The sequence below is a fragment of the Chenopodium album genome, chromosome 16 (assembly GCF_948465745.1).
Source record: "Chenopodium album chromosome 16, dcCheAlbu1.1, whole genome shotgun sequence".
NCBI classification, from domain to species: Eukaryota; Viridiplantae; Streptophyta; class Magnoliopsida; order Caryophyllales; family Amaranthaceae; genus Chenopodium; species Chenopodium album.
In genome coordinates this window covers 21,021,606-21,093,694 of record NC_137849.1, presented here as the reverse complement: position 1 = coordinate 21,093,694, position 72,089 = coordinate 21,021,606, and the positions used below count along the sequence as shown (strand labels likewise).

Here is a 72,089-nt window from a genome sequence, read left to right as displayed (position 1 = left end):
AGTTCTTCGAGAACTTCTCAAGCATGATTCATAGCATGTTGTTAAATCGTCATCATATAGAATTTCATCATAACTATAAGCCCATCTGAGTATATATTTCTTCTTGTAAGCCTCCATCATAATTGTAAACTCGTCATACCATATTTTACACAAACATTCACATATACCACGATTATTGTATGAAAACTAGAATATGTAATATGAGATGTATAATTCATGACATATATGAATGATGCAATTGAACAAAATATGCATAATGAATTATGCATCTAATGAATTCCTACTCATGCAATAAATGATAATTTACCTATGACTCAAACATGCACATAAAAGACTCAAAATACAAACAGTGTGGATTTTGAAATCCATATTTTTACTTAGTCTTCTGGTCCTTGACAAACTTTTGATCATCATCATTTACATTTCGTTAGACTTCTAGTCCATGATAAGCTTTTATTGTTATTAATGTGGACAATAATTTTAGATCCCTTATTTTAAGTTCACCCCTTCCGCATATGCATAATAACCATCTGTTCCATCACATACCGGTATCATAATATAATTTGAAATTTAATTTTCACTTGCATGCTATTTTATAATGATATCTAAATACATTTCTCATTGGTACCATCATAACTTTTCTTACATCATAGGTCATCTATTATAATAATTCAGATTTCTTCACAACTTCAAAAGTATTTCATACACTTGGTATTAATATACTATTATACTATTAAAAGTGTCAACTGCACTATCTTGCCATATATCACATCTTTATTTTGGAACTGATTATACAATCTACACTTCAAGTGTAGTGATTCAAGTATATATAATTGGCAAGCTTTATCTCAATGTATACACATGATATGACCAAAATGTATCTCTGTATGCTTTTAGAAGGGTCATAACGGTATACAAATCAAATCATACATGTGCAACATATCTTGATAACATATGGACGAAAGTTGGCTAGTAAACATTTTAAATTACCATTATATATATAGGGATCATCAGTTTAATTATTTATTTATTTTTTTTTTACCAACTTACTTCAGTTCTCCCCCTAAGTTGGTAAAATATCTAATATATAGGGGCATCACAATTCTTCACCAACTTAGTATACAAATTTGCAATAAATTTCATTTCATGGGAGGATCATAATCAACAAAATTTATCTCTCAGAAGAATTATATTAAACAAGCTTTTATCTCTTCTACAGAGCAATTTTAAAGAAAATTATTTCTTCATTAACTATACATTACATAACGCATATGTATTTATTATTAAATCTTTCATAATTTGTTCTCTTCAGGAGATTAATTATTTAATATCAGTGGGGAGACATATGTTGTGCAGTTGAATTTCCTTCTTTTCCTATTTCTTATGTACTGGCATACAATAACCCCAATCAATAGAATTGTTATACAAATATAAACTTGATTGTAATTATACTAAATGATGATCTTCTGGATCACTAGAAACCTTGATAGTATGATACTAATTAAATATTCAGAATTTCCACATTCAACTTGTATTTGGTGAGCTTCTGGTCATCAACATGTGACAACATATAAGTTATTCTAGTGAACTTCTAATCACTTATTACTCTTTCGTATGAAAATTTATTCAAAATGAATATATTATCTCTTGAAATTTTCTTCAATACAAATCATTAAAAAATCACAATCCAAATATAGCTCAATCTCAATGTTATGTCTTGCCATTCAATTCATTTCATATATCTGACATTGAGATATCGTCAGCACGCATATTATTTCTTTCATATTAAATGAAACTTCAGGTTTCCATAATGGGTATTTATTGAACCCGGATGACCTATTTAATTATCACATCCAATCACCTTTTCAAATGTAAATTCTGGTCAGTTTTCTAACACTCACTCCTAGAAAATAACTAAATTACGACGGAAAAAATCTGTCGGAAACATCCTGTTTTCCGTCGAAAACACCCTGTTTTTCGTCGGAATTGGTCGTCGTAATACAATTTGTTGGAAAAATGACCTTTTTCGACGGAAATTCCGTCGTAACCACTTTTCCGACGGAAATCAACCCGTCGAAAGAGGTTTCTGGCCCATTAAAATCCGACGGGAATTCCGTCGAAAGAAACTCCAAGGAAGAAAAAAAAAAACCACGCCCCACCGCTGCCAGTCCCCACCGCCACCACACCTAACCCACCTTAACCCCCTAACGCACCACCTTAACCCACTAGTTCCACCGCCTTACCCACCTAACACCCAAACCCGAACCCACCCACCAGACTGACCACCTTAACCAACCTAACCCTAACCCACCTAAAACCATCCAACTAACCCAAATCTATCACCTAAACCCACCTAATCCGAACCCACCCACCTTAAACCACCCAACTAACCCATATCTATCACCTAAACCCACCCAAACAAAACCCAGATCTACCACCCTAACCATGCCTATTCCGACCAACTATCCACCTAAAACCACCCACCACGACCGCCCATAACCACAACTTCAGTCCAAAAATTTACAAAACAATTAAAAAAATTAAAAACAAGAAAACATACCTTTAAAATCGATTTTTTCTTTGAATTTCACCTCAAATTAGTTTAATAGACCATGAAAACTCTAGATCTAGAGTTTTCATGGTCGAATTTGACCTAAATAACCATAGAGAACACCACACCTCCACGCCGACAAGAAAGAAGACCCAACACCCCAACCCCACGCTAGTGAAAAAGGAATCAGACGAGGAAAGAGAAGACAGAAAGGGAAGGAGAAAAGGAAAGAGAAGAGAAAAAGAGAAATGGAAGGAGAAGAGGAAAGAGAGGAGACATAAAGGAAAGAGAGCAGAACAAAGGAGAGAGAGGAGAGGAGAAGAGGAGAGAGAAAGAGAAGAAGGAGAAAAGAAGAATGAGAGGCGGAAATAAAGAGGAACGCCCTTTTAGGGTTTAAGTAAAAAAAGGATTTTTTTTTTTAATTGTATTCCGACGGAATTTCCGTCGTAAATTTCCGTCGGAATATATAATTTACGACGGAAAAATCCATCGGAAATCACATATATTGTGACGGATTTTATTTCCGTCGGAAATTTCCGACGGAATTGTTGAATTCGTCGGAAATTTCCAAAATCCGTCGAAAAATTCGCTTTTTCCGACGGAATTTCGTGTCCGTCGGAACCAGTCCGTCAGAATTCACCTGTTTTCTAGTAGTGACTAATGATCACTTCACTAGATATATTTATGCATGGCCATGAATATGATGTGATATAAGAATACTAACATGTATTTTTTTAATACACTTGGCAAGACAATCAACTAGTATTTGATCCAATAATAACTCATACTCGATCTGCTAGAATATAAAGTATAATATTGATACATGCTAATCTTGTTGGTCATGCATTTCATACTCCTCTGGAGTCTTTAGTATAATCATGGAACATGTGAATTTCTCTAAAAAGTATTTTTTTTTTAGAAATCTAATGGGATGTATCACTTCCTCAAATTTTTCATTGTCAATAGCTGCTCCCTCCTTTTTTTCTTTCTTTTTTTTTCAAAGATATTGAACTATCTTTGGAACCTATTGATCATCATGCTTCAGGTGTGATATAGGTTCATCAGCAATTGGTGTTATCCTTCTGGGACATCAATTTTAATCGGAGCATTTACAATTGGTATATGATCAATGACATTTATTTATATCCATCTTCAAGATGGTATCATTTCACAATAATATTTAATTAACATGTGGCCATTCTATTAAATAAGTCTTCTATATTTAAGCTAATGTATATATGAAACTGACCATCAATATATTTTATTATTCATGTGTAAGTACATAAAATAATCGAATAACTACTATCTCCCCCTAATCCTTGTATATGGGGTATGAGATAATTAATCCAACAACCTTTAAAATCCCTTGCATCTTTAAGTCATAAATTCTTTTGGCAACAACATGTAACAACCAAAGTAAAATTATTCTTATATAAAACTCTTACTTGTTCCTTTAACCCAATTATATAGATCTTTATATCATAAGTTCTTACAACTATGGGCATACATAATACATATTTCAAGTAAGTTTCTCACAATTTCATGTCATGTTGTATTTCATAAACTCATGAAAATTATTTCTCGGTCAAATAGTAGATATATAATTATGTTTGCAATTCTAATTGAATTTTTCAATTATTTTAATAACAAAACATCATGCAAACATGCTTCTTTCCCGATCATACAAATTAAATTCTCATTCACTCTTGGGAGTGAGTAAATCTAATAATTTATGAATCATCAATTCTTACCCTGAGATCGATACCTAAAATACTATTCAAAACCTAGCCTTTTGTATATTCTTTCTCATGACGTTAGGGAGAGAATAAATGATGTATTTATGTGCATCGAACAAGTTAAGACGAGAGCATTTAAATAACAATAATTAGTCACACCAATAATATATATCGTTCTAAGCGAGAGTATCAAACAGGTTGCACACATGTCATATATTTTGCAAATTTGCAACAAATATGCATTATTTATACTTGGATATAATGTGAAATTATTAAAAGGTGATGATAACATGGATGCTCTTATATAAAACTAATATGACATGTCAACTTGTATGTGCTGGTATTTGAAAAGATAGATATACATAGATCAATAGAATATATGAGTAGTAGTAAACCAAACATTATATACAAGTGCATGCTCTTCAACTATAACTACTATTAGATCTCTCCACAGGCTTGTGATAATATTCTGGCCATCCTCTCTTCTTTCTGTTCTGCTTCAGGCCAGATGATTAATCTTCAAAAGTCATTTGTCAAGTTTAGCCCGAATACTCCCCCTGATTACCGGGATTTTCTTTCACGTAGTCTTAGGCTCCAGCCGAAAGATTCACTTGGAACTTATTTGGGTATGCCAGTTGACCTGGGGCGAAGTAAGGTTTCGGAGTTCAAGTTTCTTATTGATAAGGTTGCTAACCGTTTGTCCACCTTTGCTTCTTTGCGATTGTCGGCAGCTGCAAAATTGGTTATTATAAATTCAATATTAGTGGCTTCCTTTAATCACATTCTGTCAGTTTTCAAAATTCCGTCTTCAGTTGCTACCCAGCTTGACAGTATGTTAGCCAGCTTCTGGTGGAGATCTTCTGACGCTTCGAAGGGCTTGGCTTTGCGCTCCGCTTCCCTATTGCATTTGCCAAAAGGCTTAGGGGGGCTGGGTTTACGCAATGTTGCTTGCTTTAATACAGCCCTTCTTGCTAGTACTGGGTGGAGGATTATTCACAATCCTCAGTTATTAGTTTCTAGACTCATGTTTTCTAAATATCCCTCTCTTGCTGCTGCTCCGGGGGTTTGGCTTTCTCGGCCTTCTTGGGGTTCTAGGGGTTTACAGATGGCGATGGCAGCAGTTGATCCTGGTGTTCGGTGGAAGGTTGGTAGTGGTACAAGTGTCCGCATTATAGAGGACGATTGGGCTCCTGGTGGTCCGGTTTCGTTTAAATCTGGTGTCTCTCAGTCGGAACTTCCGACTCATGTGTTTGACATTATAGATCCGCGTTCTAACGCGTGGGATCCCTCGAAGATCCATCGGTTTTTTGATACTCAAACGGCTTCTCGGATTCTCAGTCTGGATCGTCCATTGGAGCTAATGGATGATTTTGTATATTGGAAATTTACTAAGGATGGTTCTTTCTCTACGAAGTCTGCTTATGCTTTCTTGCTCATGCAAGCCTCAGGTACTCTTTCTAGGGGGCTTATTCCCTCTTCATGGTGGGGGAAATTCTGGGGTCTCCCTCTTCTTCCTAAATGGAAGATCTTCGGCTGGAAAGTTATTCATTCTGGTCTTCCGGTGGCAGCTGTCTTGGCTGTTCATGGCCTTTCTGTTGATTCCTTTTGCTGTTTTTGCCACCGGGAGCAGGAGACAGTGGACCATTTGTTTAGAGATTGCGACTTTGTTGTGTCTTTATGGGTCCGGAGTGCTTTTCGGTTTCATCGTCAAGGTCTTCTTCGCCTTCCTTTTCTGCAATGGTTTGCCTCAATGGTCTCTCTACTGAGGGTTTCTAAGGACTGGGAGAACTTGGTTCGGTTCTTCGCTCTGTTATGGGCTATCTGGCTTTCTCATAATAACATCCGGTTTCGGCATCAAGTTGTCTCTCCAGATGATGTTTTATTTCTTGCTTCTCAGTGGACGGAGCGGGGCATCCAAGCTCAGGAGCTTCGTGGTCGCATGTGTTTAGGGAATCTTCGGCCTCCGCCGCCTGAGTCTGGTTTTGTTGCAACTCTTTGTGGGGATCTGTCTTCCGAGTTTGACATTTGTCTGATCTGTGATGGGGCTTGGTCATCCTCAGATAATACGGCAAGGGCGGGTTGGATTTTGCGCGATTGTGATTCGCCAACTGTGCGTGGGGGAGGCTCACGGGCGTCTTTCTCTACTTCTGCTTTCCATTCTGAATTACAAGCTTGTTACTGGGGGTTACGTCATGCTTTTTCAAAGGGTTTCCGTAGAATCCTTATCTTCTCAGATTGTGAGCCTCTTTGTCTGATGTTGGCCCACAAACAGCGTGACGACATTTCGCTCTGTTGGTTAATTCGGGATATTCGGGCTCTTCTGGTTTCTATTGAGTCTTGCAGGATTCAGAAAGTTCCTAGGCAGTGGGTGTCTCCAACGCATTGGTTGGCTGGCAAGGCTCGTGTTCGAGAGTTTCTTTTTTGGTCTTTTTAGATTGTTGTTTGGTTTTTTATTTTATTTGTTCTCACTGTCAAAAAAAAAACTACTATTAGATCTCAATTCACAAAGAAGCACGCATCAAGTTATTTGGTAAGGGTTGTTATAGTAAAGTACATATTATATACCCCATATGCTAGTTCGACTTTCTCTCTCTTAAGAGAGCCCCTCTCTCTAGAATTCTAGAGCCTTACCATAGCCACCATTAAACTCCTCCACTGCTCTACTCTTCTCTTCCACTTCTCACCAACTAAGCTCCTTTTTATTTTCAATTAAATCAAGTTTTTATAGTTTACTCCATCTTATCTGTCGAAAAGTTTGTTTCTATGGACTGATTGGTGGTGCTTTCACTCTGCCCACCGCCATACCTGTTCGCTGCCGCCTTGCTGCTGAACGGTGGCCCCAAGCTCATCGGCGACACTTCCCATATCACCAGTAATGATTTTCCTTAGTTTGATTTCCTTTTCCATTGTTTAATTTCCTGTTCCCAATTAATATGTCAGAACCTCAATTTCACTCCTTTTCGTTTTTGCACCCTTTCGTACATAAACCCCAGTATTCCCACAAGACAGGGAGTTGTATTCCTTCAACTTCAGATTTCCTCCCTGATTCCCTCTTCCATCTTGTCTTTGGCAAATTTTTAGATTATCATAATTTCTCGGAAAGTTGTATTCAAAATTGGGTTTCCAATCATTGGATTACGTTTGGCGACATCTCTGTCCAAAAGCATAAGAACATCTTCCTATTTCTAGGTAAATATGCCCGTGATAGAGACGCTTTGTTAGAGCAAGGGTCAGCAACATACCAGGCTGCGTTCCTGATCTTTAAGCCTTGGAAGCATGGCGAATGCTTAAGGGATATCAGATTTGAGGATGCTCCTATATGAGTTCACCTTGATGAGGTACCTTTGAATTTATGTCAGATTAATGTCGTAAAACCAGTGCTTGCTTTGGTCGGTAGCATTATTTGTGCTGATGAACCCCATTCGAGATTAATTCGATGCTCCCTTAGAGTAAAAATACAATTACATGTTCCTGGACCGCTATTGTCAGGATTCTACTTGGACCTCGGAAACTCTGAATTTAAATGGATTAATTCAGTTATGAGAATTTTTTTGTGTTATGCTCTAGGTGTAACAGAGTTGGCCATAAGAGGAATTCCTGCAAATTTAATCCATATATGTCTGCTCCTTTACTTGTCAATAAGAATGGTTTGTGTTTATGTGCCACTCATCTTGTCCACAGTCTTTCAAATATGACTATTGGCTTGAAAAGAATTGAAAAATTCAGAACCACCAGATTGAATATTCGGAGTATTAGTAGCAACATTAACCCACCACAACATCATACAAACCCCCTTAGCCACTCCAAAAAAAGGACTCTTGATTTTGCTACTCCATCAATCTCACCTTTGAAGGAAAAGAAACTATGCTCTAAACCAACTTCTCCTTCTACACTTGCTCTAAAAGGACCCAACCGCACACTAAAACAACCCACCTTCCCAATCCACCAAAAACCCTCTTCTAATCCAAAGAGAAACCAATATTGCTCTGTTACTGCTCTTCTTCGGAGAAAGAAGAGAGGGTTCCAAAGCAAAATGCCGTATGTGCTTGTCCTTCATCAAAATTGTCCAACACAAAAACATGATCCAACACAGATAGAAAAAACCCCAGGTCACCAAAACGAAGACAACAATAGAAGACCCTATTCTTTTAAGCAACAAAAACCTCCTTTTCGGGATGAGGGACAAGGGATAGCAGGGGACTGGTCTCCTAGCATATTGGAGACTTCTGTCGACCCCTTTTTGTCGCCGTCAAGCGATGATGCTGTTTTGGAAGGTTCGCCATCTGATGCTCTATATAGACTGCAGACGACAATTCGGGGCGTATGTGTTCAGTTGTACAGTCAGTCAAAGTACAGAGTCGACCTTGTTCGTTGATTTTCCGTGGTAAGGAAAAGGTTATGGAGTTGGGGCAGCGGGTTAATAATATTTGTCTGGCTAAGCGGAATGCTTCTTTTGTTGCTCCTTCGGCTCCGATGTCACTGGTTTCAGATTATCACAACTCTGGTTCTTCTAAATGTTTGCAATACCTTTTACCCTTTAAGAAGAGGAAGGGTCGGGATGGTATGGGTTCTCCTTATACTACTTTGGTTATGGGTTTGGTGGCTCCCCTCTCAGAGCCACCACGGTTGGAATGAGGCTAGCCGCGTGGAGCTGTAGGGGTTTAGGACAAGCGGACTCCCCTAAAGTTCCGTATCTGCGCTCTTTAGTCCACTCTCATCACTTGGATGTTGTTTTTTTGATGGAAACAATGGTTTCTGTAGATACTGTGGTGCATAGGTTAGCATCTATTCCTTTTGTGGGTTGTTGTGGTGTAGATGATGTAGGCTTAAGTGGTGGTTTGTTCATCTTTTGGCTTGCTCCCTATAGTGTAATTCCGTTCTTTATATCTCCAAACTTTTTAGTTTGTAAACTGGTTAGTGATGCAATCAAGTTTGTGATCTTTGTTGATAGATCAGATGTGTGGTCGTCTATCTCTAGTTTTGTCCAAACTTACCCAAACATTTTGTTGATTGGTGACTTTAACCAAGTGGAGTATCTCTCTGATAAAGTAGGAGGGTCTTCACTTATTCCGGGAAGGCTGGATTTTATTCAGTGGCGGTTGGACCTGGGGTTAGTGGATGTTACTTTTTCGAGACCATCTTACACTTGGACAAATAATAAGATAGAAGTGGACCCGACTTTTGAAAGATTGGATAGGGCATATGCAACACAGGATTGGTTTATTGACTGCCCGGATTCCATAGTTCATCATCAGCCAATTTTATTTTCGGACCATGCTGCTATTATCTTTTCGGACTCGATGCCTTAGGATAATGTTCGGCGACCTTATAGAATTGAGAATTGGTGTTTATCTGCTCAGTATATATCTGTGATTATTAAGGACGGCTGTCTTTTACAGTTTGCAGGTTCTCCTTTGTTTACCTTATCCCGCAGGCTTGCTGTTATTCGCGGGAGACTTAAAGATTGGTGCCTTGGCCACAGGAAATCTTGGGGTATAAATTGGAAGGCATTATGTTCTAATTTATCTTTTTATTCTACTCAGTTGCAATCTCCTGTGGCACGCATTCTTTTTCTTAATGTCAGGGAAGAAAGGATTGCGAAAGCCACTGCAGCTTTTCTCTTCTGGAAACAACGAGCTAAAATTAAATGGGATGTTGAAGGGGAGTCGCACTCCAGATTATTGTTATCGGTTGTTTAAGCTCACCGTCGTCGTAATTTGATTGTTAGTCTGAAGAATGAAGCTGGAAATTGGGTGTCTGATTCACATGGTCTTCGTTCTCTTATTCAGGCTTTTTACTCAGATTTATATTCTCCTGTATCTCCTTCTAGGAGTGACCCTTCTTTACACTGGGATAATCTAGGCCTCCTGACGTCTCTGGATCAAAAGGACATCTTAATGGCCCCTTTCTCGGCTTCTGAGATTAAATCTGCAATGTTTCATATTGCTAATGATAAATCCCCTGACCCAGATGGTTTTACCTCTGCTTTCTTCAAGACTCATTGGGAGGAAACAGGCCATTTTGTTGTCTCCGCAATTCAGTACTTCTTTGCTCATGGTTACATGTTGAAGGATTGGAATAGAACCTTTTTGGTTCTTCTTCCAAAGGTTCCTCAACCGGAATTAGTGTCTCAATTTCGGCCGATTGGGTTATGCATGTTTTGTACAAATGCATCGTGAAATGCATTACTGGCCATTTGCGGGGGTTCTTCCCTCTCTTGTTTCAGGGTTCCAAAATGCTTTTGTGCCGGGTTAATAATGCTCTGGTAGCTCACGAGCACCTTTATGACTGCTTCTAAGGCTCGATAACGTTTTATGCAGCCTTGAAATTAGACATGAATAAAGCTTATGACAGAGTACGATGGGACTTTTTGAGTTAGGTTTTACGGGCTTTTGGTTTTCCCCCTTATTGGGTTCATATTATTGAGAAATGTGTCACAACTGTCTCGTATCAAGTTCTGGTGAATGGGAGTCTTACGCCTTCTTTTCGGCCACAACGTGGTCTTAGGCAAGGAGATCCTTTGTCGCCTTATCTGTTTGTGCTTTGTATGGAGGTGTTGTCAGCCACTCTTCGACGGGCAAAAGAGCAGGCTCTGTTTTCCGGAATTTGCGTTTCTAGGGGTGGACCTTCGATCTCTCATCTTTTCTTTGCGGATGACTCGTTGTTAATTTTCCAGGTTTCGCCGTAAGCGTGTGAAAATGTCTTGGCCATTCTTTTTGCTTCTATTCCTCTTCAGGCCAGATGATTAATCTTTAAAAGTCCTTTGTCAAGTTCAGCCCGACTACTCCCTCTGACTACCATGATTTTTTGGCTCACAGTCTTCGCTTACAATCGAAGGCTTCATTTGGTACCTATCTGGGTCTACCTGTCGACCTCAGAAGGAGTAAAGTTTCGGAGTTCAGGTTTCCGGTTGACAAAGTTGCTAGCCAACTATCTGCTTTTGCTTCTCTTCGGTAGTCTGCAGCGGCAAAATTAGTTATTATAAATTTGGTGTTTGTGGCTTCGTTTAATCATATTCTGTCTGTCTTCAAAATTCCTTCTTCAGTTGCTGCTCAACTTGACAATATGCTTGCCAGTTTCTAGTGGAGATCTTCGGGTTCTAGGAAGGGTTTGGCGCTGTGCTCGGCTTCTCTACTTCATTTACCGAAAGGTTTGGGGGTTTTAGGTTTACGCAACATTGCCTGCTTCAACTCCGCTCTTCTCGCTAGTACAGGATGGAGGATGATTCACAATCCTCAGTTATTGGTTTCTAAGCTCATGTTTTCCAAGTACCCTTCTCTTGCTGCCACTCCGTACGCTTGGATAACTCGAGCCTCCTGGGGTTGTTGCGGGTTACAGACGGCTCTTTCTGTTGTAGCTTCTGTTGTTCGTTAGAAGGTGGGTAATGGTAATAGTGTTCGTATATATTACAGCTGACGACTGGGCTCCCGAGGGTCCAGTATTTTTCAAGGCTGGTTTATCTCTGTCGGATCTTCCAACTCATGTGTCTGATATTATTGATCCGCGTTCTAACGTGTGGGACTCCTCCAGAGTCCATCAGTTATTTGATGGTCCAACTGCCTCTCGGATTCTTAGTCAGGTTTGTCCGCTGGAGCATATGGATGATTTTGTTTATTGGAAATTCACCAAGGATGGCACCTTCTCTACGAAGTCTGCCTATGCCCTGTTACTTCAGCAGACTATCAGACATTTGTCTGTGGGGTTCATTCCTACTTCCTAGTGGGGGAAATTTTGGGCGCTCCCCCTCCTTCCTAAATGGAAGATCTTTGGCTGGAAAACTATTCATTCTGGACTCCCGGTTGCCACTGTTCTAGCTATTTGAGGCATTTCGGTTGATTCACTTTGTTGCTTCTGTCAGCGGGAGCAGGAGACGGTGGACCATTTGTTACGGGACTATGACTTCGTTGCTCCTTTGTGAGTCCATTGTTCTTTACGTTTTAATAGACAAGGTCTTCTTCACCTTCTTTTTCTCTAATGGTTTTCCACTATGGTCTCTCTGTTAGGGGCTGCTAAGGATTGGTCGAACCTGGTGTAGTTTTTCTCCCTTTTATGGGCTATTTGGCTATCACGTAATAATGTTCGATTTCGGCATTAGACTGTCTCTCCAAATGATATTTTGCTTCTGGCATCTCAGTGGGATGTGCGGGGGCGGCAAGCTCACGATTGTTGCATTCGCTCTTCTTCTTTGGGTCTTGGTCCTAAACCGATTGGTTCGGGTTTCGCTGCCACTCTTTGTGGGGTTTCTACTTCTGCTTTTGATATATGTATGATTTGTGATGGTTCTTGGTCTTCTTCGGACAACTTGGTCAGTATTGGTTGGATTTTTCGCGATTGTGATTCTCCTTCAGTCCGTGGGGAGGGGTCTGTACTTCTCTCTCGTCTTCAGCATTACAATCTGAGTTACAGGCTTGTTTCTGGGGATTACGCAATGCTTATTCCAGAGATTTTCGTAGGATCCTTATTTACTCCGACTGTGAGTCTTTGTGTTTGATCTTGGCCCAAAAATAGCGGGATGAGGCTTCTTTATGCTGGTTACTTCGGGATATTCTGGCTCTTCTGTCTACTATGGAGGCTTGCAAGATTTAGGTTCCAAGGAAATGGGTGTCCCCCGCGCATTGGTTGGCTGGAAAAGCTCGTGCTCGAGAGTGTCTTTTTTAGTCCTTTTAAGTTGTTTGTGGTTTTCTTTCTTAGTTCTCACCGTAAAAAAAAAAAAAAAAAAAAACATATAATATACTACTCAACAATATTGTGAGAATCAAATCAAAATCCATAACCGTATAAGTAAACATAGAATATTCTAACTATTCATATTACGAACATAATAATTACTATATTAGTGGCTAATATACAAGTGTATGGGTATATCAAATTATCAACCTTGATCTATTAGCCTAAAACACATGTGCAAACACTTAAAGTTTGATAAGCAAATTTAATAACTGTCCAATGTAACAAATGTTGGGATAATAATAATCATCAAAAATTTAAACTATCAATGTGCTAAAATATTGAAAACCAAAATAAATATCGACAAGTAATAAACAATTATTTTAGGGTGCGTTCTATTCACCTGATTTTTACTTATCTGAACTTATTAGCCCTTATTAGAACTTATTTTAGTTATAAATTAAACTTTGGTAGGTCTAATTAACCCTTAACACAACTTATCTGAACTTATTTTTCCTGAACTTATCTTATCTAAACTTATTAACCCTTATCTGAACTTATTAATCTTGAAATAAGTGAAAATAAGGTGAACAGAACAAAGCCTTAATGGCAGATTTGAGACGAGGTGGTAACATAATATGAATTGTAGGAGATATACTTATATCACATCAGATAGACATCATATATCTCTTGTCAAAAAAAAAAATAGACATCATATAATCCTAATTCACATTCTAGGATTTATAAAAGTTATACAATAGATAAATCGCAAAATTAGTTTTGTATTATATGAATTTAGGACTACTACTCAAAACAAAATAATAATATAAAGTTTCAATATATATTAAAACTAAACATAATTAAATCAAAGCATAAAAGTCATACTTGGTGTAGAGAGTAGGTGTGCCTTGTAGGTGATATTACTTACGAAGTTTTCAAAACCTAAAATTAAAAGTAATCTAAGTGGAGAGTATGTAATTATTTGGGAATTAAAGCAAACCAAAGTATTTTTAACACTATATCACTATAAAGATATATATAAATGTATACATGAATCATATGATGATATGAGATACAATTCATACAAATCTAATCTATATATGGATTCTAATTTATACATATCCGGAACAAGAGATAATCTTTTAACATATTTATTAATTTATTTATTTTCAATTGCTCACAAGAAGCACAAATGCATAAACTGAAAATAAAAAGATGCAGTAATAGATAAAATCAAGTTAATGGTAGACCATGGATGGATTTTCGTGGAAACAATAACATAGTAAACAAGCACAATCCATTCATTTATTTTAAGGCATCTGAACTCCACAAAACAACTAATCAATTATATACGACAATTTGCAATAAATCACAATAAAAGAATGAAAAGGAATTAGCGCATGCAATTAATTAAATCAATTAAAAGAAAATATAGGGATCCAACCAAAGCAGGAAAAAAAAAAAAACTATACTTATTCGAATTCAAGTGCATATAATTCATCAAAAACAACAAAAAAAAAATGTAGTACCTAATAATTTGATACGAAGAGGATTTTGATACCATTTGATAGCATTAATTTCACTATAACACTTTAATCTCTAAGATAGATTCATATATATAATATCTATATAATTTAACAAAAGCGTACCTGATTACATGATTATGGATTTACGGCAGATTCACCCTAGTTCGCTATGGTGCTGATAACGTGTTATAAAATTATGAAGAGAAAGGGAAGAAAGTTGAGGAGAGAATAAATCTATATTCTTATTACTGAATGATATAGGAGTACATATATATATACACACATATGATACAATTAGGGTTTCCGATCCTTGTAGAATAATAAATCTAATATCTAGAATAACCTAGAATAATCATATGGGTATAATTGGCATCCACTAAATACATACTCCCTCCATATTTTAATAAATGTTACAGTTTGACCAAACACACATGTCGAGACACTAATTTGATCATTAATTTATCTAATTATATGTTAATAAAATCATAGGAAATTTTATAATATGAAAGTATACATTATGACGAATCCAATAATGTATTATACAATAACATTTGTTTTTGTCAAAAAGAAAAAAAATAAATAACATTTGTTTTTTATACATTGATAAATTAATCAAGTTAAAACCATTATGTGAATAGTAAAAAAGTCAAACTGTAACATTTATTAAAACACAGAAGGAGTACATTACTCCCTCCATTTTTAAATACTTGCTCCATTTCTCCATGCGCGGAGTTTTAGGAGAAATTGGATAAAGTAATAAAATATGGAGGTAGTGGGGTAGATGGAAGAATAAAAAATTGTAAAAAATCAAAAGTAGTGGAAAGAATTGGAAGAAAGAGTATAAAATTAATAAAATATGATTTATGTTAGGTCCACTAGACGAGGGAAATGAATTAAATATTGTAAAAGCTTTTCAAATAAGAAAATAGAGCAAGTATTTATTTAAAAACGGAGGGAATATATAACAGTCATATCAATTTCTTATATTGCACATGTAATGTAATGTGGGCACCTCCAAACTTGTCAATTAAAAAAAAAAAAAAAAAAAACGCACACCTAAAAAAGATGAATACTCGGATGGAAAAAACCATTTGCCTTCCCTCCAAATTCAGAATTTCTCCCTGCTATTCCTCGATAACCCTAATATTTTAGATTTCCAAGTAGAAATAAGGAAATTGAAGATGGGGAAATGAGGTCATATTCGTTGCTTCTGAACTGGTAACCATCCTTACAGAACTCTCATTTTTTGCTTCCACTTCATTTATTTGAATTTCCCACAATCATCATTCTCATTGCTTTTCTATGAATTTACATGCTAATTTGCTAGCTTTTGAACCCATTTTTGTGTACTCGTATTATCATCTTGTTGTGTATATTTTTGGCTTTTAATTCCTTGAATTTATAATTGTTCTTTTTTATATAAATTGTCTGAAATCAGTGCTGAGAGTCAATATCCCAATGTCATGACAAAATTGAATCTTTGATTGATTCCCATTTCATAAATAAATATGTTGCAACATCTGATGTATGGTGTATCTTTGGTTTATGAATTTTGAAGGAATACATTGATCAGTGGTGTTTAAGGAGCATTATTATTATTAATGGACTCAATTAACCTCACCAAAATGAGCCGTGGGCGAGTATTTTGGTCGGACTTGCCCCCGGAGTTGTTGTCAAAAATTGCTGAATGCCTCGAGCGTCGATCCGACACCCAGAACTTCCGGGCAGTTTGTAAGGCATGGAAGAGATCAATCACTTTACATGACCTCACCTCAAAGAATATATTATCCCCTATTTTTCCCTACACTGTAGCAACGTTTGCTGGAAGTTGGCTAGATGATAGTGGTCCTTCATCACCGGTTCTAGTGGCGAGTCATGTTTTACTCTTTCGATCAACTCTCGATCCAAACTCCCACCCTGGTTATTCATTGCTGAGGAGTTGCACCCTGGAAAGTTGTTTGTCAGCAAATTCCTCTCACCAATTGCCATTAAAAAGTTGCCCACTGGTTTCCCAAAGATATTGGATTTATTTTACATTCAAGTATCTGAGATAGCTGCTTTCCATAGGTTGAGGTTTGTTGATGCTCCTAGAGATATGTTTGGGAAGAAGAGTCTTCCAGAGTTCAATGATAATAGGGTGGTTTTGTTTGTAAATCCTAATTGTAGTAAAACTTACCCTACAATTGGTGATTGTACTGCCATTGTTTTACATCATAAAGGGGCTTTATGTGCAATTAGGCTTAAAGACATGCGAGAGTTAAAGGTGAGATTCCGGGAATCCTTTCTTGGGGTGGAGAAGTTTGATGATATAGTTAATTTTAAAGGAAAGATTTATGCTATTGATCGCAGATGTAGAGTCTTTAAGATGGATTACAATACCTTATCTTTGTTGCTCTTGATAGAAAAGCCGGTACTTGAGTTTTCATGTTATAAGAGACGTCTAGCTGTATCAAGTGATCATCAAGAATTGTATTTGATTGAAGATTGTGTAGGCGTGGAACAAGAGATGGAATAGATTGTACCATTTATAAGTTAAATGAGGACGAGACAAATTGGGATGAAATTGAAGGGGTTGGTGATGATAAGGTACTATTTGTAACTTTTGATGGGAGTTTCTTTGCCTCAGTGGAGGATTTTCAAGGATGGAAAGGCAATTGCATTGTCTTCTATAGAGGTTGTTTTACTGGATATAGAACTTCTCTTCCCGATCAAGATGATTCACTTTTTGCTTATGATTTTAATGGTGGTGATTGTCAATATTTGGCACCTTATCAACCTGGAGTGTTCTGGCCACCTCCGACTTGGCTATCATCAAATGCGCTTATGTCCAAATGGTATGTTTAACCTTAGCTTTTCATTTTTTGGCATTGAAAGATGTGTGCAGTAACTGCTGTATATAATATTATAATTCCAGTGATTTTGCAGATAGTGACATTTCCTTGAGTTCAATTTATATGTGTATTCTGGAATTTACAAGCTCAGTTTTACCATACTAATTCCAATGCAATGTTGTCCCTCCTATTTATATCTTGTAATGAACCTTTAAAAAGCTATTGTACTCATAGCATCTTCCAAATGTCTTTTATATCAGCATTGAAACTCCATCGTTTATCCCCGTCGAAAAATTGAACCCAGGTAATTTTACTCAGGAAACTCACATGCTACTCTAGACTCTCTAGTCCGTTAAATGTTTTTCTAGGTTTTGGGTATTTGCCAATTTATTCAACTGAGATCTGTTGGGGTCATTACTCTTGGTTTGGGGATACTCTGAAACATATTTTTGTAGATATGAACTGGGCAAAGTGCTGTATAGAGGAGTTTTTTTTGTGAGACATGCATGCGTCTCTATATTTTGTCACCCTTTACCATGTATTCAGGATTTAGGGATTGCATTGCCATTATATTGTTTAATATTGGAGATTTTCTGGCTCAAAGATTTGGAAAGTAGAAGATTTGGATTAAATTGCTCTTAAAAACTTTATAGGTGTTGACATTATAAGCATCTCCTTGCCTATTTTAAATATTAATCTCCTTTGTCATCTCTTTGGCACAGTGGGCTGAATCATATAGCAATTAGGATCTACTTTGTGGTAAGACTTTGCCTTGTCGTATTTTGGTGTGGACAAGTTGATTATTTGGTCCATGTTAGAATGTTAGATACATTGTCAGTTGAGTTTTAGGAGCATTTTTAAGTACAGAGAAACTAAGAGGATTGTCTTTCAGTAAATGATATTGTAGATTAGATTTTGTGACGAATTGTGCATCTGGTGTTGAAAGAATTTGAGGCATGCTGGAACCATATCAATGCCCATCGGTTCTTAGAATATGTGCTGTGATGTTTGCATGTACCAATTATTTATTTATTTGGGTCGAGAACCTTGCTTGGCATGTCATTTGTTATTGAAACGTGCATAAATAATATGAACTTGAAATATATAGCTTTATAAGTGTTGACGTATCAAAGTGGGATGTAGCAAGTAGTTGGACTGGTCATACATTGCTGTATTGCCGAAGACAGGGGGATTGTAATTTATGTATCTACTGTTTCCTATATCCCAAACTTCTAAACTCTCAATCTCTTAAAATCTCCTTGCTTTTTCTCATATTATCTTCACTTTACGTCAAAAAATGTGGTCCCCTGTTTCTCTCTATTAATTTTCAAATTTCACACACTTTCTCCATGTCCACCGAGATAAACATGGAAGTAAAAACTAGGTACTTTTTGTTATGTGGAAAGCTTTTCACCATATTTAATTTTGTTTGTGCTTGTGAAGGGCAACAAAGGAGAATGAACTGACTCAATCTGATGCTGACAGTGAAGTTGGTGAATTCCCGACTCCAATTTAACTTGACCCTGTGATTGTGGAACAATTTGTTGAGGCACCCTCTACCTCTGAAGCACGAGGAAGCATCTCACGAGTTATGACACATTCATCCTCTTTAATTGTGCATGAACTTGCAGGAAAAACCGTTGAAATGCCTTCAAAATCTGCAGCACGAGGGAGACTAACAAGAATGGGGATACCGTCATCAGCGATGTCTGAACTTGAAGTTGCAAAACCAATCACTAAGATGGCTTCTACATCTACAACCTGTGCGAGAGTGAGAAGAACATTTGCCATGAATGAATTGGAGCATGCAGCAGAGGAAGGTAATTTTTTTTAGTGTAGACTTTATCATTATTATTGAATATTAAGCTTTGTGAACAGTTTTTGTTATTAGTGTCTAACTAAAAACTTTGACAGGGGAAAGCAAATTTACTCACTTTGTGTCAAGGAATCAACCTCTCAGGTACTAAATTAAATTGCCCTCGCCTAAATCTTTTAATTTCTTACAGCTAATAAGACCTTTGTGCTCATTTTGTTCTTTTCAGCCGAGCAACAAAAGTGATAACTCTACTGTCAAATTCAAAGGACTTGATATAAGGTCTAACTTAGTTAAGACGTTGCAAAATATATGGTCTAAGCATGGAAACTTGATAGAAAATAGCATCATCCGCAATGGTGACATGGTCTCCAGGGTATTAGAATCATTGGCAACAGCGGTTCTCATTCTGGAAGAAACCACAGTTCGATCCTTGAGTGATTCTCAAGCTGATTACCTGAACACTACACTGTCTGACCTGCAATGTATGCATTTTAAAGTAGGCTGGTTAGTTCCTTACGTGGAAAAGGCTGTACAACTACACAAAAGCAAGCCATTGATGGATTCCCGTGATGAGCTACTCAGTCACCAAGCAAAAGTTGTAAAACAGATATCAAGGCTTAATGAAGAACTAGCTGAACTAAAAAACCTGGAGAAAGATGTGGCCAATGCGTTAAGCTCAATTCGTTATTCTGGAAATGTAGATATGGACCAGCCTGTAGGATGGGGGTTTTCTTGAATGAAGTTTATTGATCTGCAGTTTTTAGCTTTGAATGGATGTTTATTTAGGTAGCATTCTTGAGTTTGGACTGTGAAGTGTGGCAATAGTTTGTCTTATGTGCCTTTTTAATGTGTATAACAGTGTAATGTGTAAGCCATGAAGCGAAGGTTTAAAAATGATTCGAATGTGACGTCTGCTGGTTTTTGATATTAAGTAAATTTAATTAATTTTTAAAAAATAGATGAATGTATATTTTACAATTTAACAAGCCAATTTGAAAGACGGAAAGAAATTAGAGCAATTTCAATGGTAAACTAATTGTTAAATTAGCTTGTCATGCTACATGATTTTAAGCTAACTTTCTTTATAGCTATTTTGTGCCTTAATGGTTAGCTACTAGTTTGCTAATTAAATAAGCTTGACTTTCTCAATTAGCCCTAAAAATTTAAGGAAAATTTTTAAATTACCATCCAAAAATGACACCTATTTTAAAATAATCACCTGTTTAATTTTATTTTTTATTTTGCCTCCCCTTAAATTAAAAAATTACTCAGATTTTCAGCTTTTTCAAAATTCTAGTGGTTTTTCCTTCTATGGGCCCCACCTGACAACTATTAACGATTATACTTAGCTTTCTAATAGTTTAACCCCGATTTTTTCCGATAAAACATTTTTCCAAAATTAATTAGGTATTTCTACTACAATTTCTCCCAAAATCCCACATAATTAGCTAGTTTGTATTTGCAATTTCTGGAAAAAGGGAAAGAGGAAGGAACATTAATTTCATAACAACCCCCAATTTAATTGAAGCAGGAACCCTAATTTTAGAATATCCCCAATTCAATTGAAGCAAGAACCCTAATTTCAGAAAACTCCCAATTCAATTTTAGCAGAAACCCGAATTTCAAAATACCCCCAATTCATTTGTAGCAGGAACCTTAATTGTGGAAAACCCCCAATTTAATTGTGCAAAGAACCCTAATTCAAAAAACCCCAATTTAAATATGCGAAGAACCCTAAATAATTGATCTAACCTGATTGCGAATTAAGAGTATGTACTTGTGGGGGGAGTTTTCTTCGAATACAACCTTGCAAAATTTGTGAGAATTTGATAGAAATTGATGAAGAAATTATGTATGAGTTTCAAGAGCAGTTTATATTGAAGAAAATCGAGGTAAAAAAATAAAAGAGGGTCAAAATAGTCGTTACTAGTCGTTATGTGGGACCCACTATCGGAAACTTCACCGGAAATTTGAAAAAGGTGGCAATTTAATTGGTTTTTTAATTTAAGGGGTGGTAATTTAAAATAATTTTTTTTTTTGGGTAGTAATTTCAAACAGGTGTATTTTGTGGGTGGTAATTTACAAAATTTAATTATTTTAATATATTAATCTCCAATAATTTTGGAAACTTTTTTGTCAAGCAAATTAGATGGCAAGCTAATTGTATTTTTTAGCACCAATGGTCAAGCTAGTAGCTAGAGACTTTTGATTGCAAGCAAGTCCTTAGCTATAACCATTGGAGTTGCTCTTATATGTCTTATTTGCTGTTTTCTTAAGGACCACATCTTAAGGATTTTTTTTTTTTTTTTTTTGAAAAGTGGAACCGCTTTTACAAATGTTAATCAAACATTTTTCAGTTTTTATGTACGGAAATATGGGATGGGTATACGGCAGGTACAAAGCGAGTCTGCTCTAAAATCCATACTCGCCCCATCACCCAAGGCGGGTACACATTTTATACCCATCCCCGCCCCATCACCTGCCAAACCTCCCTTTATCCCCGCCCCACTTGAACGTCCGACTAACCCCTGAGTAAGTAAGCCTGGTCATACGGTGTGACCAACCAGACTGAAAACACGATGTACAATTATATGTAAGTTTTTTTTGGAATTTTTTTTTTATTAAAAAATGAGTTTAAAAAGGTTAATATAATAATCAGACGTAAACAACTTCATTTAATCCTCCAATCATACCTGAATTTAACTCGTTTTTCTGTTTCAATCTATCATGATGGATGCTTTCAAATCTAAGATTTTTTTTTTTTTTTTTTTTTTTTTTTTTTTTTTTTTTGGGTGAGGAAATAGGAGAACTAACGACTTTTGATCTATTGGTTTTAAACCATATTTTCTATGATTCTTCTCTAAAATTTGCATATGACGGACATAAAAAGTCAAATAAAGAGTCACATATGAGTTTATATGTTGAGAAGAAAGAAAATGGATGTAATTTTTTTTTTTTCAATAGGAAAAGGGTTGAGGCAAAAATAATAGGTCTCAACCCAACCCGACCCACCCTACTTAAATTTTAATGTGATATGCCATTTCTCTAACCCTTTAAGAATTGACCCACCCTGCCCCTAACTCGATCCATTGAGCATGTTTATTGACAATATCCATTAGAGTATCTTGTACTTCGTATTATTATGTAACGTGTTTCGATCTATTGTAAATATGCAATACTTGTATCTCAGGTTTAAAAACCGCGTACCCTTATAAAGTTTTGAATGAATCGTATACCCTTGACAAATCAATCATCAATCAATACTATATACTAAAAGACACACCAGCAATAACACGTGTCATCTCCTAGTGTGTCCTTAGTTATTTTTTTATAAAAAAACTACTTATTAAGGAAACAAATCATTTATAAAAATAATTTATTTTTATATACATATTCCATATTAATATAGTATCTATTATAATTAATACGTAGTATAAAAAGATTTCACACATCTTTTTAAAAAAGTTTTGGCAACTACAAACCCAAAACATATTCTTAAAATAATTTATAACTTGTTTTCCAACAAGAAAAAAGATTGCCTGAATTTTTTGCCTACTTTTGTTTTAGTTATGTATTAGAAGCTCATGCAAATACAAATCAACCAATCACATGCTTTTATTATTCCTCCACTAATATATGATTATAATACTTATCAATTTATAATATATAACTCCATATAATTATAGATTATTGTACATGACAAGGGATCTAACCGACTAACCTGGTAATAACAATATACGAGACATCCTTATTACTAACACCGTTAATTTTCCGTTAGTTGCAAAAGACAATAATGCCCATAGTTATTATAGTTGATGTCATTGAACACAGCACTAACACATACGTACAGTAGAACATCACTAACACCTATTTTGAAGTAGAAGGAAGTTGAAGCAATTTTCGAACGCAATTCAAGCGGAGTTATCGTGCAATTGCTTGATTAAAAGGTTAGTATACTTCAATTTCTTTTGCCTGGAGTGAATTCGTTGTTGCAAATTATGAAATTTGGGGAATAGGGTTCATGCTTGTTGAAATTGGGGTATTTTTATGTCGAAATTCTGGAATTTTAGGCCTTTTATTAATGAAATTCGGCAGTTTTCTGGGGTTTAGCGGTCGAAATCTTGCAATTTATACTAGTTGTCGAAATTATGCATTTTTTTTTGGTAGAAATCGAAATTATGCATATATTTGGGCGTTTAGTGTCGAAATTCTGCCGATTTATGGGTATAATAGTCGAAATTCAGCGATTTATAGTTGTTAGTTGTTGAAATTCTGCATTTTTTAGGCGTTTGATGTCGAAATTTTGCTGTTTTTTCGGGATTTTTTATGTCAAAATTATGCAATATTATAGTTATAGTTGAAATTCTGCAATATTTTGGTTTTCATATTAGTGGATATACAGCCCTTTTAGTACTATAACACATTTCAGTTGTGTACTTTATGGATTTATGCATAATAGGAAATATAGCATTTGAGTATGTATATTATTGTTGTTAATCCATGATCTTTCTACATCTGCTGGTCCATCAAAAGAGAAAGACAATAGAAGGTACTGAGAATTTGCAAGGAACAAAAGGGAAAAAGGAGAGAAAACAACTACATTCATAGAAATTTTTGGGTAGAATTGTATGGGAGGCAGGGTAATTGTCACATTGCTTTTTTTTTTTTTTTTTGGGTATTATTGCTTTTAACGTTGATAGAAATTTTTGTGGAACAATTTATTCCTTGAAACAACTACAGTACTGCTTGAATTTTTGTTAATCCTTTTACTTGGTTTAGTTGCATTTTTTTTAAGAACTTAATGGTGAAGTGGAAATTTAGCACTGCAAAGTAAATGACTTTTGTAGACTTTACGTAAAAATTATAGCCCGGGAAAAATTAGTGTGAAAATTAGCTCTAATAAGGGTATTTCGTACATTTTATGAAACCTTAAGGGTGTCCTGTCTATTTTGAAATATAAACCTAATGGAAAGTCAACGGTGTTAGTAATAAGGGTGTTTAGTACATAATTATATTTTGTCAAGGGTACACAGTTCATTCAAAACTTTGCAAGGGTACACGGAACACGGTGCATTTTTTTAAACCTTGGGTACACGGAATAATTTTTCAATTTTTTTGTTAAGGAATGAAAAAATAGTTTATACAAATCTATTTAATTATATATATAAAGGGGAGTTTTTTTCCGAGATTTTAGAGCGCCATGTAGGATGATAATTTTATAAAAATTATTAGAGCGTCACATAGGATTAGTATTTTTAAAACGCTTTAATAGGATTAGGCCACGTAAGATTAATTTTTTTTAAAGCACTACGTGGGATTATTATTAAAAAAAGTGCCACGTAGGATAAATATTTTTAAAACACTATAATAGCATTATGCCACATAAGATTAGTTTCTTTTAAGCGTTACATAGGATTATAATGAAAAATAAAAAATAATTAGAGCGACACATTATTATTTTTAAAATATTATCATGAATAAAATTAAATAATTTATTTGGCTAATTAATGGAACCAATATTATGACAAATTTTTACAAAAAATACATAAAGGAGAGTTTTTTCAAGATATTTTATAGCGTCATATAGGAAAATGTTATATTTTAGCCAATGAAAAAAAGAATTGCAATTTTTTTAGATCCAAAATTTATATTAATTATAAAAATAAAATCAGCGCGTTTTCTGCATCGACGGATGAGACGCACCAAAACACTAATCGGGTAACCACAATCAAGTAATCCCGACCACACTGCCACACATGAAATTTTGTGAAATAAAACACTATCTTTTTATATTAATAATTCATTTTATAATAATATAAAGGTAAAATGGAAATAAATAATCTCACCTTTGCGTGGACTGACAATAACAATTATTTTGAGTCTTTTTGTCCCTCGGGAGAGTTACAGCTCAGAGACTGATCCGACTGCGCATGTACCTGCAAAACAACGGAGACTCCGGGTGGTAGGAGCTCCGCCTCCGACGATCAAGTTAGAACGCGTAGGAGAATGAAAAAGGTGCGGAAAGTAAAGAGGGTCTTGAGGCCAGGTGTTTCTTCCGATGTATGACACTAATCGGCGTATGACACGTGTCACGATGTGGTTGACCCACGCGACATGGGTAAAATTACTCATAACATTTGCCCCTCACAGATGCCAAAGAACAGCGAAGAGAAAGAGAGAAATAATTGGAAAGAGAAAAATAATCCGGCTGAGATTCATGTGTCAGCCAAAAGACAGGGCTGCAATGGAGAAGGACTTAGAGAATTTTAAGCTCAAGCATCCCCTAGGAGACGGGTTTGACATCCGGGTTCCGCATGAGCTAAGCACTATTGCTTGGGAAGATGAACAGCGGAACGCCAACCGGTACTTTGGTTGTTATGAGGCGGCGTTCCTAGCCGATCTCCGCTTCCCACTCCATGACGCAATTAAGGCCATTCTCCGGGGGTATGGCCTGGGTGTATGGCAGTTGACCCCAAATTCTTGGGTCAACATATTGGGGTATATAGCTGCCTGTGAATGGCAAGGGCTTCAACCCGGCTGGGAGGCTTTTGCACACATGCACTATCTAAGCCGAAGCCCAGGCGGGTGGAGAGCGTGGTACACTCTTACCACGTACCCATAATACCAAATGACCTTAGACAAAGTGTCTAAGTGGGACAACTGGAAGGAGCGCTTCTACCTGGTGTCTTCTTCCAAGATGAGAGAGAACCGTGAGTACTGACGGTATAATAGGAAGCCGGATCTTCTAGGGCAGAAGTGCAGGTTCCCTACCATCCCGAATGAGGACTACGAGACAATCATAGAGCCGGGTTTCTTTGGGCTTATAACTGATTACCTTTCAACCGGGGAAGCTATAAGCGTCCCTAAAAACTGGATTCCCCGGCATATCTGGCTGAGAGACGAGGTGTTTCTTTCCGCCTGCGGTCTTAGTTCTATGTTTGATAGACGTATGTCTAACTTATACCGGTTGTGACTATGCTGCTGCTCTTGAATTTATTCATGTATGTTCTAATAGACGTTTTGTTTGCAGAAACGGCCGGAGAAATGGTTTCTGAGGAGAAGACCCCCAGAAGGTCCGCTGTAAAGATCCGCAAGGACAAGGCGGAAAAGCAGAAAAAGGAACTTGCTTCCAAGGGTCTTTTTTACTCTTCCAGTAGAGGCGGCTGAATGCCGGCTGTATGCTCATTGAGTCATGTATCTTGTAGGAGGCTTCCCGCTCTCTTCATAAGCTCTTCAAACGAAAGACGGATGAGGCGGCTTATAGCCCATCCAAGTCTCAAAAGGTGTTGTCTATTCAGACGGCTTCTGAACTGCTGATTGGGAAGCCCCGCATGGTCATTGGGGGGAATAGCATCAGCCTGCAAGGCGTCGGCCTAGGGATTGACCTAGGCAAGAAGTTTGGCGCGGTTTTGGCGCCACAGACGGACGAGAAGTCTGAAAGCCCAAGGGGGCTCGAAGCTCTGCCGGCTGTGGGTGATGACAGCCTGCAAATAATTGAGCAAGGTACGGCTAGTCCTTTCAGGTCACCATTTGAGCTCCCCTGGCCCATACGGGTGAAGTCTCACTCATATCATACTTCAGAGGGTTCATCAGGGGGTCGTTTGCAGATAGATGCCGCTTATGCCGCTTACTGACCCAATCTTGGTTGTGATGCAGATTCCCCCCGTTGGCCGGATGTACAGCAGTACGCCAAGTCCATGCTTGGGGCAGCCCAAGAAGGAGAAGGATGCCATCCCGAGCATTGAGACGTTGAGGAGAACGAGTCTGACCATAGGCCTTGCTGAGGGTAGATGGGCTGAAGATGCCATGGCAGCGCAAGCAGACTGAGGTAAAGCGAGCCAATAAAGCGGCGCAAGACTCTGCACACGTTGCTCTCTATTCAAATACAATAACTGAACTTGAGACTAAAGCATTTGAAATGACACAGGTGGACAATATCAGGCGCTTAACGATTGAGCTGGAGAAGGCAAAGAAAATGGCCTCAAACTCTGAGGCCGCACTGAAAACCGCTCAGTCGGACCTCAAGGCGCTTGAGGCGGTTGACTAGGAGAACACACAACTCAGTTTGGATGTCAACCGCCCGAAAAATGAGATGGCTCAGGCGAACTTCAAAACAACCCTCGCAGCCCACGAGGAGTGGATCGTTGAGGAGAACGAGTCTGACTACAAGGAGCGCATGAAGCTAGCATGGGACACCCTATGCCCAAATCAGGATTGTGGTCTCTGGGACTTGCTTATCAATGCTGACAAACAATGCCAGGGAGGATGGCAGACCCCATCTAGGAACATTCCACGCCTGGGCCAATTAGGAAGAGACTGCTGAGACTGCAGACGGTGGTGAGCAAGAGCAAAAGAAGGGAGATGATCCCACTAACTCCGCTCAACCACTAGCAGAAGAGACAGGGAATGAGGCCCTGGCTGCGCCTACCAATTAAGCTTGTTTGTATTTAACTTGGCTCAAAGCCATCTGCTTTTTCGGCCTGCGTGCCGGGTATTTAAATGTTTTAACTCAACAATTTCTTGTTTATTTACACCCGGATGGTGATCCGTTTTAACATTACTATCCGGCTCTTTGTAGCCGGGTTCATCTATGAAAATATCGACTGAGTCGATTTTGCATTTTTGAATTTTAAATTTGAGCTTGAACTGAATTTAAATTTTGCTTGTATATATATGCTTGCATTTTTGCTGGTTTTTTGCCTAACTCATTGAAAGCATGCGGCAGAAGCTATCCCGGTTGTACTTGCCCTGGACGGTTGTGTGGTTGGTTTTACTACCTTACCGATTGATTGACCTAGGAACTTGTGATACTTTAGAGAGTATGGCAAGCTCCTGAGTCAATCAATCATAGTAGTGATTGCCCCAAACCAATTGCACAGCCATCCAATTACTCAAGCGGGCAACCGTCAGGCGGTAAAACTGATCTCCCCCGCTTGGGGTATCTGTAATCCATTATACTCAATGTCCCTTTGCCCTATTGGGAGGACTTGTACAATTTTGTTAAATAATCTAAGAACTTCAGTCGGCCACCGGCTGAGGTCACTAGACATCCGACTTATGAGCTTAGTCATTCTTTAGACTATTATGAGTTGACCAATTAGGTCATTCAATCTTTGCCGTATGCATGCGTTTGTAGAGCAAACGATAGAATGCCCTCTGCGACGATAACACCCGGAGGGGCGTCGCCGGACGCCATACTCATGTTGGAGCAGACGAATTTATAAAATAAGATAGGGCATCCGGCCATTGGCCTCTTAATTTGAACGTTAATCTAGCCACTAAGTTTTTAACTTAGTTTAATTCATTCAATTTGACCGTCTTTGCACAGACGGTAATTTATCACTACGCATGTATGTATACGAGGTAATTAAAAGAATTGAAAACAAATAGCAACTTTTTTCATTGATAGGCTTTTCATTTACAAAAATTTACAATTCTCAAAAGTAGTACTTTTTCAAGTTGTTTACATTCCAAGTTTTGGGCAGCCGCCTTCCGTATGGGCTTCTAGCGGTAGGTGCCGTTTTTAACTTCCTTATAGATCCGGTAATGGCCTTCCTAATTATGAGTTAGTTTTCTCTGCTCATTGGCCCTACCGGTTGCCTTCATTTTTCGTAATACAAAGTCCCCAACTTTCAAGGGTCGTTTGTGCACTCTCTTGTTATAGGCACGAGTCATTCTCGACGGTAAATCTCATGGCGTAGGGCAGCATTGCCCTTACGCTCCGGGAGTGAGTCCAATGCTAGCCGCATGGCCTCTCAGTTTGCCTCTTCATCGTATAACATGACTCGTAGAGTCAGCTAATAATGTTCGATGGGCAAGACAGCTTCAGCAACGTAAACCATGAGAAATGGGGTTTCACCGGTTGCCCCTTTTTCAATTGTCCGGATGATCCATAGGACATGAATTAACTCTTCAGCGCATAAACCACCGGCTCTTTCAATTTTCTTTTTAATGCTGTTTGAGATAAGTTTGTTGAAGGCTTCAACTTGGCCGTTTGCTTGGGGTCGGCTGACTGATGCAAAACAATGTGAGATCCCTTGATCTCCCAACCAAGTTTTGAGCTAAGGCGTCTCAAACTGAGGGCCATTATCAAACACCATAGATATAGGTACCCCAAACCGGGTGATAATGTTCTTCCACATGAAAGAGATGACATCCTTTGTCTTGATGTTTTTTACCGCCTCTGCTTCCACCCACTTGGTGAAATAATCCACACCCACCAGAATATAGCGTTTTCCGCATGGTGTAGGCGTATAAGGACCTAAAATGTCCACGTCCCATTTAGCAAACGGGACTAGGCTGTGGGTTGCTGTCAGGTCAATAGCCGGACGATGGATTAGCTTGCCAAATCTTTGACACTTGTCACATTTTTTAACAAACTCCATGGCATCTGACTCAAGAGTGGGCCAGAAGTAGTGCCGCTTGGCTCTGACGGCCAAGGATCTGCCGCCTATGTGAGAGGCGTAGTATCCCGCATGCAATTCTTCGAGAACTTCTTTCCCCTTTTATGGGGTAACACAATTTAGTAGAGGTTTCAAAAAACCCGCTTTGAAGAGTTCTCCTTTCCTCATCTCGAAATCTGCAGCACGCTTCTTCAGTACGGCCGCCTCCTGGGGTGAATCAGAGACCGTGCCGTCTGTTAAATAGTCCTGGATGCCATCCATCCAGGTAGAGCTTCGGTCAAGTACTCCAATGGGCTCTTCATCAGATATACTCCTTTTTTCCATAACTTTCTAGAAGACTGACCGAGGCGTATCACAGGAGGCGGCGGAGGATGCCAATTTTGACAGAGCATCTGCCTGGTTGTTTTCAGACCTGGGCACTTAACTTAGATGAAATTCTTCAAGTGTCCCAGCCTCATCTTTGACTGCCTGCAAGTATTTGATCATAGCCGGATGGGTAGTTTCATACTCCCCTGGTATTGGCTAACGACCAGTTGAGAATCTGAGCAGGGATCAATTTTTATTGCCCCTGCCGCCTTACACATACGGATGCCAGCTAGCAGGGTTTCGTATTCCGCCTCATTGTTTAAGGCCTGGAACTTAACCGTAGTGCATATTCATATTTATCCATTTCCGGAGATTGACAAATTATACCTGCACCACAACCGTTCATAGTAGAACTTTCGTCTACATGCACCTTTCAAACCTGATCAAGGTTATCTGGAGCAACCAGCCTTGTCATTTTGACAATGAAGTCGGCAAACGCCTGGCCCTTCACTGCCTTTCTTGGTCCGTAGGTGATTTCAAGACTTTGCATTTCAATAGCTCATTTGAGCATTCTGCCGCATGACTCCAGGGTTGTCATTGGTCGCTTGAGGGGTTGATCTGTATAGATTACCACCGGATGTGCTAAGAAGTAAGGTTTCAACTTCTTAACAGCCATGTATAGAGCGAGGCCAAATTTTTCACCATGGGGTACCGGAGTTCAGCATTTCTGAGAACATGGCTAACGAAATAGACCGGGAGCTGAATGCCGTCTCTCTCAACAAGGAGAACGGCGCTGAGGGCATGATCTGAGGCGGCTAGGTATGTGTAGAGCGTTTCCTTTGGCAGAGGGCTAAGAAGCCTTGACAAGGAGTGTAAATGTTCTTTCTGATTGCTTGGAAGAAGTAAAGGCATTTGTCACCTGACTGGCTGAGGATATTCCCAAGCGCAGCCGGACAACCGGTAAGCCTCTGAACTTCTTTGACAGTGGCAGGTGATTTCATGTCAATCACCGCCTGTATCTTTTCGGGGTTAGCCTCTATCCCTCTTTGATCAATCAGGAATTCGAGAAACTTCCCATACTCAACACCAAAAACACATTTTTTGGGATTTAACATGATCTTATGTCGCCTGAGTGTGGTGAAGGTTTCTCGGAGATCAGCAAGGTGATCCTTTTGAAGCTTGCATTTGACTATCATGTCATCAATGTACGCCTCTACATTCCTCCCAATCTGATTAATGAAGACTGTATTAATCATCCGCTAGAAAGTAGCCGGCGCATTCTTCAAGCCAAACGGCATCACCGTATAACAGAATAACCCCTCATCAGTGACGAAGGCCGTCTTCTCTTGATCTTTTTTCCACAGGGGAATCTGATGGAAGTTGGAGTAAGCATCCATAAAACTCATCAAGGCATGCCCGGCTGTAGAGTCGACCAGACTGTCGATCTTTGGAAGCGGGTAACTGTCCTTTGGACATGCCTTGTTCAAGTCAGTGTAGTCTGTACACATGCGCTAGGTACCATTCGGCTTCTTCACAAGCACCACGTTCGCAACCCAAGCACCACGTTCGCAACCCACGTCTAACAACTTCTTGACCTCGGCAGCTGCCGCCTGACTTCTCTCCTTGCCGTGATTTCTTTTCTTTTGCCGGATGGCTTTATTTTTAGGATCCATGGCGAGTTTGTAGACAACAAGATCTTGGCTGATGCCTGGCATCTCTTCCACTTCAAAGGCAAAAATGTCTTTGAATTCTTTCTTTTACACCCAACCTTTCAAAGGCAGCCGTCCCCACCTTAACAGTTCGCTCCGTTCAGAGGAATATCAATGTGCTCACCAGCCGGTTGGGGACGGAGATCATCTGACCGTTCCTCGGTCAGTGATTGCTATTTCTTCTTCTTCTTTACCTCCACCAGCTTATTAATCTTTCTTTTCTTTGCGGCTGTTGGAGGGGGTGAATCAGGATCCTTGACATCGTCAAGGTCTATTGGCTCTTTCGGCTGTCCGGCTGCAGCAGCCGTTGGTTTGACGTCTGAGAGGTAACACTCCCTGGCCGTCTTCTGATCCCCATTGAGGGAGCCAACAGAGCCATCATCCTTTTCATACTTGAGAAGTATGAGAGCTGGGATGATGACGGCCTTGCACTCGTTCATAGTGGGTCGGCCAAGAATGATGTTGTAGGCGGTCAGCTCTTTAACCATCAGGAACCGGACGATCATATGTCGCCCTTTTCCCTTCTGTCCAGCCGGATGGGTAGATCAATTTGTTCGACTGGATGCACGACCCTTTTACCAAAGCCAATTAGTGGATGGAAGACGTCGCGCAGGTTGTCCATCCTGTAGCTAAGCTTGGACAGACACTTGTAGCTGATGAGAGGAGCTACCCGTGTCTATAAGGATTCGGCCTAGCTGGTTGGCGACCTTACATTCAATGATGACTGGGTCGTCATGCGGTCGGCGGACTTTGCCCCGATCCTTATCAGTGATGAGGACATCTGGGAATGTTCCGCTGGTAAACGCCTGTCCATCATCATCCAAGTGAATCATCTTCTTCAGATGATCCTTGGTGCCCCGGATGGTCGGGCCACCCCATGCGAATCCGCCTGCTAGTGTAGACTGGATCCTTGTCGGTGTTCGAGCTACTAGTAGGCTGGATAGTCTTAGACGACTGCCCCGTATTCGTCTTAGAAGCCGCTTTGGAATTCAAAACATAGGACTTCAGCAAGCCCTTGTCAACGTCCGCTTGAGGCTATAGCAGTCGTTGGTGTTATGGCCTACTTCCTCATGGAAATGACATAATTTATTCTTGTTCCGCGACTGAACTGAACTCTTCATAGGATTCGGCTTCTCAATGGCCAGCCGGTCCTTCACCTCTGTGAAGATGGTGTAGCAATTTTTATTGAATTCGTACCGTGAGACATATGGCTTGAATTCTTTCTTTTTCCTTTTGGACGGCTCATCAACCGCCCAAACTTCTTTTCTCTTTTTGCTCTCTTCAGCTTTCTGAGCCGGCTGAGCAGACCGACTCTCTTTTTGCTTGTCAGACTTCTTGGAGTCTGATTGATGACTGGACGAGCAGAGGTTGGTGGCTTGAATAAAGCTCTCTGCCTTTATCAACGCCTCTTGAAGGGTGAAAACCCTTTTTCGGACAAGGTCGAACTTAAAGGTCGACCCATCCTTCAGACCCTTGAAGAAGTCTGTGTAGGCTACCTCGTCAGGCAGCCCCTGGATTTGGATTCTCACCGGATTGAACCGCCTAACATAGGAGCGAAGTTCTTCGCTCTCTCCCTGCCGGATGGTGCTCAAATCAAGACTTGTTTTCTTGATAGGGATGTTCATTGAGAAGTTGGAGGCAAACAGGAAGGTAGGCTTCTTGAAGCTGTCAATGCACCCGGCGGCTGGCAGGTTGCCGAACCATTGTTGGGCTATGCCCTTCAAGGTAGCCGGGAAACAGCGACACCACATATCGTCCCCTAACCCCTGCATGTGCATAAGATTAGAGTAGGCCATGAAGTGGTCTTAGGGTTGGAGGTACCATCATATGCACCAACCAACACATTCTTAACCTTGGCCGGCTGTGCAGCCTCGGTTATCTCCTTGGTACCGCCTGTATGGTGCAAGAGATCAGCCTAAGCCTATGGTGCGTTTCACATATGCAAGAAGGAAGCTTAAGTAAGGGTGTGATAAGTGATAGTGAGCTAGAATTTTGGAGCTAAAAGTTTGTTACAGGGAGGGTAAATCTGTCATTATGGGAATTAGTTTGTTAGTCCTTGTTTTGTGTGCTGAGTTTGTTATTTCTGATTGTTAGTTATTTTTGGCTATTTAAGGAGAGGTTTGTGTAGGGGGAATGTATCTAGAAATTAATTGTGGGAATCATTCCTTGGGAGAGCATCCTTTCCTCTCAAAAGAAAGGAGTTGTATTGTAGTTACTCTGACTTGCAATACAATCTATCTGGTTCTAGCTAATTTCTCTCTAATTGCTCATTTGCTCTGTTTTCTCTCACCCAGTTCTTAGCAAATTGGTATCAGAGCACTCGATCGGAGCTGAAATGGCACGTCTCACCAATGCGCAACGCATGGTTTTGATGGAGCAAGAGCTCGCTGAGATTCCGGCGAGAGTGGCTCAGGATATTACCTCTGCCCTAGCTGCTCTCTAAACGGACATCAACACCTCCTCTATTCCGGGCCAGGGTCCTCGAGATCCTAACGGTGGTCCTTGGGATAACCCCTTCTCCACGCAACACCTTGAGTACGGGGAAGGTAGCGCTGAAGTGCAAACTGGAAGTTGAGGAAACTCGACTTACCTCTGTTTGATGGAACGAACCCCGATGGATGGATCCTCCGTGCCGAGCGATTCTTCCATTTTTACCGATTATCCGAAGAAGATAAGCCGGAGGCGGCGGTGGTGGCGCTTGATGGGGACGCGCTGCTGTGGTACCAGTGGGAGCATCGTCGCCGTCCTTTGCTGACATGGGATGCTATGAAGCAGATAATCCTTCGCCGTTTCAGAACCACCGCAACTGGCTCTCTTCACGAGCAGTGGTTGGCGCATCAGCAAAAGGGTTCAGCGGCGGATTACCGGCGTCGCTTTATTGAGCTATTGGCTCCGATTGAGGGAGTTCCGGAAGAAATTGCTAAGGGGCAATTTATAAATGGATTAAGCGAAGAAATCCGGGTCGAGGTCCGTTTATTGGACCCGATTACATTAGATCGGGCCATGGAGCTTGCTATGCAGGTCGAAGAAAAGCTGAGGCTCAGCCCACGACCCAGATCTGCTACTAATTCCTCCACGTGGCGCACCCCTTTTCCAACCCTCCGACCTAATTCCTCCACCCAGATCCAGAATAACCCGAACCTAAACACAAACCCTTCAAACCTAAACTCAAACCCACCAACCAAAAACACCACCACCACCCACAAAAACACCGGTGAAATCAGGAGGTTGTCGGACAAGGAACTTCAACACAAGAGGGAGCAAGGGCTGTGTTTCAGGTGCGACGAGAAGTGGAACCTCAACCACCGCTGTCGCCGTCGTGAGTTGAGCGTCCTGCTCATGGTGGACGACGAGGAGACTGAGTGGGAGGATTCAGGCAAATTATCGGCGGTAGAAACCCAAATTCCAGACCCAAACCCAACCGAAATTGAACCCGGAACCAACCCCACGGTAGCTCTGTGTTCGGTGACGGGTCTTACTAGCCCTAAGACTATGAGGATGGTTGGTTCGATCAAGGAGAACGAGGTGGTGGTAATGGTGGATCCTGGCGCGACGCATAACTTTATCTCCTCCGTCGCTGCCAGCATCTCCAGCTTTCGGTGACCGAGACCACGAGTTTTGGGGTGACATTAGGAACAGGGGACTCGGTGCAAGGGAGTGGTGTGTGTCGTGGTGTAGTCCTAGAGGTACAAGGGGTCACCATAGTTGAGGATTTCTTAGTGCTGTCATTGGGGAACTCAGATTTAATTCTGGGAATCCAATGGTTGGAGAAATTAGGCACGACCATGGCTAACTGGAAAAATCAGACACTCAAATTCCAGCTTGGAGGAGAGACTGTCACATTGAAAGGGGACCCCAACTCGGCAGAACTTGCATCTCCTTGAAGGCCATGTTCAAGTCCTTGCAGAAAGAAGGGCAGGGGTTCATACTCGAGTGCAACCATTTAGAGAGTGTGGGGGAGGAGCAGCCCTCTGTTCCTACCAATTTCCAGCCATTAATTCATGAATTTGAGCAAGTCTTTCACATGCCCGACGGATTACCACCAAGGCGGCCGATAGAGCATGCCATCACCCTGAAACATGGAGCAAACCCAATCAGCGTTCGCCCATACCGCTATCCACAATCTCAGAAAGATGAGATTGAGAAGCTAGTGACCGATATGCTTCGAGCAGGTATAATACAAACTTCCACCAGTGCATATTCTAGCCCTGTTTTGTTGGTTAAGAAAAAAAATGGTAGCTGGCGTTTTTGTGTAGATTACAGAGCCTTAAATAAGGATACAGGACAAATTTCCCATACCCATGATCGATGAATTATTGGATGAATTGTGTGGGTCCACGATTTTCACAAAACTGGACTTAAAATCTGGATATCACCAGATTAGGGTCCGAAGAGAGGATGTGCATAAAACAGCCTTTCGTACGCACGAAGGTCACTACGAATTTCTCGTAATGCCCTTCGGCCTAACAAACGCTCCTGCAACTTTCCAGTCTCTAATGAATGAGGTGTTTCGCCCCTTCTTACGGAAGTTTGTCTTGGTTTTCTTTGACGATATCTTGGTATATAGCCCATGTGTAGAGTCTCATAAACATCACCTCAGGTTTTGGAGACATTGGCTGGCCACCAATTGTATGCAAACTTCAAGAAGTGTGAGGTGGGGAAGTCTCGGGTGGCTTATTTGGGCCACGTAATTTCAGCTCTCGGGGTGGAAGTGGATGCTTCTAAGGTGCAGGCTATGGTGGATTGGCCTGTTCCCACCACCATTAAAGAATTGAGAGGGTTCCTTGGTCTCACGGGGTACTATAGAAAGTTTATTCAAGGGTATGCGATGATCGCTCAACCCTTGACAGATCAACTGCACAAAGATTGTTTCGGGTGGTCTGATGAAGCCACCTCTGCCTTTAAGGCTCTCAAGGCAGCAATGGTTACAGCACCCGTCCTAGCTGCCCCAAATTTTTCCTTGCAGTTCATAGTGGAAACTGATGCTTCGGGGCATGGGTTAGGAGCTGTCCTTCTGCAAAACCACCACCCGATTGCCTATTTCAGCAAAATTTTGGGCTTGAGAGCTAGGTCGAAGCCAATTTATGAAAAAGAACTCATGGCGATTGTGTTTGCAGTGGAGAAATGGCGACACTACTTGCTAGGGAGGCAATTCGTGGTACAAACGGACCAACGCAGCCTCAAATACTTGCTGGAACAGAAGGAAGTGGGACAAGCTTACCAAAAGTGGGTAAGTAAACTCTTGGGGTATTCCTTTGACATTCACTATAAGCCCGGGGCTAATAATAAAGTTGCAGACACGTTGTCCAGGCAGCATGGTGCTCAGGTGGAGTGTGCTTCCTTGGTCACCTCTTGCGGGGTTCACTGGCAGTTTATTCAATCTTTCATTCAGAAAGATAACACTATTCAGCAGCTTAAATCTCAAATACAAGCTGGCGAAGCAGTGCCTAAAGGGTATACACTTGAAAATGGGGTGTTAAAATGCAAGAAGAGGGTGGTAATTCCCAAGCAAAGTGAACTCACTTCCAGGTTGCTTAAGGAATACCATGATTCGCCAGTTCGGGGCCATGCCGGGGATTTCAAAACGTACCAGCGGCTTGCAAGTGAATGGTATTGGGTTGGAATGCGCAAGGATGTGACTACTTATGTTCAACAATGTCACATATGCCAACAAAATAAGGTTTCCACCTTATCTCCTCTTGGATTCCTACAACCTCTTCCTATTCCCGATCAAGTGTGGGAAGATGTTTCCATGGATTTTGTGGAAGGCCTTCCTAAATCCTTGGGGTGGAACACTATTCTGGTGGTCGTTGATAGATTGACCAAGTATAGTCATTTCATTCTTCTCAAACCCTTATAATGCTCAGTTGGTTGCTCTAAGTTTTTGTTAAGGAGGTGGTAAGGTTGCATGGTGTGCCATCGTCTATAGTGTCAGATCGGGACAAAATTTTTCTCAATATTTTCTGGAAGGAATTATTCAGGTTGCAGGGCACTAGTCTTCGGAGAAGTACAGCTTACCATCCACAATCGAATGGGCAGACCAAGGTGGTTAATAAGGGGATAGAGTCCTATTTGCGATGCTTTGTGAATGGGAAACCTTCAAGTTGGGCAAGTTGGTTACATTGGGCTGAATATTGGTATAACACGGCTTTTCACACAGCCACCCACTGCACTCCTTTCAAGGCTCTTTATGGCAGAGACCCCCCTCATTTGGTCAGATTCTCTTCAGGGAACACTTCTATATCTTCTCTGGAGGACCAGCTTATGGAGAGAGATGCAATTTTGGACGATTTGAAGTTCCACTTGGTGCAAGCTCAGATTTACATGAAACAATATGAGAATAAGTCTCGGAGAGAGGGGGAGTTTCAGGTGGGTGATTTGGTCTATCTCAGGCTACAGCCGTACAGACAACACACTGTGTGTAGAAGGCAGTCAGTCAAGCTCTCTCCTCGATTTTATGGCCCTTATGAGGTGTTAGAACGTGTGGGAAAAGTGGCATATCGTTTGTAGCTCCCTAATTCAGCTAAGATCCATCCTGTTTTCCACATTTCTCAATTGAAAAAGGCTGTGGGACATGGACAACTACCTACTGCTTTGCCTACACAACTCTCTGTTGACTTAGTGTTAGAGGTGGAACCAGATGCTGTGCTTGGGGTGAGGAATTCTCAGTCTGTCACTGAGGTTTTGATTAAGTGGAAGGGCCTGGGAAGACCATGATGAAATAGCTGCCCGTTTTCCTCAGTTCCACCTTGAGGACAAGGTGCTTTTTTGGGTGGGGGGTATTGCAAGAGATCAGCCTAAGCCTATGGTGCGTTTCACATATGCAAGAAGGAAGCTTAAGCAAGGGTCTGATAAGTGATAGTGAGCTGGAATTTTGGAGCTAAAAGTTTGTTACAGGGAGGGTAAATCTGTCATTATGGGAATTAGTTTGTTAGTCCTTGTTTTGTGTGCTGAGTTTGTTATTTCTGATTGTTAGTTATTTTTGGCTATTTAAGGAGAGGTTTGTGCAGGGGGAATGTATCTAGAAATTAATTGTGGGAATCATTCCTTGGGAGAGCATCCTTTCCTCTCAAAAGAAAGGAGTTGTATTGTAGTTACTCTGACTTGCAATACAATCTATCTGGTTCTAGCTAATTTCTCTCTAATTGCTCATTTGCTCTGTTTTCTCTGACCCAGTTCTTAGCATATGGCTCTCATGTAAGGATTGAGTATTCCATACGGATGTATTTTTAAAGCTTTCTGGAAAGCTCGAGCTAGAGGCTGACTCACAGAGCTGCTGGTTCCGATTTTGCTCGATGACATGTCGAGCGCCGGTGTAAGTCTTTTTTCTGCCATCCGGTCGAACAACACGGATGACCTTCCTTGCGCCCTTCTGGGGCACAAGCATCTTTAACCAGTCAAGGGCAGGCGTAGTCTTCTCCTTGGGATGTGGAGTAGGCTGCCTGTCCGTGACTGATTAATTCCTCGCAGTTCGAGGAGATTTTTTGGCCGGCTGACCCTTGCTGGAGCTAGCCGTTTTTTTTCAATCAGGTCCTTTATCTCACCCTTGAATCTCGTCATGAATTTCATGAGCTCGTCTTTGGTGATTGGGGCCTGACCTCTTGCTGACTGGGTTTCCCCTTCTAGCTGCCAGGGGGCCTGCTTGTACTCGCCTCGCTGTCACCTCGTCTGCGACGGAGGCGCCTGGAAATGAATGACCCATCTTTGGCCATATAGGTTTCGACCTGAGGATCATCATCCTCCTGGTCTGTAAAGACCTCCGGCTGATGATCCTTGGGGTCAGGAGGCGGTACAGACTCTTGAACCATCTTTGAGGTACTCTCCCCACAGACGGTGCCAAATGTTTTGGGTCTTTTTGACCCTCGGGAGAGTTACAGCTCAGAGACTCACCTCAGAGATTGATCTGACTGTGCCTCTGTACCTAAAAACAACGGAGACTCCGGGTGGTAGGAGCTCCGCCTCCGACGATCTTCTCGGATTCCGAAATCAGGTGTTTTCTCCGATGTAAGAGAATGAGGGGTATGCTGTAATTAATTGTAGGTGTCCCCAAAATGGGGGAAATTTCTCTATTTATAGGGTCATTGGGAAATGTATCCCTGATTAGGTCATTCTGACCTAAGTCTGTTGGGCTGCGTCGAATTACGGCTTTTTCGGGATTTGGGCCCTTGAAGGCCGCCTTTTCTCCCAGATTCTGGGAGTGACACGTGTCAAATGGGGATTAGTCCAATTTGGACTAATCGGGGTATGACACGTGTCACGATCTGGTTGGCCCACGCGGCATGGGTAAAATTACCCAAAACAACAATCTCACCTTTTGATTATTATGAGGCAATCCAACCTTTTGATTATTACGAGGCAATCCCACCATTGTATGTCATCTTCTTTTAACAGAGCTTTTTACCTAGAACCTGTTAAACTAGTTAAAATGTTTTTTTTTAGGGCTACGTGTCGCTCAATAATTGGTCAAAATAAAAAAATTAAAAAACAAAAACAAAACCAGGTAAAAAAAAAAAAAAGAAAAAGAAAAAAACCCACCGGCCACCGTAAAACCTTAACCCTTACCCTAGCCCCACCAAAAATCGGCCGGCCGCCACCCAAAACCCCTGAAAACGGCCGACCATAAACCCCCAATACCAAAAACCACCTTGCTGACCAAAACCCACCCCCGAAATCACCTCCTGACCCAAATCCCACCCCCGAAACCACCTTAACCACCACAAGCCAAAGCCACCACCTTGAAAACCCCACCTAGCCGCCGTAAAATCGCCGAAAACCCCACCTAGCCGCCGTAAAATTGCCGAAAACCCCACCTAGCCGCTATTAACCTGTCGAAAACCCCACCCATCTGCGACAAACCCGCCGAGTCGTCGAAATCTCCACCCAGCCGCCGAAAACAGTCGTCCATCCCAGCCTCGAAAATCCCACCTAACCTCCCTAACCACTCCGAAAACCCCCCTAAACATTCTAAAAACACATCCTTGGTGCCGGCCGGTCATTTTCGGAGGTTAAGGAGGGCGGGCGGCTGGTTTTTGGTGGTGGCCGGTTTTTTTTCTCTGTATTTTTGTTTTTATTTTTTTTTGTTGCATTTTTAATTAATAAAATGAAATAAACCTATTAAATTTTTACACGTGGCATATAACCTACAATAATCCGTTACTAACAAGTCAAGGTCTGTTAAAAGAAGATGACATGCAAAGGTGGGTGTCTTGTAATAATCAAAAGGTGGGATTGTTGTTGTCATATCACGGAAAAGTGGGATTATTTATTTCCATTTTTCCTAATAAAAAAATTTAAGTAGTAAGCAAGCGAATATCACAAATTTTATCAGATAAATATGTATTTAGTAAAATATTTAATTTGAAAAAATACAAAAAAGCATCTTATTTCTAAAATGGACTAAATAGAAGTATGATAAGATGACTAAAATATTCCGTTATATTTGATAATTTCCACATTGTGTTAAATTGTAGCCACTATCTTATAAAGTTTTTAATTTTTTAAATCTTATTTACCACCTGGTACTTGTGAAAATTTCATCATTGTGAAAATTTCATCATGCACCGGGTGTACCATGTGGTCAAAATACAAGAGTTATAAAACGCGGAAAGAACATTAAGTACAAATACAAAGTACACGAGAAAAAAAAAATCAAAACGATTTTCTACTTCAATTAAGGTAATGATTTGTTATTTTTTTTTGAGAACATTATTTTGTTATTTATATTCCTTGATTTATGGAATTGCTTCATTATTTACATTTCATATTACATTTGGTGAATAAAATTTAATGTTTTTCGTTAAGAGAGAGAAATTGAGTTTATATAGAGAGAAATTATGGTAAATTTTGAATTTCGAAGTGATATAATGTTGTTACGGAGTTGATTATTATCGTTCAAATTAATCTTTTAATTGAAAGATGTAATTGATGAATTTGTTGTTTAGAGAAAAGTATCTTTCAATTTTTTTTATATATTTTCCTGTTTTGTTAAAAAAAAAACCTTTTATGAAAAATACCTTTTATAAATTTATTTAATTTTCAAATGTTAAGTGAGAGTTAGGCCCTATGCAGTTCACCTTAAAAAAATAATATTCAGTAAAAATAAGTTCAATTCAGTAAAAATAATTTCTTGCGTAAAAAAATTTCAGTTTAGTAAAAATCAGTAACTTTGAAGAAGAAATATAATAGAAAATTAGTAAAAATAGTTTGAGTTTAGCAACATTAATTTCAGTTCGATAAAAATAATTTCAGATTAACAAAAATAATTTCAGTTCAGTAAAAACAATTTCAGTTTAGCAAAATAAGGTGAAGTGGACGGAGCCTTAGAGAGTAATTAGAAAAAATAAGGGAAATTAGAGGTTAATTAAGTGAACTAGAGGTCCTTAGTTGTCGTCATAAAAAAAAAAAAAAAAAAATCAACTGGTTTCATTTGCCAAAATTTTTTAAAAAAGTTTATCTAAACAAAAAGGTTAGTTTAAAGGGTTTTTTCTAACAAAATTTTTTACTAGTGTATTCTGCATTATGTGTGGGCTAGGGGCCTACTAAGGGTGTGTTCTATTCACCTGATTTTTACTTATCTGAATTTATCTAATTTTATTTGAACTTATCTGAACTTATTAGACCTTATTAAAACTTATTTTAGTTGTAATTTGAACTTAGACAACCCTAATCAAAACTTATTTTTTCTGAGCTCACTGAACTTATCTAAACTTAATTGAATTTATCTTTATTAGATCTAAATAAGTAAAAATAACCGGCAAATAATTTGAACGCACACCTTAGAAATGGAAAGGATGAAAAAGCCATTTGCCTTCCCATATTCACGATTTCTCCCTCGAAAACTCTAATTTAGATTTCCAAGTAGAAAGAAGGATTTTGAAGATCAGAAAATGAGGTCAAATTCGTTACTTCTTCCCTTGCAAATTAATCTGAGGAGAATTTAAAGTTGTAACTGGTAACCATCCTTATCATTATTTGCTTCCAATTCATTTTTACTTCTTATTTGAATATCTCACAATTTCATCCTCATCGCTTTTCACCTGTTTTTCTATGAATTTTACATGCTAATTTGTAAGCTTTTGAACCCATTTTGGTGTATTTGTATTATCAGCTTTTCGTTAATGTTTTTGGCTTTTAATTCCTTGAATTTATAATTGTTCTTTTTTATATTTATTGTCTGAAATCAGTGTTACAGAGTCAATATCTCAATGCCATGACAAAATTGAGTCTTTGATTGATTCCCATTTCATAAATAAATATGTTGTAACATTTGAAGTATGGTGTATCTTTGGTTTATGAATTTTGAAGGGGTACATTGAACAGTGGTGTTTAAGGAGCATTGTAGACTATTATTATTATTATTGGACTCAATTAACCTCACCAAAATGAGCCGTAGGCGAGTATTTTGGTCGGACTTGCCCCCGGAGTTGTTGTCAAAAATTGCTGAATGCCTTGACAGTCGATCGGACACCCAGAACTTCCGGGCAGTTTGTAAGGCATGAAAGAGATCAATCACTTTACATGATCTCACCTCAAAGAATATATTATCCTTTATTTTCCCCTACTCTCTAGCAACATGTGCTGGAAGCTGGTTAGATGATAGGGGTCCTTCCTCACCGGTTCTAGTGGCGAGGTATGTTTTACTCTTTCGATCAACTCTCGATCTCAAGCTCCCACCCTGGTTATTTACTGCTGAAGAGTTGCACCCTGGTAAGTTGTTTGTGAGCAGATTCCTCTCACCAATCGCCATTGAATTGTTGCCCACCTTTTTCCCAAGGAAATTGGATTTATCTTACATTCAAGTAACTGAGATAGCTGCATTCCATAGGTTTTGGTTTGTTGATGCTCCTAGAGATATGTTTGGGAAGAAGAGTCTTCCAGAGTTCACGATAATAGGGTGGTTTTGTTTGTAAATCCTAATTGTAGTAAAACTTACCCTACAATTGGTGATTGTACTGCCATTGTTTTACATCATAGAGGGGCACTATGTGCAATAAGGCTTAAAGACAAGGAAGGATTGGATGTGAGTTTCCGGGGAACCTTTCTAGAGGTGAGGAACTTTCATGATGTGATTAATTTTAAAGAAAAGATCTATGCTATTGATCGCAGAGGTAGAACCTATAAGATGGATTATGATACCTTATCATTGTTGCTCCTTGTAGAAAATCCATTGCCTGAGTCTTCAACCAAAATTAGACATTTAGCTGTATCAACTGATAATCAAGAACTGTATTTAATATATAGATGGTGTAGGCGTGGAACAAGAGATGGAATAGCTTTTACCATTTATAAGTTAAATGAGGACGAGACAAAATGAGATGAAATTGAAGGCATTGGTGATGATAAAATATTATTTGTAACTTTTGATGGGAGCTTCTTTGCCTCAGCAGAGGATTTTCAAGGATGGAAAGGCAATTGCATTGTCTTTTGTAGAGGTTGTTTCACATCATATAGTTCTCCTGTTCGCGATTATGATGATTCACTTTTTGTTTATGATTTTATGCTTGGTGATTGTCAAAATTTGGCATTTTATCTATATGGGGTGTTCTGGCCACCTCCGACTTGGCTACCATCAGATGCGTGTATGTCCAAACGGTAAGTTTAACCTCAGCTTTTCATTTTTTGGCATCAAATTGTAACATTTGACTGGTATAGATTGAGAGATGTGTGCAGTAACTGCTGATATCATTCCAGTGATTATGCTGATAGTGACATTTCCTTGAGTTAAATTATTTCATTCTTTGTTCAGCATTAATTGTATTCCGGTATTTGCAATCTCAGTTTTACCATACTAATTCCCATGCAATTTTGTGCCTCCTATTAATATCTTGTAATGAACTTCTAAAAAAGCTCTTGTACTCATAGCATCTTACATTTGTCTTCTGCAATCAACCTTAAATCTCCATGGGTTTATTACCGTCAAAAAATTGAACATAGGTAAACTCTTTCTCAGGACACTCACATGCAACTCTAGACTCTCTCAGGTCCCACAAAAGGTTTTCTAGGAATTGGATTATTGCCATTTTATGTGACTGAGATCTGTGGGGGTCATTACTCTAGGTTTGAGGATAATCTGAAAACATATTTTTATGGTACAAATTGGGCAAAGTGCTGTATAAAGGAGTTATTTTGTGAGACATGCATGTGTCTCTTGATTCTCTCACTCTCTACCCATGTATTAAGGATTGCATTGCTATTAGATTGTTTGGTAATGGAGATTTGCTCACTCAATGATTTGGAAATTAGAAGATTTGGATTAATTTCCTCTTAAAAACTTTAGATGTGTGTTGTAAATTAAAAGGGTAGCATCTCCTTGCCAATTTCAAATATTAATCTCCTTTTTCACCTCTAGCATGGTAGGCAGACTGTACTACATCATATAGAAATCACTCAATTAGGATCTTCTTTGGGTAGAACTTTGCCTTGTGCATTGTGGTGTGGACAAGATTGATTATTTGGTCCATGTGAAATAGATTGTAAGTTGAATTTTAGGAGTATATTTGAGTACAGAGCAACTAAGAGGATTGTAATTCAATAAATGGTATTGTAGATTGGATTTTGTGACGAATTGTGGATATGGTGTTTAAAGAACTTGAGGCATGCTGGAATCATATAATTGTTCATCTGTTCTTAGAATATATGCTGTGATGTTTGCATATTCCAAGTATTAATTATTTTTGTTTGAGAACCTTGTTTGGCATGTCATTTGTTATTTAAATGTGTATAAATATTATGAACTCGAAATATATAGCTTTATAAGTGTTGACGTATCAAAGTGGATGTAGCAAATAGTGGGACTAGTCATATAAGCATTGGTTTATTGCTGAAGACAAGGGGGTTGCAATTGATGTATTTTGTGCTGCCTAGATCCCCAAACTTCAAATCTCTCATTCTCCTCAAATATCCTTGTTTTTTCTCGCATTATCTTCACTTTACATCAAAAAATGTGGTTCCCTCTTTCTTGCTATTATTTCTCTTATTTCACAAACTTTCTCCATGTCCCACCGAGATAAACAAGTAAGCGATTAGGTACTTTTTGTTTGTGGAATGCCTTTCACCATAGATGGGGTAGTTTTTTGTCGAGATATTTAATTTTGTTTGTGCTTGTGAAGGGCAACAAAGGATGATGAAGAGACTCAATCTGATGCTGACCTGACAGACAAGATGGTAAATCTCCTACTCCAATTGAGCTTGACCCTGTGTTTATGGAACAAATTTTTGAGGCACCCTCTACCTCTGCAACACGAGGAAGCATCTCACAAGGTGTGACACCTCCATTCTCTCTAATCTGCATGAACTTGCAGAAACAAACACTGAAATGCCTTCAACATCTGCAGTATGAGAAAGACCAACAGGAAAGGAGATACCGCCGTCAGTGATGTCTGAACTTGAATTTGCGGAACCAATCACTGAGATGGCTTTCACATCTACAACCTGCGTGAGAGTGAGGAGAACGTCTGCCTTGAATGAACTGGAGCATGCAGCTGAAGAAGGTAAAGTTTCTCCAATGAAGACCTTTTCATTATTATTGAAAATTAAGCTCTGCAAACTGTTTTTGTTGATCAGTGTCCCATCTGAAAACTTTGACAGGGGAAACTAAATTTAAACACCCTGTGTCAAGGAATTATATAACTTCTCAGGTACTAAATCAAATTGCACTTGTCTATGCTTTTAAATTTTCTTATGGCTAATAGGACTTTTGTGCCCACTGTGTTCTTTTCAGCAGAGCAACAAAAGTGACAACTGTCAAATTCGAAGGACTTGATATAAGCTCTAACTTAGTTAAGACGTTGCAAAGTATATGGTCTAAGCATGGAATCTTGATAGAAAATAGCATCATCCGAAACGGTGACATGGTCTCCAGGGCATTAGAGTCGTTGGCAACATTGGTTCTCATTCTGGAAGAAACCACAGTTCGATCCTTGAGTGATTCTCAAGCTGATTACCTGAACACTAAATTGTCTGACCTGCACTGTATGCATTTTAAAGTAGGCTGGTTAGTTCCTTATGTGGAAAAGGCTGTGCAACTTCACAAAAGTAAGCCATTGATGGATTCCCGTGATGAGCTACTCAGTCGCCAAGCAAAAGTTGCAAAACGGATATCAAAGCTTATTGAAGAACTAGCTGAACTAAAAAACCTGGAAAAAGAATTGGAGAAAGATGTGGCCAATGTGTCAAGTTCGATTCCTTATTCTGGAAATGTAGATATGGACCAGCCTGTAGGATGGGGATCTTCTTGAATGAAGTTTATTGATATGCAGTTCTTAGCTTTGAATGGATGTTTAGGTAGTATTTTGTAGTTTGGACTTTGAAGTGGCAATAGTTTGCCTAAAGCACCTTTTTGATGTGTATGACAGCGTGAGTAGGCCATGAAGAGTTAAGGTTTCATGAATGAATCAAATATGACTTCTGCTGGTTTATTGTTTGATATTTAAGTTAATTTAGTTTAAATAGATGAATGTAAATTTTACAATTTAGCACAAGTCAATTTGAAAGAAATTTCACGTCTTAATTGCTGTTTTCTTTAGGACCATAACTAAGGGAGTTTTTTTTTTTTTTTTTTTTTTTTTTTTTTTTTTTTTTTTTGACTCGGAGAATGGGCTTGCTTGTCAAGTTAGTGAAGACAAAGTCCGTTTCCTTCAGTCCCTTATTTTTTTAGGATGTTTACAACTATTAAAGGTTGTTTCGGGTGTTTTTTGGATCTCCTCGGATACTGGTCGCGCTCTTCAGGCAATGAGACTCGGACACCTGCAAAATGAACGAATATTCCTTTACCGGAATATTCGCCTCCGACGATCAAGTTAGAGATCTAAAACGGAAAGGCTAGAGAGAAGTTGGAGCTATTTTATGCTCTTTTTATGTAATGTCGTAATCCACCCTCCCATCATAAATGATTGGGGTATTTATAGGGGTGGGAGTTTGTGCCCCTTTAGGGTTTGTGACCTAAAATTCCGTGACATGATTGGCTGCGCAATCAGGAGGTGCCACACGTAATATGAGGGCGCCATTTTGCGGCTTTCAAGAATATTTCTCGGGAGTTGGGCTATGATGCAATAAGGCCTCTTTATGCTGGTTTCAGATGCTCTTTTGAGCCTTGGTCACGCGTCATCTTCCTATAGGGACACGTGTCGCCCTTTGACTGGGCCACGTGTCGCTACGGGGTTGGACCACGTTTATGGGGTATTTTTACCCTAAACATTTGCCCCTTAGATGGGGTGGCTCGTACGCTACAGGCCGCCTCCTCTGATCATTCACCCATCTTGAGGCGTACGAGTACATGGAGACTGGGCATGTTGCTGAGAAGGCGAGCAGATCTGTCCTTTGAATCTTCAAGAGCTCCGCCGTGTGATTGAGTTTTCCGGGCATATTTTTGAGTTTTCCGGTCAACTTTCAAGTCTTCTCAAGAACTCTTTGAGTTTTCTACACGGATAGAGGAAGGCCGCCTGTTTTCTTTCCCTTCACCTTTACTTGTATTATTATTTTTCCTTGTGTTATTTATTTTTTCAAATCTGGTTTAACACTCGACTTCGTCCGTTTCTCCTCATGAGACCGGCCGTTCGCTTGGGACTGAGGAGTCTAGAGTGGACGAAGACGAATTGTCTCCTTCAGGGAGTGGGTCCATTTCTAGTGCGTACCTACTCACCTCCACCTATTCTTCTCTGTCCCTGCAGTCGGACATGGCAAGGACAAGGCAAACATATGATCTTCATGCGGCCAGAAATCCAGACGGTAGTCTGGTCAATCCTAGGAATCCTTATGACCCAAATGACACGGACGTAGAAACCGGGTCTACTACCCATACAACTGCTTCCACGGGTACTCATTGCTCGGCCGTGGAAGTAACTTCTTCTTTTGAAGAGCGCCAACGTGCACAGGGCGTTTCTTCTTCTACAGGAGTGTCCGGGCCAACCCCGGAACTTAGGTCCTCACAACCTGCCAACTCGGCCATGCAAGCGGCCGAGTTGCTATCTCGTGAGAGGCCTCCTTCCCTTTCTCGGGCGGCCACTGCTGGTCCGTCCGTCTCATTTCCTGCACCATCCCATCTCCAACATAACAGAACAGACAGGCCTAGGACTGGGGTTATCATTAATGAGCCGTTCGACCTGCCACCTCGCAGCAACCCTTCTTCGACAAATCAAGCGGCCGCTGCAAGGGACAAGGGCAAGGGTCCCTTAGTTCCTGAAGAGGCAGCTGTCTCTAGGGGCGGCCACGGCTCCAGAAGTAGGAGCTCGGCCGCTGATCTGGACAGAGTTCTGTCTACTGAGTTTGGATCTGCTCCTCACCCTGGAGAAGAGGAGGCAGTGGATATGACCGAAGGCGGGAATGCGGCCGAGGGTGAGGCAACGACCGAGGAGGTCGTTGCCAATGTAGACACCTTTAAGGACCCGTACGCCTGTACGGTGGGTAACACGACCTTACCCTACTTGAATGATGGCTTTGACAAGTACAAGGCGTTTCTCCAGCTGGGAGAAGGATTTGAACTTAAGGCCCCGAAAAGGTCTCTTTCGATGGCCGCCTGGGAGGATGAGCGGCCGTGCCGCAAATCATTTAGCGTCTGCCGAACTGCCTTAGACGTTGGACTTCGTTTCCCCCTTCACCCCTTCATTCGTACAGTACTGGACGAGTACGATATTGCCCTCTTTCAGCTAGTGCCAAACAGTTGGTTGAACCTATTTGGGTACTTGGTGATGTGCATCCGTAAGGGCTTCAAGCCAGATTTCCCGGTTTTCTGCGAGATGCACGCAATGATCCGTCTCGAGAAGCACACGGACGGATGGTTCATACTTAGCACCACAAAGGATTATATGGTGGTGATGGACCGTGTGTCGAAGTGGCGTGATTGGAAGAACCAGTTCTACCGCATCAAAACAAAGGATACAGAGTTCAATTTGCGGATGAATCGGTTTAATGCCAAGCCGATCCAACTCGGCCGAGGGGATCATAGACCATATAAACCACCCGTCCACCCTGACCAGGCTCACCAACTTGAATATTTTAAAGTCAGGAAGGTTAGACGGGATGGAAAGTTGGTGGTCGTGCCCCAGAACTGGATCCCCTTGGCCGACTGGCTCTGGGACCCAATTTTTATGTCCGCATGTGGCCTGTACACAAACATTCCCCAAGGTGGGACTTTAGCTCTTTATAGCGTCCGAACTCATTTCGTGTTGGAAATTATTCTAACTGTAGGTTAAATTTTGTTTTTTCAGAGGAAGCGTACGCCATGTTGGACGAGGAGCAGAAGGGGGAAGCTGACATGTCCGAGATTGATCTTGCTCGGTACAAGGCTCGGCAGCGAATGTACGAGCAGACCAAGGAGGTACGAGCTGCCCTCTTTTAAGTCCTTTGCCGTACTGGTACATCGGGGAGAAGCTTCCTCCCTTTTTGGCATGGACAATTTCTTTTGTCCGTGCTGCTACTATGGGGGGAGTCACCTTTTTTGCGCGAACTTTTCTTCATGTCCGTGCTGCTATGTTTGGAGGGGTCTCCTTCCCTTTTTAGCACGGACGCTTACTTGCCTTAATTATTCCTGCGCTAATTTCCTCCTTTCTTTGCAGCTGGACACCCCTACCCCAAGGGCAAAACGAAAGGCACCGACCACCTCTTCCAAGGACAAGTAGAAGGCGTCCAAACAAAGGAAGTCCGTCTCTACTAGGACCCCTTCAGCTTCTGCGGCCAAGACGACGCCGCGGGTTGATTCAAAGCAATCCAAAGGAGACCAACCCCAACTGGCAACGAGTGGGGACTCCAAGTCCGTGGACCCGCCAACAAGGTCGGTCCATGACCTGTCCTTGGGAGAGGACGGGTGCCCTGTTCAAAGGGTTGAGAAGTCGGACTGGTAAGCGGCTGCCAGTCACTCGACTAAAGATTTAACTGGCCGCAGAGGTGAAGAGGAGGACGAACCTCAACCTCCTCCTCCCTTCACCTTCAACTTCCCATCTCCTCCCAGCTTCTCAACTGGTTAGAGAGGAATTCCATACTTGTGTTTCCCCCCCTTTTTTTTTTATTTTTTATTTTTTTATTTTTACAATCTTTTTCCTGACTTAACAGCTTTTGCGATTGTGTAAAGATATTGGGGAGGAGATGAGTATGAGGCTACCCGGCCAGTCACTGACTGGTGCGGACAGAAAAGCGATGAGGGAGGCTATGGCTAGGGCCGTCCCTCAGGAGCAGAGGGACAAGCTCCGGGGAATTAACGAGGGCTTCCTCGGCCCCATGATAAATTGCAGCGCTGAGGTAACTGTCTGCGTCCACTTGCTATTTTAGCTTCTATACCTGAATAATTTTTCTTACTTACGAATCTCCGTCCGCGCGCAGCTCTTTCTCAGGCTCACTGCCTTCCTAGAGTGGAAGGAGAAGGAGAATGAACGGCTGAAAGAGGCCTGGGTCGCTGTCAGAAAGGCCCAGGATAAAGTGACGGGGACGGCCGCCATCCAAAGGGTTCACTTGGAGACCCAGATTAACACGCTGTCCGACAAGGCGGCGCGGCAAGCTGAGGATCTGGTGAAGTTGGGGAAGGCTCTTAAAAAGGAGACCTTAGCTAGGGACACCTTTCAGCAGGAGAGGGACGAGACTATCCTTAACACCCAACAATGGAAGGAGGGCTTTGAGGCGTCCGAAAAGCTGAAGGGGGACCTGGCCCTTTCCCAACAGAACCTGGAGACGGCCCTCCAAGAGGCGGAGGCCCTCAAGGCGGAGGTGGAGACACTGAAGAAGAATGTCTCAGACTTGTTTGAGCAGCTTAAGGCACCTCGACCGCCCAGCCCCATCGAGATCGTCCGTATTGAACACAACGCCGAGGAGAGGTTGAAAAGCCACTTCTTCGAGGTGTTAGAGCTGATGGTGGAGGAAGGGGAGGCCGCCTATTATCAGGAGCGCTTTGTTAAGCGTCTAAACTTCGTCTGCCTCAGAGAGGAGGCCAAGAAGGCCGAACAGCCTTCTCCCGAACTAGTCGTTACACCGGCCACTTCAGACGAGGAAGAAGATGAGGAGGGTGAGGCGGACGAGGCGGAAGGCGAAGAAGAAGAGACACAACCTGCTGATAATGCATCCACTCTTGCCTCTGAGAAACTTGCTCAAGACAAAGACTTGGCTAAATAGAGCCCAGGTCCTTTTCTGGCCGTCCCTTAATTCAAGCCTTTCAATCTTTAACTTCTGTTTTTTTTAATGAATTTTTTTTTTATTTTTTTATTTGGTGCCTCCTATTTTGAGAGGCTTTGTAAGATATTTTGCCGCCTTCTAAGCGGTTTTTATTAACGCAAATTTTGTCGCCTTTTGAGCGGTTTTCATTTTATCTGTTCTATACTTAGCAAATTTTTGTGCATTTTTACGCTTTTATGCTTTCGTACGAACCTGGGGGGGTATGCCCCTTTATTCGACGTTCGCCTAATCCATATTCTGAGTGGTTTGATTGACCCGGTAGTTTTTATACCTTAAAGGGTATAACAACTAGCGAGTTAATCAAATCATAGTAATGATTGCCCTTGGATTAGGTGAAACGCCGAATCAACAGCTTATGCGGACGCTTGATGTGCCTCATGTGAGCCGTCCGTTGAATCTATCGCTCGGACGTGCTCAGGAAATTTCAAGTAATATCTCAACTCAGAAATTTCTAAATTTGGCTGGGCTATTATGCTTAGGTATGCCTTTGACAGATTTAGGGTACCTGATGCTTTTATCGTCCGCCCTGATGAGGGTTTACCTGTGACTTTCCAGTCATTATTCATATACATACTTATATATATATATATATATATATATATATATATATATATATATATATATATATATATATATATATATATATATATATATATATATATATATATATATTATTTATTTATTTTTTGTGGTCCCTTGTGACCATCTTGCTATATCGTAAACAATTTTGTTCAGCTCTTATAGGCCGTGTTGCTATGTTGCAAGCAACATAGTTATGATTTTCACTCGGCCTTTCAAAAAGCATATGCAAAAGAAATCAGATAACTCAATAAGATAACAATGCCTGACTTTTTCATTAATGTGTCAAGATTACATTGTTGGGGCTGTACGACTCTAATTACATTGCTCGGTCATTAAGACCTAGCTGTATATACTGCTTTTTGGCTAAGTACAAAAGACTTTAAACATAATATTTTTTGAGATTGTCCGTGTTCCATGTTCGTGGAATTGGACGGCCATCTAGGGCTTCAAGACGGAAAGTACCACCTCGAACTTCTACGCTGATTCGATACGGCCCTTCCCAGTTTGGGGTTAACTTACCATCCTCATTTGCTCGGCCTACAGCTTTCATTTTTCTCAGCACCAGGTCTCCCATCTTTAGTAGACGCTTAGACACTCGGCGATTATATGCCCTTGTCATCCTCAAGCGATAGACTTCGTGCCTGAGCGCCGCATTGCCCCTGGCTTTTGGAAGAAAGTCTAGGGCGATCTTCATGGCCTCCTAATTGGCTGATTCATCATATAACATCACCCGGAGGGTAGGCTCGTACATTTCTATTGGGAAAACTGCCTCGGCACCATAGACCAAAGAGAATGGAGTCTCCCCTGTGGAACTTTTTGCTGTTGTTCGTATGGACCATAACACATTAACCAACTCATCGGCCCATAGACCGCCTGCTTTTTCAAGTTTGCGCTTGATACCATTGGAGATCAACTTGTTGTAGGCCTCTACTTGGTCGTTGGCTTGTGGTCGGACGAATGAGGCAAAGCAATAAGCTATGCCCTGGTCTCCCAACCATTCCTTGAGCTGGCGTGTTTCAAACTGGGGCCCATTATCGAACACCATCGACTGAGGTACTCCATAGCGGGTAATTATGTTCTTCCATATGAAAGCTGACACATCCGTCCACTTAATGCCCCGGACGGCCTCGGCCTCGACCCACTTCGCGAAGTAGTCTACTGCTACCAACACATATCGCCTTTGACCAGACGCTGGTGTATACGGACCCAAGATGTCCATGCCCCATTTTGCAAAGGGGAGTGGACTACTTATGGCCGACAAACTGCTGGCTGGGCGATGAATGAGGGTTGCGAACCTCTGGCACTTGTCACATTTCTTTACCATTTTCATGGCGTCTGATTTCAGGCTCTGCCAGTAGTATCCTAAGTGGGTGGCCTTTTCAGCCAAAGCTCGTCCTCCAATGTGGGAACCACAATTCCCCTGGTGGAGGTCGTCCAGCACATCATGTCCCCTCTCAAGGGTAATACACTTTAGATAAGGCTTCACAAAAGCTTTCTTAAATAACCCCCCCTTCTTCATCTCGAACCAGGCCGCTCTCTTTTTCATTAGCCAGCTCTCTTACGGATCGGCCGGGAGCAATCCATCCCTAAGGTAGGAAATGATTCCATCCATCCAAGTTGAGCTTCTATCAATGATCTGTATTGGCTCGGCATCAATATTCCTCTTTTCCTTTACTTCCCAAAACACTAATCTGGGAGTATCACATGATGCCGAGGATGCTAATTTGGAGAGGGAGTCCGCTTGGTGATTGGACGAACGGGGGACTTACTGCAGGGTAAAGTGCTCTAGACCCTTGGGTTCTTCTTTTACCATTTGCAAGTATTTCATCATGGCCGGCTCCTTGGCTTCAAAGTTACCATTAACTTGGTTGACTATAAGCTGGGAATCCGAGCTCACATCAACTTTAGTTGCCCCTGCCGCCTTACACATTTTAAGGCCGGACAACACTGCTTCATACTCAGCCTCATTATTGGAGGCTTGGAACTGAAATCTCATTGCATATTCAAGCTTATCTCCCTCTAGAGATTGACAGATAATCTCGACGCCGCACCCGGCCGCCGTTGCGCTACCATCTACATATACTTTCCAGATCTGGTCTCCAGCCGGTTGTAAGTTTGGCCGTGTCATCTCAGCCAAAAAATCAGCAAAGGCCTGCCCTTTATAGCTTTCCTGGGCTCGAACATGATGTCAAAGCCTCTCAGCTCTAAAGCCCATCTAAGCATGCGGCCACTAGCTTCTAAAGTTGCAAACGGCTTCTTGAATGGTTGATCCGTGTAGACCACAATTGAATGTGCCAGGAAGTACGGCCGCAGCTTCTTTGATGCCATGTACAATGCTAGACCAAACTTTTCAACAGGAGGATACCTAAGCTCGGCGTTGTGTAGCACATGACTGATAAAATAGAATGGGATCTGGTGGTCGTCCCTTTCAGCAAGCAGGACGACACTTAAAGAGTGTTCTGAGATGGCGAGATAAATGTACAAATTCTCATTCTTGAGTGGACTGACGAGCCGAGGTAATGTATGCAGATGACTCTTTAACTGTACGAATGCTTCCTCAGCTTCTTCCGTCCACTCAAACATGGCTTTCTTTTTGATAGTTTGAAAAAAGTATCAACATTTGTCTCCTGATCTTGATAGAAATCGACCGAGTGCTGCTAAACAGCCGGTCAATCTTTACACCTCTTTAATTGTTCTTGGGGACTTCATGTCTAAGACGGCTTGAATTTTTTCAGGGTTAGCCTCGATTCCACATTGATCAATAAAAAATCTGAGAAATTTACCGGACTCAACGCCAAAGACACATTTCTTCGGGTTTAACATCATCCTATGCCGCCTGAGTTCGGTAAATGTTTCTCGAAGATCATTTAGATGGCCGGCCGGCTCTTTTGACTTGACAATCATGTCATCAATGTACGCTTCCATATTCCGGTCGAGTTGATCTCTAAAGACTATATTGACCAGCCGCTGAAATGTAGCAGGGGCATTCTTGAGGCCGAATGGCATAACTCTGTAACAACAACCCCTGCTCGGTCACAAATGCAGTCTTCTCTTGATCTTCTTCCCATAGGGGAATTTGATGGAATCCGGAGTATGCGTTCATGAAGCTCATTAGGGCATGCCCGACCGTGGAATCAACTAGGCGGTCAATTTTAGGCAAGGGAAAGCTATCCTTAGGGCATGCCTTGTTCAAATCTGTATAGTCCATGCACATCCTCCAAGTCCCATTCGACTTTTTCAAAAGAACTACGTTAGCTACCCAATCTGGGTAGTATCATTGTCGAATGAAACCAGCGTGATGGGAAGGAGAACGGTAGGTCGTTGGGCTACCACCCCACCCTATCAAACAAAATTTATAGCTTAACTAACCCCTATTTAGCGTAGTGGCAAGTCAAGGTCGAACCCAAGGGAATGGATATCAAGCGCACGATGTCTAAATCAAGCTATTTCGGAATCAAGAAGGGGTTTGAGGTAGAGCTAAGGCTAAACTAGGTAATGCAAACTTGTATAAAATCAATCTAAGACACTAGAGCAATGGATCCACATGCAATCATAATGGAAACGGTAATTTGGGAGGGTAAACCAACTAAGTCAAGCGATATGAAGGAAAATCATCATGTATCCAAAAGAGCATACTAAGATGGTTCACCTAGAGGTCTAACTAGCGTCAACTACGCTAAACACTACCTAGGGAACGTCACAAAGCACCTCAATCGTGAAATTGCAAGTTTACTAATCAATGGTCCGTATCATAGCAAGCTTACAATGCAATCTAGTGTGAATAACTAGGGTGATCAAGCCTAAATCAAACACACACATGCACATAATCAATCAACCAATTTAATCACATCATCAACTCAATCAATGTTCCCCCAAATTAACCTCAATTCATCATCAATACATGCTTCACCACTACCCTAGCAAATAAACTACTCACAATCCATAAAGAACAACAAAATCAAAGCTAAACTAATCATCATTCCCAAATTCATCAATTGAAATCAAATTGAAACAAACAAAATCAATCAACTATCAATTAATCAAATCAAACAACAATACTAATGAAATCAAACTTTGAATTGCATTAAAGAGTAAAGAATCCTTACAAACTTGATAGAAATCAAATCAAATGAAGCAATCTTCAATCATCAATCATCAAACCCACACTTTCTCTCTCTAAAAATGCTAAGAACTAATGTTTTCTCTCTCTAAAATCTAATCTAATCTAATCTAATTCTCCTCCTTTGAAGATCCAAACTTCTCTCTATAAAAGGAATGAAAAAACTAACAATCCCAAGAGGAAGTTGGGAAAGACGTCCAAAAATAGACCCACGTTGGTGCGGGCGCTCGAAGGAGTGTACCCAGGAATGTGCGCCCGCACACACCTGATGTGCGGCCGCACACGACAGATGTGCGGCCGCACACTCCTCAAGTGCGCCCGCACATAGCTGCAGCTTCCTCCTTTCTTCTTTGCCCTTGCTCACGAGGTGCACGCATCCTAGATGATGATGATGGAGGACAAGGTAGGCAGCAAATTCCTTGAATTTTTTGAAGAAAATGAGCCATGAGGAAGGCATAAACAAGACTTTGAAGCATGCTCCTTGAACCTCTCATTGACTTGAAACTTCTTGCACAAGCTTTAGGCATGAAAATCAATGGAAAACTATGGAAAGGAAGTCCGGGAATCCTTGGACAATCAATCACAACCTACAATCAAAGGATAAAAAGAAAGTAAAAAGGAAAAATAGCAAGTAAACAAGAAAAAGCACGAAATAGAGAAACTAACTACAAAAAGCACGAAATGAAGAAAACAAGAATAAAACTAAGGGAAACTAAAGAAAAGAAAGATAAAAAGAAATAAAAATCATCCAAAAAGGAACCAAATGAGTGCCAAAAATGTCACTCATCAAATTCCCCCAAGCTAAACTTTTGCTCGTCCTCGAGCAAAACAAAGCAAGAAAAAGAGAGGATGAAGATTTTATTGAAAACGAAAAAGAAAGACTTAAGATAAGAATGTACACTAAGACTCATTGTCGTAGGAATCACGGTTGTTTTTAGCTACAACAAGCCCTTTAAACCCCAAAGTCGCCTATGAGGACGAGTGAGGTCTCGTAAGGGTATCCTAAGAGTTTGACCCATAACTCTCCACCAAACATCAATGAGGCAAACCATAGAAGAAAAAGAAAGAAAAACAAACCTTTACGAAATGAATCAACATAAAGACTATAAAGCAAATGAATGACAATCTCTCTCAAGTAGTTAAGGTATGCACGTTTCAAGATATCCAAGGTTGATTGAAACATAGGGTATGCTAGGCATAGGAACTAGTTATCACAATTCACTTTCATCCCAAACAATCTTACCGCGTTCTTCCCACTAGTCTCAAATCTCCCTTTAGTGAGTATCCCAATGATTCCTCGAAGGAACCGGAAAAGAAATATTTTTAAGGCTACTCGACAATCTTGACTATGCATCCCCTTTCCTTAGGCAATGACCCATGATGCCCTCCCCCGAATAGTGACTCAACTATCTAGGTCGAAAGGTCTTTCCCCAAGGTTGTAACGTAAGGCATAAAGGGTGAAGGTAGGCTAAAATTTAAAAATTTGGTGGTTTTCCTAATAGTGAAGCAAAGATTGCGCATATCTTTACACCAAGACTAAGTTGTCACCAAACAAAAACAACACCCCCAAGCTTACTCGAAGCTATACTCACAAAAATATATACAAAAAGCGTGAGAACGCTTCCCCCCAAGCTTAAATGAAACATTGTCCTCAATGCTCAAAAAGGGAGAAAACTCACATCAAAATAGTTTCGAATTTTTCATTTTTTTTTTCACTTTTTTTCTTTTTTACTTTTTTTTTCTTTTTTATAAAGATAGTGCTTTGTCCTCGCCTCTTGTAACCTTGGACGGCTTCTTCAACTTTTGCACTTATTATATGTCCATGCCCTTTATAATGTAGGACGGCTTTTACTCATACTCATTTGCCATTATTCACAAAGAATTCAAAACACATATATGCTTTCATAAGAACCAAACATATCAACTTCTCCACCACAAACTCCATCAAGTATGATCAATTGCTTCACCAAAAACCAAGAAAAGAAAGAAAAATGAAACAAAAGGCCAAAGAACTAAAGATGTGGCTTGAAAAGAAGGTATAAGGCTCAAATGGTTGCAAGAAGGCAAATGTAAACCCAAAAATAGAGAAAATAACAAAGTATAACAAAAATGAAGATACCACCCCGAAAAATGTGCCTTTGTCCTTCCTAGATAGTTCGGTCTCGCGTTTAAGAATCATACATCAAGCTTTATTAGATTAGGTATGCATAGTCAAGGATCCACGCCACTCAATCAAAGAATGTTGAAGGCTAGAAAAGCAAGTAACCTCACAAGGATGTGGCAAAAACTCACTAATGGTGTCAAATCAACTATGGGAAGCAACTACCAACGTGCCACAAACAAGTAGAATCCGGCTTCATGATCCCTCTAGTTCAAACCAACTACCCTAGAATACACTATCCTAGAGTCAACCAAACATAGTCTCAAACCGTGCATACCTTTACAACCTAGGAAGAAAATCATGCAAAAGACAAAGTCCAATGTACAAGGTCCAATTCAAAAGAAAAGTGAAAATTAAAGCCTCAAAATTATACCACAAAGAAAAAGAAAGGAAATAAAAGAAAGAGAAAATAAAAGAAAATAAAAGCGAAGTAATGGAACATAGAAAAGGAAAATAGGAGAGATAACATGAAAGCACTAGAATGCAAGTTAAACAAATAAGAATCCCAATCGACAGACAAGTAATCGAATGACATCATTGTCATCGATCCCAAACACATTACGTGTTAACAAGCATTCATCCTCGAACCATTCAACATCCCCTAAACTAAACCTATTCTATGCAACCAAGAAAAATAAAGAGAAAAATAAGAAAGATCTCACCGGCTCCAAGCTTAGCAAAAATAAACGAAGTAAGTAGAAGCCACCTCGTTGCATTCCATAAACAAAAGCTTTGACCAAAGACCAAGTGAGAAAAAGAGAATAAAAGAATCTATATACAAAGAAAATTGTTAGTAACTTCCAAATGAAAACAGCCGAAAATTCGGCAGCATAACGACAGGAAATGAAAAATATACATCAGAGACAGTGAAACATCAGGAAACATCATCAGCAACAAGAATCATCAGAGTAATAGAAGAGCAGATAGATAAAGAATAGAGCGAGTCATCATCAAAGAAACAACAGATAAAATATCACAGAGACATCAGAGCAGACAGAGGACATAGAGGCTAAAAGGAAAAATGCGAAGTAAACCACTAACAAGGAGGAGAACCATGCAAACCATAACCAACCTAAACCAACTCCCCCAAGCTAGAAATGAACCACCCCTCCCCCAAGCTAAACCCAACCATAGGGCAAACACAAAGCACAATCATAAAGCATGCATACGGAGGGGGGGGGCAAAATGGCTCACTCGGCACTAAAGTAGGGGGTAGAACTAGTACTCCCCCCACCTGACGAAACAACTTCCTTCTCTTTAGCCTTACCCAACCTCCTAAGGGCATCAGCAGCAAAATAGTCAGACCAGTCATCCAAGACAGGGGGCCCTGAACGACCCCATCTCCCCTCAGTCTCAGGGGAAGGGAAATGAGCAGGGTTTGCTGGATCATAAGTCCAGTCACATCCTCCCGGCCTCCTGTAATCGTAATCCCCTTTAAAGGTCCCACGAATGGCACTATGCGCCATATGCGGGCCCTCCCAGTAGGGATAGCAAAGACGGGGCCCCACCGCCTTGTCAAAAGGCTCCCACTGTGGGACAGGGCCCTCTTGGACCGGGAGATATGGATAATTCACATAAGGCTCAATATCCCCTCTAGAAATATGAAAGTCATACACCCTCCTAGCATGATAATCATAACCACCCACAAAACAAGTATTCCCCATAGAAGAAGAAGACAATGCAATAGAAAGGGCATCAATCTTGGCATGCAAGCTAGATAAATCATGCAAGGGAGGGGATGAAGGAGGAAGAGGAGTAGGAGAAGAAGTTTGAGGGATACCTCCCTTAGATGAAGAGGCCTTAGACTTTGGAAGAGCATTACCCGAAGAAGGCATGGAAACCCGACGAAAAGAAACCGGAATATCTCTCTTGGGCGGCTTCCAAGGATAGGGCGAACTCTTGTCTCTCACCATCGACCCTTCGTAGGGAATGAGGCACCAATCGGTTGTCCGAGACACCTTCCAAATAAACAAATCATCCATGATAGTGCGCTCAATGAACTTTTGATTGATTAAGGCAAACGTGCCCAACAAACAAGACGGAGACTTCTCTCTAGGATCCTTAATCTCCACAAGATCTCCAATCATGGAAGCATATTTTTTGTTAAGTGATAGCACGATGAGGGTGATCATACCCCCAATTTGAATGCTTCCCGAGAGAAAGAAACCGTCACGAATATCGATGAAGCGGTCGAGCAAATGCCTAGCAAAATCAATTACATCAAAGTCCTCCAACATATCATCCCTATATCGATGAGCCAACCATAGCCAACTTAATTGCTCTTGAGAAATAGCTCCAAGAGATTCCTTGGAGAAAAATGCATAAGTAAGTATGCGGCTAAAGTAGCGCATCGCTCCATGGACTATAGAGGCCGATTTGGAAGTTTGAGCACAATAAGTATCCTCAATAGAAATATCATCCCACCAATCATTCTCATCATACCTATGGTTACGATGGAGAGCTTCATAGGCCGGATAAATCAAAGGCTTGCCATCAATAGGCTCCGGAAGGTTAAACATCTTGTTTAGGAATGAAAGGGGAATAGAATAGTCTTCATTGAATACTTGGAAGGTAAGTGTTGGACATTCATTATCGTCACCATCCTCTTGCACTTCGAGCGAAGATAGGAATTCATAGGTGAGCCTTGCATAGGAGGGAGCATTAAGGTCAATGAATTGCTCAAGACCCAAATTTCGAGCTAACATCCGCACATCGTCGTCTATCCCAAGAAGAGTAGTGGTGTCTCGATCATAGAATCTTGTTGAATACAATTTCCGTGAAGAAAGACTCTCAAATCTATCCCAATGCTCTTGAACCGTGAACTTGATGCCATAAGTTTCTTTGATGGAAGAAGGTGGATCAATTGTCTTCCTCGAATTTGTAACCTTTGCGCGCTTAGCTTGTCTTGAACCACCCATCTATAAGATAAAGCACAAAGAAAATGATTTCAATAGGAGGAATGGTGTGCCAAAAATTAATCATGTACATGGGGAAAAATAAAAGGACAATATGACATGAGTTAAGCAAAAGTTCAATAGAGATGAATAATGCATAATCAAAGCATCACAATTGACACAAGTATTACCCCAATTCACAATTAACAAAAGCAACTATATACCATACTACCAACAACCACTTTCTCCATTATCACCATCAACATCAACAAAACACCCTAAAACTAAACAAAATGAAAATCCAACAAGGTTCATGCCAAAATTCGTAAATGTTCAAGTAATATCATCATCATAATTAGATTTCACAAAACTATCATCAACAATTCCATAATCATCATCATAAAAACAAGTGGTAGTAATGGTGGAGAGTAAGAGGGTAGTACTAGTCATGCTTAAATTCTCATGAGATATGAAAATTGAAACTTTATCACATAAAACATGCAATTATACTTTCAATTGATTGAAAATCACAACAATTAAGCAAGAAAAACACCACTAAACATAAACATCTCCAACAATCATACCAACAAGTTTCAATTAAAAAGTACCCAAAATTTTCAAACTAGGAGTGAGAAAATTACCTTTAAGGATGTAGAATGAAGACTTGGGGAGCAAAGTAATGAGAATTATGGAGAATTTTGATGAGGAAAAATGAAAAATATTATGAGGAGAATGGAGAGCAACTATGAGCAACCACAATAGACTTAAGGAGGAAGTAGAATGAAATAGGAGAGAGAAAAGGAAAAATCGGGCTTAAGAGAGGAGGGAAAACCACCCCACGTACACCCAGCAATGTGCGGCCGCACAAGAGAGATGTGCGCCCGCACAGTGCTCGTGTGCGGCCGCACAGTGCTGGTGTGCGGGCGCACAAAAACTGGGCTCTTTTTCCCCGATTTTCTTCCTCCCTCATCATGTGCGCACACCCCATGATGGTCATGAGGAACCACATAGGCAGTAGCTACACTTCATATTGGAGAAAGAAAAACTTGAAATCATGAAAATAAACACAAGTATTGACCATTCTCCATTCTTACCCACCTTTCCAACTTAAGAATTGGGACAAGTTTACCTCAAAGTTGGCATCAAAATTGTTGGAATTCGACTCAAACCATCCTACAGCATCAAACACAACAAAATTAGATCACAAAAACATCATCAAAACACAAAGAAAAACCAAAAGAAAAAGAAAGAAAAAGTTAGAAAGCACGGGTTGCCTCCCGTGAAGCGCTTAATTTAGAGTCTTAAGCTAGACATCCTCCACCTCTTTCAAGGCGGATCATAGAGAGTCATGTCATGAATGACCCCCACGAACACTCCATCATAATACCTCTTTAGTCTATGTCCATTAACCTTAAAAGTTCTTGAAAAATCCAAGGGAGAAATTTCGATAGAACCATTTGAAAACACCTCTTGAACAACAAAAGGGCCGGTCCAACGAGACATCAATTTTCCGGGAAAAAGCCTCATTTTGGAATTGAAAAGAAGCACCTTATCCCCCGGAACAAACTCTTTTTTCTCAATGAGCTTATCATGCACCTCCTTAGTTCTAGCTTTATACAAGCTAGCACAATCATAAGCATCCAACCGAAGCTCTTCCAACTCATGAAGATCTAACCAACGTTGCTCACCCGCACTAGCCAAATCAAAATTGATCTTTTTAATAGCCCAATGAGTGCGGTGCTCAAGCTCAACCGGAAGGTGACAAGATTTCCCATAAACCAAGCGATAAGGAGTGGTACCAATAAGAGTTTTGAAAGCCGTTCTATATGCCCATAGAGCATCATCAAGCTTATTTGCCCAATCTTTCCTACTCCTTGCAACCGTCTTCTCAAGAATTAACTTAATTTGACGATTAGATACCTCAACTTGCCCATTAGTTTGAGGATGATAAGGAAGACCAAATCGTTGGTTCACTCCATGCTTCTTCAACATCTTCCGGAAAACATAGTGCACAAAATGCGAGCCATTGTCACTTATAACCGCTTTGGGGATGCCAAACCTAGGGAATATTATCTTTTTGAACAATTTCATCACCACTTTATGATCATTAGTGGGAGAAGCAATGGCTTCCACCCACTTTGACACATAATCAACGGCAACAAGGATATATTGATTCCCATAAGAAGATGGAAAAGGACCCATAAAATCTATACCCCAAACATCAAATATCTCCAATTCAAGTATTGGTTGTTGGGGCATCTCATTCCTCCTCGAAATATTCCCGGTCCTTTGGCATTGATCACAACTTTTGACATATTCCCAAGCATTCTTAAAGAGGTTAGGCCACCATAATCCACATTGAAGCACCTTAGAGGCCGTTCTTGAAACACCCATATGACCACCACTAGGATCCGAGTGGCACATCTTCAAAACATTTGGTATTTCCTCATTTGGCACACATCGGCGCAACAATCCATCCACACCTCTTTTGTACAAGATTGGTTCATCCCATACATAGTGCCTTGCTTCTCTCTTAAGCTTTCTCTTTTGATTGTTGGAAAAAGAAAGAGGGAACTCCCCACAAGCAAGAAAATTCACCAAATCGGCAAACCAAGGGAGCTCCTTCATATTGATAACATACAAAGAATCATCCAACATCCGGTCCTCTATAGGAGACCCATCATCTTGAACTTGAAAATCTTCAAGTCTAGACAAATGATCCGCAACAACATTTTCAGCACCTTTTTTATCTCGGATCTCAAGATCAAAAGATTGAAGCTCAAGGACCCAACGAATTAACCTCGGTTTGGATTCTTTTTTCCCAAAGAGATACTTCAAAGCCGCATGATCGGTGAAAACTATAGTCTTAGACCCCAACAAGTAACAACGGAATTTCTCAAAAGAATGAACAATAGCCAAGAATTCCTTTTCCGTTGTTGTGTAATTTCTTTGAGCACCATTGAGAGTCTTTGACATATAATAGATGACATGGAGCTTCTTGTCAATTCTTTGACCCAACACACCTCCTATAGCCGTATCACTTGCATCACACATGAGCTCAAATGGCAAATCCCATCTAGGGGCTTGGACAATAGGAGTAGAAGTCAAAGCTTTCTTCAATTTATTAAAAGCTTCCAAGCAAGCATCATTAAAGACAAAATCAACATCTTTTTGGAGAAGATCATTTAAGGGCTTAGCAATAAGAGAAAAATCTTTGATAAACCTTCTATAAAATCCGGCATGACCCAAAAATGACCTTACCCCCTTCACAATGACCGGGGGAGGCAACTTCTCTATTACCTCAATCTTAGCCTTGTCAACCTCGATGCCTTTATTGGAAATTTTATGGCCTAGAACAATCCCTTCTTCCACCATGAAGTGGCATTTTTCCCAATTAAGCACCAAGTTGACCTTTTCACATCTCTCTAGGCATCTTTCAAGATTTTTGAGGCAATCCTCAAATGAAACACCTCCCACGGAAAAATCATCCATGAAGATTTCCATTTCCTCTTCAAGCATGTCCCCAAAAATGCTCATCATACACCTTTGAAAGGTCGCCGGAGCGTTACACAATCCAAAGGGCATTCTTCTATATGCAAAGGTACCATAGGGGCATGTGAAGGTTGTCTTTTCTTGATCCTCGGGGTGAATAGGAATTTGAAAGAATCCCGAATATCCATCAAGAAAGCAATAGAATTTGTGCCTAGTCAACCTTTCAAGCATTTGGTCAATAAAAGGGAGAGGGAAATGATCCTTTTTGGTTGATGTGTTTAGACGTCTATAGTCTATACACATCCTCCAACCGGTGACCGTTCTAGTTGGAATGAGCTCACCTTTCTCATTCTCAACTACGGTCATACCCCCCTTTTTAGGAACGACATGCACGGGAGAGACCCACCTCGAGCTTGAAATGGGGAATATAATTCCCGCATCCTAAAGCTTGGTGATCTCTTTCTTGACTACTTCTCCCATTTGGGGATGTAGTTTCCTTTGTCGTTCAATAGAAGGAAGGGTGCCTTCCTCAAGTGTTATGTGGTGTGTACACAAGGCGGGGCTTATGCCTTTAAGATCATCAATTGTGTACCCCAAAGCACCTTGGTGCTTTCTCAAAACACCACATAACGCTTGAGCTTGGCTTTCACTCAAGGATGCACTAACAATAACGGGATATGTAGAATTAGGGCCTAAGAATTCATACCTAAGGTGTGATGGTAGAGGTTTTAGCTCTACCATGGGAACACCTTTACCTTCTTTGGTTGAGGCCACTTGCAAAGCATCTTGACTTGATATCCCCATGCAAGTTTCTTCTCCACTCCCTATATCGCCTTCATTAAGCAAATTTTCATACAATTGCTCTTCCTTGGTTGAGATACCTATCTTTTCCTTGTTCAACAAGACACACTCAAGAGGATCGTTAGATGTGAGCAAGTGCTCATGCATGGAATTCACAATATTATCAAGCACTTCGACTCTCATGCAATTTTCTAAAGAAGAGGAAGGATATTTCATTTGTCCTTCATTCAAATCAAATTCAATTACTTCCTCTCCTATCTTAAGAGATATCTTAGCACTTTTCACATCTATCATAGCCCCCGATGTAGCAAGGAAAGGTCTACCTAAGATGATAGGTATTGTAGCATCTTCATCCATGTCCAACACTACAAAATCAACCGGAATAACAAATTTTCCAACCCTTAAAGGCACATCTTCTACCTTTCCCTTAGGAATCTTGATTGACCTATCGGCTAATTGCAAGGTAATCTTTGAAGGTAGAAGTTCTCCTAGACCTAATCTTTGATAAACCGAATATGGCATAAGGCTAACGCTATCTCCTAAATCACATAAGGCATTATCAATTTGGGTCTTGTTGATAGCACAAGGGATGGAAAAATTTCCGGGATCCTTCAACTTAGGAGGCATCTTATTCATGATGATTGCACTACAATGCTCGGTAAGGCTAATGGTCTCCACCACATCACAAGTCCTTTTTCCACTCAAAATCTCCTTAAGGAACTTAGCATAATTTGGCATTTGTTCAACAACATCGGTGAAAGGAAGAGTTAAATGAAGTTGCTTAAGCATCTCTACAAATTTCCCAAATTGCTCATCCAACTTATATCTATTATATCTTTGAGGATAGGGGAGCCTTTGTTTGCAAACCTCTCTCTCTTTCTCTATCACCTTCTCTACTTGTTCCTCACCGACATTTTCGCTCAAGGGGCATTCATCACCTTCAATTTCAATGGAATTCTTACTAGTGCTCTCATTAGCAACACTCTTCTTAGGCACACCTCCCTCAAGGACCTTACCACTTCTAGTAACAATGGCATCCATAAGGTTCCTAGAATCTAAGCTAGGTGGAATCAAAGAAGAAGAGTGCGCATATTCCTTGAATATACTAGTCAATTGAGAAAGTTTTTCACTCAAATCTTTGTTATAAGCCAACATGTAATTAAACTTCTCTTCATTCAAAACCATACACATTTCCAAAGTCTTGGCTTGTTTCTCAATGACACTTTCCAAAAATTCTCTAGAAGGAAATGATTGGTCATGGGAATTATCATTTAAACTTTGAGCATTTGGAACTAAATCAATTGGGGAACCATCTTGAAAACTTGCTTGAAAATATCCCCTAGCTTGATTATTCCAATTACCCCTAGTTTCATTTTGGCTCCTTTGTTGACCATAGTTATCATAACCTTGGTTATGATCCCCATGTCTATAGCCATGACCATGACCATTACAACCGTGATGGTTATAGTTACCATGAATCTCTTGGCAATCATGATTCCTATAACCTCCATTTTGGTTATAATCATCATGATTCATATGATAATTCCTATTTCCAATATTCCTATGAACATCATTTCTAGGTTTACAAGCATGATTATTGACATAATTCATGTGTTCCATTTCACTTCCATCACATTCACTACAAGAAACATTTGGGCACATAGAAGCATTGTGATCATTCATTCCACATAATTGACATGGCCAACATTCCACAATCATGCAACAAGTTGAAAGATTGGAGTTAGAGTGAGAAGATGTACCTCTCCCCTTAATTTGGGAGGGAAGAATTGGAGCTTGGGAAGGAGGCTTCTCAAGCTTTTCCTTGAGAGACATAACTTCTTTCCCTAAATCCGCAATCAAAGTGGTCAAATCATTAATGACACTAAGTTGTTCGATCGAGTAACCCTTTCTTGTTGGTTCTCTTTCCACTTCTTGCCAATTCATATAATGACGAGCTACTTCATCAATAGCATCAACCACTTCTTCTTCCGTCTTGTTCATGATTGGGCCTCCGGCTCCGGCATCCAAACTTGCTCTCCCATGAGAACTCAACCCACCATAAAAGATATGTATGATTTGATAGGTAGGAATCCCATGGTGTGGACACTCCCTTTGATAATCCTTGAATCTTTCCCATGCTTCATAAAGGCTTTAATTAGGCTTTTGCTTGAACCCTTGAATCAAAGCTCTTGCCTCCGCCGTTTTCTTTTGAGGATAGAAACGGAACAAGAAAGCTTTGGTGACATCATCCCAAGTTTTCAATGAATTGGGCTTCATCTCTTTATCTAGCCATTCCAAAGATCTTCCTATGAGGGAGAAAGGGAACAACTTAAGGCGGATGAATTCTTGAGACACCCCATTAATCTTGATTGTGTTACAATATTTTTCAAACTCCTTAAGATGGTTCAATGGGCTCTCGTTCTTCGCCCCACCATATTGTCTCCTCTCAATAAGAGTGATCATTGCCGGCTTTATTTCAAAGTCATTCTCCGGTGGTATAGGTGGAGCTATGGCGCTCTCATACCTATAAGCCCCGGGCACTCCAAGCTCCTTCAAGGTAACTCTTGAACTACCTCCCATGACTTGGGATCTACACACACAAAACTCAAAGACAATATTAGTAGCACGGCTACAAGTGTAGCCTAAGTGTAAAATCTTTTTGTATTTTATCAAAATGAAATAGACTCAAAAACAACATTGCACTCAAGCACCATTCCCCGGCAACGGCGCCATTTTGATGGGAAGGAGAACGGTAGGTCGTTGGGCTACCACCCCACCCTATCAAACAAAATTTATAGCTTAACTAACCCCTATTTAGCGTAGTGGAAAGTCAAGGTCGAACCCAAGGGAATGGATATCAAGCGTACGATGTCTAAATCAAGCTATTTCGGAATCAAGAAGGGGTTTGAGGTAGAGCTAAGGCTAAACTAGGTAATGCAAACTTGTATAAAATCAATCTAAGACACTAGAGCAATGGATCCACATGCAATCATAATGGAAACGGTAATTTGGGAGGGTAAACCAACTAAGTCAAGCGATATGAAGGAAAATCATCATGTATCCAAAAGAGCATACTAAGATGGTTCACCTAGAGGTCTAACTAGCGTCAACTACGCTAAACACTACCTAGGGAACGTCACAAAGCACCTCAATCGTGAAATTGCAAGTTTACTAATCAATGGTCCGTATCATAGCAAGCTTACAATGCAATCTAGTGTGAATAACTAGGGTGATCAAGCCTAAATCAAACACACACATGCACATAATCAATCAACCAATTTAATCACATCATCAACTCAATCAATGTTCCCCCAAATTAACCTCAATTCATCATCAATACATGCTTCACCACTACCCTAGCAAATAAACTACTCACAATCCATAAAGAACAACAAAATCAAAGCTAAACTAATCATCATTCCCAAATTCATCAATTGAAATAAAATTGAAACAAACAAAATCAATCAACTATCAATTAATCAAATCAAACAACAATACTAATGAAATCAAACTTTGAATTGCATTAAAGAGTAAAGAATCCTTACAAACTTGATGGAAATCAAATCAAATGAAGCAATCTTCAATCATCAATCATCAAACCCACACTTTCTCTCTCTAAAAATGCTAAGAACTAATGTTTTCTCTCTCTAAAATCTAATCTAATCTAATTCTCCTCCTTTGAAGATCCAAACTTCTCTCTATAAAAGGAATGAAAAAACTAACAATCCCAAGAGGAAGTTGGGAAAGACGTCCAAAAATAGACCCACGTTGGTGCGGGCGCTCGAAGGAGTGTACCCAGGAATGTGCGCCCGCACACACCTGATGTGCGGCCGCACACGACAGATGTGCGGCCGCACACTCCTCAAGTGCGCCCGCACATAGCTGCAGCTTCCTCCTTTCTTCTTTGCCCTTGCTCACGAGGTGCACGCATCCTAGATGATGATGATGGAGGACAAGGTAGGCAGCAAATTCCTTGAATTTTTTTGAAGAAAATGAGCCATGAGGAAGGCATAAACAAGACTTTGAAGCATGCTCCTTGAACCTCTCATTGACTTGAAACTTCTTGCACAAGCTTTAGGCATGAAAATCAATGGAAAACTATGGAAAGGAAGCCCGGGAATCCTTGGACAATCAATCACAACCTACAATCAAAGGATAAAAAGCAAGTAAAAAGGAAAAATAGCAAGTAAAAAAGAAAAAGCACGAAATAGAGAAACTAACTACAAAAAGCACGAAATGAAGAAAACAAGAATAAAACTAAGGGAAACTAAAGAAAAGAAAGATAAAAAGAAATAAAAATCATCCAAAAAGGAACCAAATGAGTGCCAAAAATGTCACTCATCACAGCGTCCAGCAGCTTTTTCACTTCAGCTGCGGCCGCTTGATTCCTCTCTTCTCCATGATTTCTTTTCTTCCGGCGGACAGGTTTAATGACTGGATTCACCGCCAACTTGTGCACGGCCAGGTTAAGGCTTATGCCTGGCATTTTACTAACTTTGAATGCAAACACATCTTTAAACTCTCTCAACAGCTGAACTACCTCATCTCCAAGCTGACCCATAGCTATAGTGCCTACACTGACCGTCCGACCTGGTTGATCGGGGTCGAGCACCACATCTCGGTGATCACTGGCCGGTTGAGGTCTCAGCTCTTCAGGCCGGCCGACGGTCATTAACTGCTATGCCTGGTCGGCCATGGCCTGCTTTTGCTTTTGGCCGACCTGGTATGCTTGGAGTGGGGGTTCTTCCCCTTTTGACTCGGACGATGTTCCATGTCCACGAATCATTGGCTTAACTGCTAGCTGATTACATTCTTTTGTCATCTTCTGACTTCCTTGAGTCGAACCAATTTTTCCGTCCGATCGCTCAAACTTTAACAACATTAAATGGGGGACGATCACAGCCTTAGCAGCATTTAGGGTGGGACGGCCGAGTATGACATTATAGCCAGTCAATTCTTTCACCACTAAGAATCGGACGACCATATCCCTTCCTTCCCCTTTCTGCCCAAATCGGATTAGCAAATCTATTTTTCCGACTGTATAAATGATGCTTCCTCCAAACCCCACTAAGGGATGAGTAATGTCTTTCAGAGCATCTTCTGGGAACTTTAAATTCTTCAGGGCGGCCAGGCTGATAATATCGGACGAGCTGCTCGTATCTATCAGTATTCGGCCCACTTTCAAGTTGGCTATCTTCATGATGAACACCATAGGATCGTTGTGCAGGGCTTTGACCTCCCCCCGGTCGGCCTCACTAACGGTTACTTCGGGGAAGGATTTGACCTTCACCGCGTCCGTCTGCATCACCTTTCCTAAGTTCCATGCGTTTTTCTTGATTCCCTTCATGGTGGGGCCGCCTGAGGCGAATCCCCCCGATATTACAGCCACAAAGCCTGAATCGGTACTATTCTCATCATTTTCCTTATCATTTTTCTTTTTCCTCTCGGACGTATTGTCTGTCGTGTATAAGTGAATTTGGACTTCATCACATAAGAGTTCAGCATGCCCTTTTCGGCTAGCTTGTCCAACAATCTCTTCAGATTGATACAATCGTTTGTGTCATGCCCCACATCTTTGTGGTAGTGGCAGTACTTGTTTTTGTTCCTGTACTGGACCAAGCCTCTTAACGGCTGGGGCTTTTCAAACTCGAACTTATCCTTGATTTCCATCAAGATAGAGTAACAATCCTTGTTGAACTCGTACTGGGGCTCGTACGTCTTGACTTTCTTTGATTTTGGTTGTTGGCCGTCGGCCACCCAAAATTCTTTCCTTTTGCTTCCTTCCTTCTTTTTACCGGCCGAGTCTTGCTGAGTAGATTGTTTCTTCTCAGCCCCCTTGGCCGGTGCCTCTGCTTTTGTAAGCGAACAAAAGTCGGCTGCTTTAATGTAGGCCTCGGCTTCCCGCAGAACGCCTGCGTATGTCCGAACCTTTTTCCTTACCAAATCAAACTTAAAACCATTATGCCTTAATCCCCGGAGAAATTCAGAGTAAGCCATTTCATCTGGCAGATTATGAATCTGGGCTTTTTCTTGGTTAAATCTTTGGACGTACGAACGTAGGCCCTCATTTTTTCCTTGCACAATTGTTGCCAAATTGAGAGTTGTCTATCGAGGTGGTATGTTGTAAGAGAAATTTCCCACGAACAACAAATTGAGTGTGGTAAAGCAATTGATACACCCGGCCGGAAGACTATTGAACCAATCTTGCGCCATACCCTTCAAAGTGGCCGGGAAGCATTTGCACCAGGTAGCGTCATCTACGCTTTGCAAGTACATCAAGTTTCTGTACGAAGTGATGTGTTCCTCGGGGTTACCCGTACCATCATAGGCGTCCACAAGT

General features: G+C 40.6%; 1 protein-coding gene and 1 non-coding gene across 2 annotated transcripts; both read left to right on the top strand.

The window, feature by feature from the left end:
* The first annotated feature begins 15,590 nt into the window (after positions 1-15,590).
* LOC145585009 (uncharacterized) lies at positions 15,591-20,035 on the top strand. Its single transcript, XM_081641778.1, has 5 exons — positions 15,591-15,698; positions 16,039-17,314; positions 18,755-19,131; positions 19,226-19,271; positions 19,354-20,035. The coding sequence occupies exons 3-5, from the start codon at positions 18,903-18,905 to the stop codon at positions 19,403-19,405; spliced, it is 327 nt and encodes a 108-aa protein (XP_081497904.1). The 5' UTR covers positions 15,591-15,698; positions 16,039-17,314; positions 18,755-18,902; the 3' UTR covers positions 19,406-20,035.
* Positions 20,036-67,838: 47,803 nt separating this feature from the next.
* On the top strand, positions 67,839-67,944 carry LOC145587022 (small nucleolar RNA R71). Its single transcript, XR_014101086.1, has one exon. It is a non-coding gene; the product is annotated as a small nucleolar RNA R71 (small nucleolar RNA).
* The last annotated feature ends 4,145 nt before the right edge of the window (positions 67,945-72,089 follow it).

What these genes read in the sequence shown, in the direction of transcription:
- LOC145585009 (XM_081641778.1), top strand. Translation starts at nt 18,903, where the DNA reads ATGACACATTCATCCTCTTTAATTGTGCATGAACTTGCAGGAAAAACC. An exon ending in GGAGCATGCAGCAGAGGAAG is followed by an intron (nt 19,132 to 19,225) that starts GTAATTTTTTTT and finishes AAACTTTGACAG; the next exon opens with GGGAAAGCAAATTTACTCAC. An exon ending in TCAAGGAATCAACCTCTCAG is followed by an intron (nt 19,272 to 19,353) that starts GTACTAAATTAA and finishes TGTTCTTTTCAG; the next exon opens with CCGAGCAACAAAAGTGATAA.